The sequence below is a fragment of the Gopherus evgoodei genome, chromosome 7, assembly GCF_007399415.2.
Source record: "Gopherus evgoodei ecotype Sinaloan lineage chromosome 7, rGopEvg1_v1.p, whole genome shotgun sequence".
In the NCBI taxonomy this organism is placed as follows: domain Eukaryota; kingdom Metazoa; phylum Chordata; order Testudines; family Testudinidae; genus Gopherus; species Gopherus evgoodei.
In genome coordinates this window covers 102,010,653-102,082,741 of record NC_044328.1, presented here as the reverse complement: position 1 = coordinate 102,082,741, position 72,089 = coordinate 102,010,653, and the positions used below count along the sequence as shown (strand labels likewise).

The 72,089-nt window shown below is 42.2% G+C and overlaps 1 protein-coding gene across 4 annotated transcripts; it reads left to right on the top strand.

The window, feature by feature from the left end:
* Positions 1-15,876: 15,876 nt before the first annotated feature.
* On the top strand, positions 15,877-68,980 carry SUSD3 (sushi domain containing 3). Of its 4 annotated transcripts, none has more exons than XM_030570924.1 (6): positions 16,034-16,115; positions 42,453-42,583; positions 43,435-43,623; positions 45,148-45,295; positions 48,671-48,835; positions 68,339-68,980. In XM_030570924.1, the coding sequence occupies exons 2-6, from the start codon at positions 42,505-42,507 to the stop codon at positions 68,550-68,552; spliced, it is 795 nt and encodes a 264-aa protein (XP_030426784.1). In that variant the 5' UTR covers positions 16,034-16,115; positions 42,453-42,504; the 3' UTR covers positions 68,553-68,980. The 4 variants fall into 4 exon arrangements, with proteins under 4 accessions (XP_030426783.1, XP_030426784.1, XP_030426785.1 ...); XM_030570925.1 differs by lacking the exon at positions 16,034-16,115 and adding an exon at positions 16,952-16,968; XM_030570923.1 differs by lacking the exon at positions 42,453-42,583 and having other exon boundaries at positions 15,877-16,115.
* Positions 68,981-72,089: the final 3,109 nt, after the last annotated feature.

Genomic DNA, 72,089 nt, shown 5'->3' with positions numbered 1-72,089 from the left:
AGTAAATTCTGTGTTTTTTACCTAAATGGTGGAAATACAAACATCCTGTGGAACCCGCTTTGGTGCACCACAGTGATCTCTTCGGTTTTGTTGCCTCTGAAAAGATAAACTATGATCTGTTGAGCAAGACTCATTGCTTTGTTTGCTTCTCTGCTGAATCTCTTTCTCCTTGCATGCTCCAGATGTGCCGTAGTGGAATGCCCAGTGTGACAGATACTGGGCACATGGAAGCCCCACCCCAGAGGTTCTAAAGAGAGAAATCTGGTTGTCCGATGACTCTGTGCAGACTTTTGAAGGATGTATGATGGCTTGCTAGCAGAATGTTTATTATCTGAATAGTTGATGTGAAATTATGAAAGGTAATTGCAGAAATGCCATCCAGGAAATAAACCTGTGGGTTCCCTAGGATGCTTGTCAAGCACCCTATTGCATCGACTTCTTTAGTGTGGAGATGTGGGAGATATGACAGATGTGGCTATGTCCTGCAATATCTTAGGGAGATCTTACTCTATTAAGCTTCAGTATCATTGTAGGCTAGGGATTGTATGTAATTCCCTGGGGGAGAATGACCACAGCCTCCAGGAACTATGAACGGAGGGGCGTACTCCAGATTGTAACACCTCCAGAGAAGTACTACCCCTTGGAGATGCTCACATATACTGGTGCAGACTGGATTCTCCCGAGACAAACAGACAAAGAAAGGACTTCTGGATAAATATCCTGAGTGTAAACTGACCCAGGGCCTGCTTTCTGATCCAACAAGTGGACAAGACCTTCTGTCCAAGGGGAACCCGATCCTTCCTGGGAAGGGCTGGAAGGATTTTGGCCTACTGAGGGCCTGTAAGATTGATGGGTGACCTCTAGTAAGCTTATTGGCATGTGTGTAGATTCTTTTATTGTTTTAATATATTTCCCCTGGGAGCCTAAAGTGGATGCCCTTGGTGGACCTCGGACGGGGGAATGCAGGCGCATTCGCTTTGAACTTTGACACCTGGAACCAGACTGAAACTGTGGTGAATATGAAAGACTCCTGCAGAACTTATTTTAGTGCTTTTCTCTTTTGCCTGTTTTATTGTATCATATTAGCCAAAAGCAAGCATGCTCTTTTGGGGGGAACATTCACTTTCTATTGTATCTGGTTTTAAAATGAAAAATTAATTCCATCTCTCTTTTTTTGTCTGCAGCTTATTGTTTATTATAGATGTAGCACAGCATCTTACAGAACGGTACATTTGCTATATGTTTTAAAAACCTATTGAGCACAAACTGCTGTAATATCCACATTTGACATTTAATAATCTAGACAAAATATGATTCCATTTTCTCAGTTCCCATATCCCATACTTTAGTGGGGAGTGTTGAGGCTATTGCGATAAGTAATACATTACAAAAAAGAAACTCTGTCTGCTTGGGTTTAGGATCTAAATTCATCCTTCAGTCCTAGTGAGATCACTTGCAGGGCATCCAGGGTCATCCTCCGCAAATGAGAAGTTTGATTCCTGGCACTCGGTGACAGGAGTTTAGTGAACAAGGAGGAATCATATTCTATGCTTCTACGCTCTTTACAGGGAGAGCCATCAGGTTTGCCTTTGGAATACCTTTTGCTGCATTTAAATTGCAGGCTAGATGCAGCAGAAATGTCACTGTTTCCCCCTTTGGTTACCTCCACAATGTTACAGTCAGAGGCAGCAGATAGATAAGCTGCTGGCTGGGTACATTTCAAACATCTTCTTTTCCGCCTTTAGGCAGTCTGAAAATGTTTCAAGTCAATTTCCCACTTGCACTCGGCACTCAAGTGTTTACATAATAGTGGGAGGCTGTGTTATCTTGAAGGTTAAAACTCTCGACAGCAAATAAAACACACTCATTACCAGAATACATTTACACCCACTAATTTGTCTTTATAATCCGGTCCCCGGTGGGGGTGGCAATGCATGATAAATGCATATGTGCAAGTATATGTAAATTGATGTGTGCATGTGTTTTCTCGAGAATATTGCTGGTCTCTTTATAGCTAATTACAGCTGATGATAAATAAGGCACATAAGGGGAAGACTTTTTTGACTTCCTTTTAGTGTTTCAGGGCCCAGACTCCGGCTTGAGCCAGAATGTCTACACTAGTTCTAGCCCCACCAGGGTCTGGGACTTGCGGCTGTGGATCTTTTATTGGGCATAAACATACTGCTTGTATTACACAGCACACTCTGACACTTCAATTCCACAGGAATTAAGAACTTCAATACTGATTCAGGCAATAACACAGCTGTGAGTTGGGTAAATTGAGATGGCTGAATCTTACCTGGGCAGGAATGGAAAGATCTCTTTTAGATGTCTCATTTTACGGGAAAGCAACAGGAAAGGAAATATTCCCTCAGGGGGATAAACACACAAAAGTTTCTTTGATCACATTTACAACACTGGAGGGAGAGATGCATTTGAACTTATCTCTGGACTTTCCCATTTGGTGCAATGCTGCTTTCCCTGAATTTTCTATCTAGTCAAATGTATCCTTGGTTTTTTAGATTGTTTTACTTTCTGCAGATTCCTGGCTTTTCTTTTGCTAAATCTGAAATCTAATGTAAGAGAATGAAGCACCATTACATACCATTGAGTCTAGAGTTCTGGTACGGTGCTGTCGGATAGGGAGGAAATTATTGTGTTGGGTTCTTTGTTTTCTTTAGCTTGAATGGCAGCAGCCAGTACTATGTATTTCTGGCTACTTCCTTTTCAGACTTGGCTTATTATTTTTTAACAATTATTTTAGATTTATGTTAATTTAGGGAACTCTGATCTTAATTCATCTCCAGCTGAGAGCATTGCACTAGTAGTGCAGTCAGCAATCCCTTTAATGACTGTTACATCTGGGTAACTCAGGACCTAAGGAGGAACCATGTGCTAGCATTAAATAGCACAGACCAGGGGTTGGCAACCCTTCAGAAGTGCTGTGCAGAGTCTTCATTTATTCACTCTGATTTAAGGTTTCACGTGCCAGTGATACATTTTAATGTTTTTAGAAGGTCTCTTTCTGTAAGTCTATAATATATAACTAAACTATTGTTGTATGTAAAGTAAATAAGGTTTTTAAAATGTTTAAGAAGCTTCATTTAAAATTAAATTAAAATGCAGAGCCCCCCTGAACCCAGGCAGCCTGAGTGCCACTGAAAATCAGCTCGCGTGCCACCTTCGGCATCCATGCCATAGGTTGCCTACCCCTGGCACAGACCATGTTGCTAGACAGTACTACGGGGTCTTGATTGTTGTAATGGGTGCTGGACCCAGACCTCTTCACGATAATGAGGCATGCAACCATTTTGACAAGGAGGGCTGTTTAGCACACAGCATTAGTACTGAAAAGTGCAGGGTATAAATGAAAGCAGAATTTGACCCTACATAGATAGTAAAATCATAAATGGACCAAATAGTCTTAGGAAGAAGGTAAAAAAGAAGAAATGTTAAAAATGCTTTGGGCTTCTAAGGTTTTGTGACCGTGATACCATGGGTCCTATACAGTTGCATGTGCTGGTTTGAGTTCCCAGTGCCTGCTAATTTGAAATCAATCAAGTTTGTCTTGGCAAGATTTATTATTGCTTCCTAATTTGCTACTCTAGGAGCCAGATTATCATAGTTATGCATGCACCTGATTTATGAGTGTGAATCCATGTGGGCACACAACTGGTCTGTGTGCAGGCATGCCTGGCCAGCTAAGGTGCGCCCTTGTACTCTTTGGACATAATGGCTCAGGCTGTAAATAAACATGCACACGGAGATGTGGGATTAAAAAAAGCCCTGTCCACATTGAATACAATGGGAGTTTTGTCACTGACATCACTGAGACCTGTGAGCTTCTTTCTCAGCTTTGTCATTCACCCATCTACAGAGGAAACATGATGAATGTGCTGCTTCAACTGCACGTGTGTTAAAGTGGAACGTATATTATTTTGACTGGATGTCCTGTAAAGTGTCCAATGCATAGTATTTTTCAGGATGTTTTCACTGCTTACTCAGCTGTGAACATACAATATCCAAAAAGATCTGACTAGAGACCCAGCGGTTCTATTGCTTTTTCTCTTAGTACTGGATAAATATTAAAACAGAATAGTCAACAAAATAAATAGACGTCTTTTATGTGCCTGCGCAGCCCAGTAGGGACCTGGAAGTGTGGCCGCATTTAGAAACACTACTTTGGAAACTTTTGTGTTTCATATTTAGTGAGACCATTTCACAATCCATTTTACATGTATGCCTATCATTTGCCCCACAGACCAAAGGTAGTATATGGAGCCATCCCTCCCTCATCCTTTACTCCCACATTCAATAGTACGTACTACCGGTGGTCAAACTATTAGTTAATAATGTCTGTTACAAATATAGTCTCTCTTTCAGTCAGTGAAATATTCATGACCTGATCTGGATTGTCTGACATTGTATTTGTTCATGATATCTGAACTGGTTGGAAAAATAATTTTCAACCTACCTTTTTTGGCTTTTTGTTTCAACCTTCAGCTATTTGTCTTTTGTGGTTGCTCAGCCTAGTCACATGGTGTAGATTCTGTTCCATGGCTGGATGACTGAGGCACTTCAATCATGAGAATAACAAGCTGTGAATACTACAAATTCTGGGACATGGTTTTGAATGAATAAATCTTTGTACTACAATGTGTGAATTTTTGGGATTCACAAATAACCATCATGAATTCCAGTGGTTGTGTGAAATCTCATTATTTTCCTGACCACGATGAGCCTTGACAAATGCCCAGGCTCAGTTAGTGATCACTTCAGTTAAAATATAAATATTTCCTGTCTACTGCAAAAGAAAAACCAGCAGGTCTGCCAAAACCCTTTGTTTTGACTAACCTCCTCTTAAGTTGCACCTGATTTTATGAAATATTTTATCCCTCATCCACAGTCATCCACTGAATTTTTCAGTTTGGGAAGTATTTGATGCTGAAGGCTAGAACAGGTTTCTTGTGTGACTGAAGCTGGGGAGACCAAGCTCAGAGAGTTGAATCTTCAAAATGTTGCATCCCTTCAAAAATCTAAAATTAGAAAATCCTGCCTGGGAGAACATCTGTCTTTCATAAAGCTTCCTGCCATACATAGCCTTTTATCTTTCATTCATGCCCTGAAAGCTTTTTTAAAAGTTGCACCTATGACACGCAGACCCATTCCTTATATTGCTCTGGCAGTACCATTTACCAGCTTCATTTCTTGGATACTAGAGTGCAGTTTGGTCAGCTGTAAGGCCAAGAGGAAATCAATTTCATTGATTAACTCAAGGAGTCTCTGAACTGCTAACATAGGATTGAGGCTTCTTCTGATAGACAGCTCGTATCTCATAGAGAATTGCTTCTGCTGGATTTTCTAGTCTGGCACTAGGACACAAAGTTCTCCTCAACTCATTGAAGGAAAACAACTGTTAGTCAAAGAAGAAGTTAGTCCCATGTTAGGATTTGCAGAGACTCGCTGAGTATACTCACCAGAGTGCCCTAACAATCCAGACAAAGCTCCATGTTTCATGCTGAGGGCTGGGGCTGCAGAATGCTTAATGTGGATTCTGTGCCTGCTGCACAGGGGCACTTGTTTTATTTTTGGCCTTGAAATTGCACCTAATGTCTGACATTTGTGCCTGCCTCAGAAGCTATTTATTTGAGAATAGAGCAGTTGGCGAGTTGAGTCAGAGTACTACAATTCCTTTGACTAAGCCCAAAGTAAGCTATTAAGATGATTCAGCTTGTAGAATTAAATGTGGTTTATACAGTATACAGCTGGCAGATTTGCACCAGGAAGATTGCTCTTCCTCTCGATTTTTATTTAAGGAGGTACAACATTTCACAATTAAATCAAATGGACATGAGACGATCTTTCTTAACAGCCCTTGTTAATAGGATTTAAAACACAAATAATTCTAACAACGTTGCACACTGGTAATAAAGCAGGTTTTCACTTCAGGCCAAATATTTAAGTTTTATAGTTTTTCTGTTCACATTAACATGTTGAAAGCCTGACAAATGGCTATTGCAGAAAGCTGCTTGCATGAAGTGCAACTGTATTTTATACAGAGTAATAAACAGAGAGCAACTAGCTTCAACTGAGTTATTTCAGCCACTAGCAAACGTATAGTTTGCACTTTCAGAAGTTGCTGATGTACCCCCTCACAGCTTGGGTCAGGAATATATTTCTTTCTTTGCCTACACTCATTAAGAATAAGCTCCTGAGTCTTCAGAGTATCAAGGTGCATAAACTGCGTGGATACAAAGAAATCAAAAGAGACATCCCATAACTAGTATCTTGGCGGGTTTTGGAGTGCTGCCAAATCACACAATGTGTTTTGAATGTCTCCAATTCCGGTGTTTAGCTTGCAGTGGGGAAATTAGCATAAATATCCTAATAATTACTTTTCTGGTGTATTAGATCACATTGACATGTCCCATAGGGGAAAATAACTCACTTAAAGAGACTTTGGGAAAGTGATCATCATTGTGTTTGTTCTTGCTGTTATGAATTTGAACTTTCAAGGGCATGGTGCATCCTTTTCAGTTATTTATTATATAGTGAGGAAAATCCAGAAGAACATCACAGTCATTTAATAAAAAGCAAAGTTGGTAAATTCAGGTATATATTTTGTTGTCCTTTCATTAGAATCCATCTCAATGAAAAATATTCTGAAGGATTAAGATATAGAGGGCCAAATGAACCCTGCCATCTGGAGCAACAACTCGCACTGACAATGGAAGTTTCACCAACATACATGACGGCCAAATTTGGTTCATCCTTTAGAATATTTTTTAAAAGTGAGTAATTTATTAATATGCATCTCAGAAACCTCTTTTTCTGTGGCCTTTGTTTTGTTTAAAAATTGTGGGTTTTAAAAAGAAGCCAGTATAGATTGTCATGCAGAAAATAAGGGGTTTTGTGCTTTGTATATGGTATAGGACTGGGAAACCCATTCAGACAGACCGTGTTTCTTTGAAATTCTTCCATCCTAATCTCTCTACATATGCTCACACTTTTTTAAATTGGTGGGTGCACAGTCTAAGCCCTCCATTACAAGTTCTCTAATGTGGCAAGATTTAAAACAGAGAACCTCAGCTCGCACTGGCTACTGATTAAGCTGTGTGCCCTTGCTCAAGGTCATTCTGATTTCCTCTTGTCTATTTTTTCCCACTCCCCGGGGTGGGGGTGGGGGGGTCATTCTCTGTAAGAAGCAAATCCTCTTGCCTTCTTTCATGGTGAAATCTGCTAACTTGTTGATAACACTCTGATTATGAGGAACTTGTGTTTCCTATGAGAAAATCTATTCATGTTTAAAAGCAACAATTCTTAAATCTTTTCAAAAGATCTTGTTTCTAGGAGATATTGGGTCTTCAGTGATATTGCTCAGCACAGCACTATTCTTAGCTAAGAGGAATCTCTCTCTCCCTCCCATTTCTAGCACCATTCTCCTGTTTGTTCGTCTACACAATCACTCTACTCAGTGTTGGAGTCTTCTCCTCTGTTTGACTTGCTCTCTAGAACAGGCTTCAGGTGTTTTTGTGGCCACATTTCATTTCAGTTCTCAGCTGTAAAGTATCTTTTCCTCCTCCACTTCTTTCTCCTACGTCCTTCCTATTCCTCTTGTTAACTCTTTTCCGGCACAAGCACCCCACGCTCACTTCCAACCTAGGCCTGTTAAAACCACCATGTGCTGCTGCTTCTTACTGCCTCCTCATGCTCCTGGGGCAATTCTGCACCAAAAAATTAAAAATGATGCACACAATGTTTTAAATTTCTGCATATTTTGTGTGTCAAAATAACACTATATAATCACACCAGTTTCAATTATTTTGGTAATTTATTTCACAGTACCTGTCAGCAAGTATGTCTGTAACAATACAAACACACAGAAACTTGCCTCAGGAGTAGAAAGTTAAAGAAACCCCCACGACAACCCAGTTCCAAATTCTCTGTCCCCTCCCAGAGCCCAGGTGTGGGGCCCTCCCTGGCCCAGATACTCATTTCTCCTTCCCCCACAGAGCCCAGCCATGGGCTCCCCCCAGCCCAGGCACTCACCCCCCTCCTCTCCCAGAGCCCAGCTGTGGGACCCCTCCACCGCCAGCCCAGACTCTCACAGACCCTACCCTCCTAGAGCCCAGGGAGAAACAGCCAGATGCTGGGTCCAGGGCTTGGAAGGAGCTTCTTGTGTGCTGCCGCCACCTCCTTACTTCAGGGCATGCAGCAGCCCATAGTGGCAGCCACCATCTCTGCAGCCTATTTCTATGGGAGGGACTGGAAATTCTGTGTGCCCAACATTAATTTCTGCAAAATTCTGCATTGTGCAGTGGCACAGAATTCCCCCAGGCGTATCCTCAGAAGGCTCTCTCCCCTCCCCAGACATGGGGTGGTACAAATGCAACAATTCAGTCTGTGGGCTTCTGAGTCATGTAGTTAAGCAGTACTTCCAGCTGACTAGTGAGTGCCTATGTCCCACACAAAGGGCCCATAGATGAGAAGGGGGAGGCCCTTGTCTGACAAGCCCTCACCAAAATTCACTGCAGGAGGGGATAGCTATTTAGTATCCTCCCAAGCCTGATGGAGCAGTAGAGGGGAAGTCTCCAGGCCTTCCACCCCAAAGGTATCAGTAAGTGTTCAGGGTCCTGGGAGTAAAAGAGGGTGAGGAGAGTGCAGGCTGGATGGCTGGGGATCGTGCGGGTTTAGGGACTAGGTGAGAATGAGAGAGCACCATCTTTGGTGCTAGGTCTATGCAGCAAAGCAGGAAAGAGGGAAACATTGATTTGGGTGACAGTGAGGAAGGAATCTGCTGCTCTGGACTATTTTTGCTGTGTGCTTCTATTGTTAATATAGGCAACCTGAGGCGGGTTCACAATAGGTTCCCATGTGTTTATCAGGAATGGTGAGGTCTGTCAAATTTCATGCTGCTTTGCAGTATGCATGTTTGTAACACTGGGATTTGCATGTTTTTTAAAGTTTTCTCTCCCTCCTATTCCTAGAAATGGAGCAAACAAAAGGGAAAGAGAATTATTTGTTTGCTATTAAAATTTTCACAAGTGAACTGTGAAAACTTAACAAGTGACATAGTCCAGATTATCATGGGCACTGAATCCAAAACCAAACATAACTTGGTAAGGCTATCTCTGCTGAACGGTAACGGCGCTCTCTACAAGGCTATAGTTTGCAGGAAAGACACCTTACAAAATAAAGCTGTAGTGTGCTGGAGACAGAAATGATTGTTTCCAGAATGTTTGTTTTCTCAAGCAAAAATGCATGTATATTAAAAGCAATTGTCCTCTTACACTGTGGTGTTCATCGCTATTCCATGGGGATGAAGTTGATCCCTCCTTAAATGAACGTCCCCTTTTCAGATTCTGTTCTGATCAGAGATCCATGGGCACATATTGCTGTATTTCTAGTACAATAAGTCACCACAAGTACTTTTTATAGCTGCATTTACAATAATTCATTGATCTATGCACACACACTGTACCCAAGCCCTTAATAATATTGGATTTTGCCCTATAAAGAAAGTGTGGGTTTTTTAGATTATAGGAAAATCCCATTTTTGCTATACAGTTTAGGGGTGTTCCCTTGTTATTGCCTGGGCACAGCACAGAGTTCAAGGTGGTGCTTTATCTATTGTGTGTGGGTAGGAGAGGGGTAATGAGTGGGTAGTAAATCAGATTAAGCCCACCGCATACATTTCCCCACAGACAGAAATAAATCTCAAGCCCCTTGTGTACCCACAACCTTACCCTTGCAGGGGTGCTGGAACAATTTCTATAGTGGGGGTGCTGAGAGCCACTGAACCCAACAGTAAACCTTGTATATAATGGAAACCACTTCAAGCCTGCGTGTGTGGCAGTACCTCCAGCACCCCTAGTTCCAGCACCTACATACCCTTGAAAGCAGAGTGGGATGCAAGTATAAAAATGACTGTGCCTGAGGAGATGGGAGGTAAGCATGATTGTGACCTTTGCTTTTATTCCCACAATTGACAGAAGTAGATGGGTGGCCATGATCGGCGCTCTCAAGAATGCAGGATCGCAGTCCTCAGAGCAGCCTGTTCATTCCTTTTCCCCATGTGTTTTTACATGCAGCACTGCCCACAAGCACTGGGTAGGATCAGGCCTAAGGTAAGGACTGCAGTACAGTGTCGTCATTTCTCTAAATATACATATTCCTATTTTAGCAGCAAAATGTGTCAACTCTTACTGATGAAGACTTTCAGTAAAGATGTACATGCAATATATTCTCTTTTATTAAAAGAGGCCTGTAGTTTGAAAGAAACTATCATTTAAAAATATATTCAAAGAATATTAAAGAGTGATTTATTTATTTTCACAGTATAGTTTGGTGAAACATAAGATGAACCAAAGGCTTTAGTGGAAGTAATAAAATTGACTGAGTAACTTCTGACCTGTTCACATTATTGCATTTTGGCACCAGACTGTGGTGGGACTTACGAGGCATGTGGTGTTTAGGTTCCTGATTGTGGTGAAGCCTTTGTTTTTCTGTTCTATTAGTGATTCATCTAATTTCGGCTTCCATTTGTCATGTGTTTTCTCTTTCATTCTGATGTAAAATTGTGCAATAGCCAGGAAGGTGGCTATCCAGCTGTGCAAACAGAATTTTCAGTTCGTCTATTCTGAAAAAAAAAATTGTATTAAGTCCAACCAAAAATGATTTTTTTCAGAATGTTCAGCAAAACAAAAAGTGGGGGAAATAATTTTAGTTTGAACTAAATGTTTTGTTTGAAATGAAATGTTTCATTTTGATTTTGAGCCTTTTAAAAACGTTTTTAATTGTTTTTAATAAAACTGAAGGGAATTTCAAAATGAAAAGTGATGAGCTGAAAAATCAAAATATTTTGTTTTGAAAATGTCAAAAGGAAATATTTCAATTTTTTTCCAGTGTTTTTCCCTTTCATCTGAAACAATCGGTGAAACCAACACAAATTTTGCAAAAATCTCGATGTCGTCTTCCCACCCAAAATAGTTTTGGCTGAAAAATTTCACCCAGGTCTAATCCACTAGCCTGTTGTTAATCCTCTTTGACCTGAGTGGCTCATCAAAGTTTGGAGCCCTGGGGATGCTCTATATGGGAGTAGAAATAGATGAAAAATCTGGTGATTTCTTTGATGCAATCTTCTTTCTTTACAAGGAATGTACAAAGTCCTGCTTCTCTGAATGCAGGAGGAACCCAAGGCAAAAGGAGTAGGCCATGTCTATGCTGCAAGGACTATGGTGCCCTAGCTGTGCTGGCATAACCCTGTAGCATGGACACAGCCTACAATGACAGAAGGCGTTTTTCCATTGCTGTAGGAATACCACCTCCCCAAGCGATGGTAATTGGGTCGACAGAAGCATTCTTCTGTCAATAGAGCTGCATCTGCACCAGGGGTTAGGTTGGCATAATTACATTGGTCGAGGTGTAGATTTTTCATGCCCTGAGCACCCTAGCTATATTGATCTAAAATTTAAGCATAGAGCAGCCCTCAGCTTACAAGACCAAGCTTCTTTTCAGCCAGCATCCAGAACTTCTCTCTAGGTTTCTTTCAGGGTCAAACGACGCTTGCAAGCATTTGCTTGGATTTCTTCAGTCTGTCTCTCTCTCTCTCTGGTTTTGTGTTTTTTACATACACACACATACACAGCTCTAGCCACTTTACCACCCCAAGCACGGCAGCACGCCGTGGAGGGCGCTCTGCCGGTTGCTCGTCCCGCGGCTCCGGTGGACCTCCCGCAGGCGTGCCTGGAGCTGCCCCTGCACACACATACATGCACACACTCTGCCTCTCTCTCAAAACAATAATCAGCATAAATCCCCTCTGCCCACATAGTCCAAAACTCTTGAGTGTCTCACATAATCCTTTTTGTTTTAGGTAGGGGACTGTGATTAATTTGCCCACACATTTATGTTAATTGAAGTGTGTGTTCACACCCATCAATCTCAATAAGGTTTTAACTCAATCCACCATAAGGTTTCACCCAGCTCCTAACATTATTTATTGGTAGCACTGTGTGCTACAGGTTTTACAAATACATATTAAGAAGCAATCACAGCCCTGAAGCTTGACTCAAATGTGTACAGTTTTATTAGAGAGACAAGGATGAGGTAATATCTTTTATCAGACCAACGTCTGCTGGTGAAAGGGACTTTCTCTCAAGCTCCATAGAGCTCTTCTTCAAAAGTTGGTCCAATAAAAGATATTACCTCACCCACCTTGTCTTTCTAATATGCTGGACTCAACACAGCTTCAACAATACTGCATACAATACTATTAGTCACTTTTGGAACATGTCACTCACAAGGACCCTCTTACACAATACTTGCACATTGCCTCCTCTTACAGATATCTGCTTGTGGATTTGAAATATATTTCTCTTAGTAGCTGCAACAGTCTTAATTTTGTATAATCTTAGCAAACAACTTCGTACCTCACTAAATCACTCAGACAACTGAACCCAAAGGCAATAACTATTCTTTTAGTTTTGGTGTCTGGAGAATAGTCTATTCCAGGTACAGTGGGCTTCTCTATAGGCCTGATTCCAAGAATTTCTGTGCATCTGGAGCTCCCAGAGAAGTCAATGATTTGCCCAATTTAAAAAAAAAAAATCTGTCTCCGAATCCTGGTTTACCCAGTGACCTTTTTAAAGCTGAGTAAATAATTTAACACCTCTGTGCCCAGTTTCCCCATCTGTAAATTTGGTTAATACTGACTATGCCTACCTCTTAGAGAGAGTGTGAGGTTTAATCAAATAATATTTGTGAAGCGCTTTGAGATCCTGGATGGAAGTCACTATGTAACGTAAGTGCTAATTATGATGATTACAAATGTTTTTATTCAGTGTAGAATCTTGATAGGTACCAGCCCTTCGTAGCATGTTTGTGCTCTGCGTCTGTTGTGTAGCCATAGGGAGTGGAAAGGAATTTCAGTGCAGTGCATCGCAAGCTGTAGTATTTCCCCAAAGTCTGATCTGTCATTCTAACCCACAGGAATCTTTTGTTTTAGACATATTTTAGTTATAGATGTGGAAATATCAGGCAGTATTCTTTGTGGAATCACAGTGAAGAATGTCCATATCCAGTAGCATATCATACCTGTGGCTGAGTAGCCATTTCACTTCACTCCATTATATGCTGCCAAAACAATCTTCTCAGTGGAATTTGTTACACTGTTTGTGTGTTTGGTGTTTTGTAGAATCTCATCTCTCCAGTCCATTGCTATGAACTGTGGTTCTGGAACAAAGCTCTGGCTCAAAAATAACGAGACGGTAAATCACCAGAGTGAGAGTTAATGGCCACAGCAATTAGTCTGGGCCCAGCTCCATATGCTCAGTGATATCGACTGATGCTCTCTTCTATTTCCGCTGTTCCTGCTATTGCGTCTTCGGCAAACAACACAACCTGCTGAAGTACATCGTTTCCAGATCAGCTGCTGGTGCCAACATCAGCAAGTCAGAGAGATCACCAATCCCCATGCTCGTCCACTGACAGTAATGTGAGTAAGTAAAGAACCATCTGTGATCTTTTATTTCAAAAAAAGAGCAAGCGAGATAAAGTTGTAGGTGTTATGTTAAAGCTGTGAATGTTATGGTTTGGTGCCCTATTAAATGTGGTGTGCACAGTGGCAAGTCCCAACCAGCTGCAAAGTAAAGTGATCGTGGCACTGTCTGTCCAATAAGTTTAACTTTGTAGCCTAGTAAAATAATAGAACGAACTTCTGTGACCATATGGTGACACATAAGGTATCAGAAATGGATCCTAGAATATAATGGCATGATGAGCAAGAAGCAGAATTGTTTACAATGAACAAACCATGCCAGATAAATTAGATGGCTCTGCACCACATGAGGATCCACTTGCAATGGGGAAATTTTCCAGTTGTTGGACCCGCTGAATTTATAACCATGTTGTGCTTGCAGATTGATACAAAGTAGTCTCAGCATGGCTGAGAATCTAGGCCAATATGTCTTAATGGGTGGTACTTTATACTAAGAATAACTTCAAGCATCTTATTCTTCCTTCACTGGAAGCTTCTGTAGGGTGCTAGCTTTAAACCTTACATTAAATATATAAAATGTAGCAAACAAAATCATTGTTCTCAGGCAGAAACTTGTATTGATTTCAGCTTGTATTTGAGAGTATCTTTAGGGAACGAAGGGTTTGATCTACACTAGGAAAACAGAGCTAGAGCTAATGGAAACAATGACACAGTCTGTAGCAGCAGCACAATAAGAGGTTATTGCTATCGTGATATGGAACAGATGGGAAATCTTGGTTCCTTCTGTAGAGGTCTTTGAAATAATGAGTCAAGCTGCATCCTTAAAAATGCTCCAATATTATCCGGCAATGGCCCCAAACCCTGTGGTAACACTGTTGTAAGTAGTATAGAGATGGCTGATGTCCCATTAAAGTTAGGAAAGATGATCTTGTGGTTAAGGCACTGGACAGGAACTCAGGAGACTAGGGTCTGCACAGGCTCCTTGAGAAATGTGGAACAAGTTACTTAATCTTTGCAACTCAGTTCCCCATGTGTAAAATGTCAATAGTGCTTCCTTCCTCCCACCCTTTGTCAGCCTTATCTGCTTAGATTGAAGTTCTCCAGCTCAGTGGCATAGGGGGACCTCTCGAAACTCTACTGCTCTCGGTCATGACCATTGCTGTCAAGTAGTGCAGTACTGGGTGCCTGGATGGTGCCACTCAAGGGAACACTTGCTGAAGTGAAAGACAGCCGCAGCCGGTAAAATTGCCTGCATAGATACACCTACAATCTTTGTGTTGCTGCTGTTTCTTGATCCTGCAGTCTCCTTTTTCTGTACCTTCCCTTTGCCTCCCATTTGTTTTTGAGGATGTGCGAGCACACTCCTGAGTCAAGAAATGCCAATCGCCATATTACAGCTGGGTGTAATCTGCCCCTCTGAGAGCACACAGGCCTGGTGCCCTCCCTTTCCTCATCACTAGGGTATCTCATGGAAGCAGGGGGCACTTGCCTGCAGCCTCAGCTCAGTTTAGCTTCCTCCAGCCAGTCAGCCAGACCAGGCCCCGGCAGCCGCAGAGGGGATTATGTTATCAGTGCCAAGGCCAGGGATTAAGAGTGACATCCAGGAAGTGGGAGGGGGTCCCACCCTTGCCTGTGGATTGCCAGGAGCCCCCTCCTGCCGTCCCAGCACCGGCTGGAAGTTCCGACAGCCACCAACGGGCAGGGATGCCCCGGAGGGGGTGGGGGCGCAAGTGGGGCAATTTGCCCCAGGCTCTGCAGGAGCCCCCATGAGAATATAGTATTCTACAGTATTATTCAGGCCCGGAAATTGCCTTGCCTCAGGCCCCCTGAATCCTCTGGGTGGCCCTGTCAATGGGCAAAAAGCCAAGTCATGGAGCAAGCTGGCGTCCAAGCCCCTGCAGAGGTGGGTGCCCACTGCTCCCTAGCAGATCCGGCTGCGCTGGGGAGCTGCTCTTCAGGCTCTCCCCGGCCTTTACCCTCTCTCCCCTCTTAAGTGTCAGGCCGGGGCTCGCAGCCTGTGTAGTGCCCGCTGCTGAGGAGCCGCTGTCGCGCCTGGCCCGGCTCGATGAGCAGCAGGGGAGCTGGCTGGCTGCAAATCTCTGCCTGCCAAGCTGTTAGGGGTCCCGGGGCGCAAAGGGGCCGGCTGGAAGGAGCCGGTTCTCCTGCAGCCTGGGCAAGCGGGTAGCTCTGCAGCTCGGGGGCGGAGGGGAGGGGTCTCCCCCAGGTGCCGGCCCGCTGCTGCTGTTCGCAGGCGGCGAGGGGAAGTGAGAGCAGCGAATCTGGGGAAGGAGAAGTGAGCTTGTCTGCTGGGGGCGGGAGGGGCGAACCCGGCCCGGCTGCGCTCCCGCCGCGCCCGGGGCAGTCGGGACGGACCAGCGCGGCTAAGCCGGCAGCCGCCGCGTGTCCTGCTGGGCGACGAATCGCTCCGCCTCCGAGGGGCTGCGGGGAGCTCGAGGCGGCGAGCCCTGCACCTGCGGGAAGAGCTCGCCTGGCTCAGCCCCAGCCCCAGCCCCAGCCCGGGCGCCAGCCATGCAAGCGGCCACCGCCTCCGGGCTGGACGTCTCGAGGGCGGGCGGGCCCCGAGAGGACGGGCGCAATGCCCCGAATAACGACACAGGTAAGGGAGCCGGAGTTGCAGCAGCTCAGCCGAGCCGAGCCGAGCGGAGCGGGTGACTCCAGCTCTGAAGAGCCCCCCGCGCGGGCTGAGTGGTTGTGCCCCGCGCAGGGACCCTGGCGGCCGGGGCCGGGCAATCAGCCGGGCGTGGGGGGATGCTGCTGCTGGAGCGTGGAGGCTGATTTCCCTCTGGTTGTTGCGCTCCCGGCGAAGCGGGGAGGGTCAGAGCCGTGCACGGGGGTATTCACGTTGCTGGGGATTCACCCCACTTGCAGGAAACAGGGAGCAGCCTCTGAGTTCAGCTTTTTGGGGTCACCTTTTTCCCAGCCGGGTCAGACTTCAGCTCCAGTGCGGTTTTGAGACACATCTCAAACTTGCACTCCAAGCTGCGTGGTGGCTCCAAGTCAGAGGAGGAGAGCAGCTTTTTGAATGTCAAACATTGTCGATGTGTCCGGATGCCTTGAAATGGTCTTAACTGGCACTGGCTTCCTGACTCTCTGCTGTAGCCATGGCTCAATTTGCTGGATTTGGGACTCTTAGCTCCAAGGATGCACCCGCATAACACAGTGTTATAAGCACAGGACAATAATGGACCAAGTCGTAAGGCACTGGGTATCCAGGGAATAACGAATTCCTTTATTCTCAGGCGAGGACCATACCATGATGCAGGCTCCTTGGTCTTTTAAGAAAGGAGTTTGCAGTAATCACCTTTGCTTCCTGTACTTTTTCAGTCAAAGCCAAAGATGAGTTACTGTTTGGGCCAATCTGAGAGGAGAGGCCTGAGTACTCAATCTGAGGGTGCATCTCTGTTTCTGTTGGCATCGTCTCCTACACAGAATTCCTTCTTTCTATGCAGGTAATTATGCTGAGCTTGCACCATTGAACTCAGTGGGCATTTTGTCACTGACTTCAATGGGGGAAGGATTCATTCCTGTAAGAATTGACCCATCCCTTCTAACCAGCCACCACCCTCTCAAAGTTTTTCAGATAAGTGAAAGAGTTTTAAATTAAAGACAAAGAGTCCTGTGGCACCTTATAGACTAACAGAATGTGCATGCGTCTGACGAAGTGGGTATTCACCCACGAAAGCTTATGCTTCAATACATCTGTTAGTCTTTAAGGTGCCTCAGGACTCTTTGTCACTTTTTACAGATCCAGACTAACACGGCTACCCCTCTGATACTTAAATTAAAGAGAGTCTCTGCAAATGACTTGGACGTAATGCAGCTGCAATTCCATGGTAATCATTTCATAATAGCCTTCTAGTGGTAGTGATGGCTGGAAAGGTTCATGTATGTTGGTGTAATTGTATTGAAAAGCTGTCAAGACTCTATTCGGATTAAAAGCTTTGAAAAAGATAAGGTGGAATATCGACATAAAATAGTTAGAAAGAAAAACGTGAGCTGCTTGCTTGGGACTTGTAAAGCATGTTCACTAGCAAGATGTTTTACAGAGCTGTGATTCCATTTACAATAATCATAGTAATAAACAATGTTGCCTTTAGATGAAAAATTCTGTTATAAATCTCTCTGCCTGCTATGATAGTTTGCATTAAATATTTGGTATCAACAGCCATTGCCTTGGTTTGCATTAAGTTTAACAGCTTGCATATGCTAGATCCTATTTTCTGTTATTGGGACCCAAAGCATATCTGAATGTGTTTAACAAAATGCTGAAGTACTAATTAAGGACCTGATCTTGCAGTCCTTACTAAGGCAAAAGGCCTGGTGAGTTCACTTTACTCACTTTGTTATACACTTTTGGTTATTCAATACTGGTATGTTTGATCTGTGCAAGTATTTCTAAAAAACAAACATGATAGGAATGCACCATATTTTTAAGCCAATGCATGGAGGACAAGCTGGCTGCAATGACTAACCTTATTAAGTAGGCTGCTCTAGAAAGAATTTTACTGAACTTTAAATATAATGGAATGGAATTAAATTATGGTAAAAAGTTTGAAGTCAACTTATTTGTCTGTGTATGTAAATAAATATTAGACAATGTGGTGGAGGGTGTCTAAGAAATGCTTAGATTAATAGACATGTGAAATGAGAGCCTCACTTTAAAGGGGAAAGGAATACATCTTCATTGTAATATCAGATTCAAAGCTCTATTAAAATGAAATAATCTCCTGACAGCTACAGATTGACCTGGCAGAAAATGACAACATCTCATTTTGACTTGCACAATGATTTAGTGGAATAGAATACCTACATGTTGAAAAAAGATTTAAGGCACAAATTAAAGCTCCAATTCTGCAATGTAATCTGGCAGCATGGATCCCAGCACCTGTGCAGAGTCCCTTTCGCTTCAGTGGATCCTGATGCAGGATCTGGCCTTAAAATATTTAGAGCATTTTACTTTTAATGAGAGCAGAGTTAGTCAAGTGCTAAGTGCTCTTGAAAATCCCATCCTTTCTGTTCAGAATTCAGATTTGTCCTCAAGAATGCTATGCTGCACTGATTTAATTTGCTGGGTGGTTCTAACAGGCTATATTGGTGATCTGATTTTAGCATACAGGTAGAAATGATCAGACACATTTGATCCAGCATTTTTTGGTAATGCTTTACATTATGTCCACTACATATGTTTAACCATTCATTTGATTTATTAGAACCATTCATTTTAAAAATAACCAAGTTCTAGGAAACATGTATTGAGAATTAAGAGCTATGTGTAAACACAGATTGTAATGCTCTGCTTTTATGCTAATAGTATTAATCACTGACTTTTGTAAAATTGTGTGGTTCTGCTCCCTTCCTGTCATAACATTTTTTCCCAGATCTGGACCTTAGCGTCCAAAATATGGGTGTTAGCATGAAAACCTTCAAGCTTAGTTACCAGCTTGGACCTGGTATCGCTGCCACCAGCTAGGGATTATACAGTGCCTAGCTCACTGTGGTCTCCCCAAAACCTTCCCTGGGGGACCCCCAGACTCAGATGCCTTGAGTCTTACAACAAAGGGAAATAATCTCCTCCCCTTTTTTCCTTGTTACTTCCTCCCAGGCTCCCCTCCCTGGACGACCCTAGGAGATTCCCTGCTTCCAGTCCTGGAAACACAAGTACCGAGAGATCTAATCTCTCCCCCTCACCCAGAGGGTATGCAAAGTCAGGCTTAGTAGATCTAACACAAAGAGATTTTCCCCTTGACTTTTTCCTTCCACCAATTCCCTGGTGAGCTGCAGACTCAATTCCCTGGAGTCCCCACTAAAGAAAAACTCCAACAGGTCTTAAAAAGAAAGCTTTATATAAAAAAAAGAAAGAAAAAGACATTAAAAATAGTCTCTGTAATAAGGTGACAATATACAGGGTCAATTGCTTAAGAAAAAAAGTGAATAAACAGCCTTATTCCAAAAGAATACAATTTAACACATTCCAGCAACTACACACATGTAAATACAAAAAAAAACAATATAAACCTATTGTCTTACTATCCTTGTACTTACAACTTAGAAACAGAAGATTAGAAAGCCAGGAGATAGAAAGATCATTCTCAGAGCCGAGAGGGCACAGACACAAGACAAAGGACAAAGAACTCACACCCAAAACTTCCCTCCACCCAGATTTGAAAAAGTCTTGTTTCCTGATTGGTCCTCTGGTCAGGTGTTTGGTTCCCTGTATTAACCCTTTGCTATCTGATTATGACACTTCCCCAGGAGTGTCAGGTCAGTTTGGGGGTTTTGCTTTGGGCCCACAAGTGAAACAGGGCTTGTAGGTGGCTTGTCCCATCATGATCCTGCTCAGACCTTCTGCCAGTGCGGCCAATGGATGAAATCCTGAACCCCCTGAAATCAGTGGTAAAACTCCCATTGACTTCACTGAGCCAGGATTTCACCCCAGAAGTCTGGTTCCACCAGGGTGAATCTGGCTTTGAATTAATTAATTGCTTCGTAGCGTATAACACTTACCTGTAGGTTATCAAACCGGCCCATCTTATTGCACTTATGGCAGGCCTCAGTAAATGTTTTAAACAACAATTCATAGTTATTAATATAGAATAACTGTGTTGACAGTAATGCATTTTGTTGCTGTAATTAATGTCTGTTTCAGGCTGGCAAACCCTGTGTGTGTGTGTGTGTGTGTGAACATGCACTCGTATGTGTGTAAAAGTTGGTGAGGTGAAATCTATCCCTGGGCCAGGTTCTGGGGCTACTGAACAGTTCTGTTCCCTTCTCCACGTGAATTTCATCTTAGTTAAATACCAGTTCATTGTCATAAAAATGTTCATTGAATTAGCTGACTCTGACACAGTCTTTAAATCTGCACTAGTGGTTTGGATAGTGAACCAAAAGTTAATTATCATGGACTAGTTGTCATATAATTTAGAATTATATCTTTATTTGAGACACTTAAATAATAGGGTCTCATTTTAAATTATGCAGGGATATTTGTAGGAGAAATTATATATACAGACTGCTGGTGATAAACTGAGTTCCCCCAGGCCAACTATTGTACTGTGCACGATCTTTTTTCCTGTTTCATACTACTGGTGATAATTTTTCATACTGCGCAAGTGGATTGTCTTCACTGTAAACTTCCAGACCACAAATGAGAAGCTGGTGATAGTGATCTATGTAGACAAACTCCCTCAGGCATCCCTTTTGCAGTCCATGAGATAAGTGATGCGACATGTCTGTTTGCATTAATATGTTAATGAGAAAAGACTAAAGAAAAGTTAAAAGATGTCCATCTGCACAGTCTAACTTCTTTAAAAAGATTTTTAACTCAAAGGGAGTTACAGCTCCTCAAAATTCCCAGTTGTGAAGTTCAAACATGCTCCACTTTTTATGATACTACCTCCCCAGATTTCTGAGTGTAGGTTTTTCTGGCACATTATCTCACCTTGACCTAAAATAGACTCCAACAGAGGGTGTTATGTTCTCCTTTGTGATAAAATGTTGGGCAGTGGGCTAAGGTCCTCAAAAAGGTGCTTTAAACCTGATTTATGTACATTAGTCTGTATTGTACTATTCCGTCACAAGAAAAAATATGTATTACCAGCAGCGGGCATTGCGAGAGCCACACACCAAAGAGATCAAAGTATTGCAGAAACTGTGCTGGGGAAGATGCGGAGTACTGCACTACTAGACATATTGGGATGGAAGGGTCGTCAGTAAAGGGCATAGTGCGTGGATAGATGAGGCAGACTGTTCCAGGTACCTTTGCCAAAGCTGAGGTGACATCTTTCCCCGACGCCAGCGCTTGTGTGATTGAACATCCACAAACAAGTTTACCTCTTCCATATCAGCGTGGACCTTTGACAGGAACACGTTAATGCTAGTCAGAGCAGCATAAATTTATATTTAGTATTTATACTGGTGGGCAGATATTCACTGTCCACCCCTCCAATGCCCCAGTTCCTTTGCACTGCTCTGAAAAAGTATCTGGAATGCTGATGTAATTAGCTACCTGGGGAGCCTCCTAGTGGAAGGAGCCAATGTAACTGCCCTGCCCCCAGTTTGTGGTCCCTAATGTGTGTGGCATGTCAGGGTTGGGAAAGGGATCATGGTCAAAGTGCTCCTCTGTTCTGTTGCCCCCTCAGCTGCTTGAATAGCCCGTTCAGGTCTTTTGGAGCCAAACACAGCTCAGAGCAGCCCTGAGGCTGTTGTAAGTTACACCTTGGGCTGATTGCATAAGTACAGGGAGGAGGGAGATGTAATGGTGGTTTCTTACCACCCCTGCTGTGCAATGCACAGCACTGATGCAGCTGAGGATCTGGCCCTTTGTTTTTCCAGTGTGGGGTATGCACAGCTGTACTTTGGCTTTGCCCTTACTCCTTGTGTGTTTTACCAGATCATTCCCTGATTTGGAGTTTGTAGCTCTTTTGTGGATCTTCTGCATGGAACCTTTTCATGTTGGAGGTTAGTGTAGCAGCACCCCAAGGAAGAGACTTCAGAGCTTTTTGATAGAATTGCAGGCAGGTGTTGAAGTATGTTGGTACCCTTATCAGTGAAGAAGCCAAGAGAACATGTGCACAAAGGTTTTATGGTTACTCTTCCTTTGTCCAGGAGGACCAGAGGTAAGCTTGTTCTTCTTCAAAGCCATGAACAACTCTGCTCTGTACAAAGACTGACAAGCGGCTCTTCACTATTTTCCTGTGATCCCAGGATGCATTTGATTTTGTAGACTTTGGGAGAAAAAGACTCCAGGTTTCTTCTTAACTTCTATTTCCACAGGGCAAAATATGAGACAACTTGGAATATATGGCTGGCAGTGTCTTCCATTTTTTCCCATTGAGATCAAAGTAATATCTTTGATTATATAAGATAAAGAAGTAAAGATAACAGTATTTCAGCTGACAAGTATGTGGGTTTATCTTCTATGTGACAGAAAGGTAAAATTATTACAATTTTTGTATATGTCATAAAATCCTAAAACAGCATAAAACAGAGGTGGACAAGATTTATTAGGTCATCCAGTCCCATGGCCGCCAATGCAAGATTGTTCCCTGCAGTATATTAGCCAGTGCTTTAGTCTGATTTAGTTTTAAATTAATTACTCAGATTATACAGATGAACTACATCTCAACTTCTGAGTTTCAGATAAGGATGGAGCCAATTGGTTTGGATTGAAACTTTGAGGTTTTAAAAATCTGAAGTCACATAGCTCTACACTTCCTGGTTTTGGTGTCACCAGGAAGATAAAATACAAAAGAACTATTGGTTTGGCTGTTCTCATCATGTCAGAACTGGGAAAGCCCTGAAATCCCGAGAGAGAGCCTGACATCACAAGACTTCTAGCCTAAGCTAAATCAAAGAGAACTGGATGCTTTTGGTCAAGTATCTAGTGTTAATTTCTGCTCTCCTTCCTCAGGCAAGACTCCCATTATTTTCCATATAGACTAAGGAGTACAGGATTCACCTCTTAATATTAAAGATGCATTATTTCAGTAGACCCATTCACTCCCATGCTAATTTCAGCATGGAGACTCGAACGTGTTTTTTCTCAATTGCAGTAGCTGACAAGCAACAGTTATTTCACAGCTCAGTATTGACTTTATCAACAGATAAGAATAATGCTGAAATGATTTACAGCCTTGCTGGAATACTGTCATACCTTCCATGCTTCCTTTCTTTTGTTTGCTTGTTTTTATTAGATGACATAGATATTTTTAAATGCATAAGCTACAAAATGCCGAACCATTCACAAAAAGAAAGCAAGGCGCATTCACGATTGGGGCAAATAAGCAAAACTCCCATTGTGCTGTCAAATCTCCAATACAAGTCAGTGGGAGTTTTGCCAAAGGCCCAGATTTTTAAAGGTATTTTGGTGTTGCTGAGTTCAGCATTGCAATGCCTAACTGATTTAGGAGCTTAAACGTCATTAGTAAAAGGGATTTAGGCACTTACCTCAAATCCCATTGGCTATTATGGGATTTAGGCTCCTACATCAGGAGTTGCAGTGTTGCAATGCTGAGTGCAGCAATGCCTGAATACCTTTAAAAATCTGGGCCTAAGTGAGTAAGGACTGCAGTGTTTGGCTTGTTATGGTCATTTCCTGGATATGGATTAATACTTGACTGCCATTTTAAAAACGAATGGTGGACTATCCTATTGTATTCTTCTGTTTAAATGCACAGACTCACAGGCCCTTGTATGCCACTCTTAAAGTCAACAATAAATGAATTAAATCATAAGGAGAAGAGCAGTTGGGAAGGATGCAGGTCTTCAGTGTCTCAAATACACATTCTGCAAGAAAGGGCAAGGGACAGCTCTGCTTTGGTACAGTAGCTCAGGACAGTAGCAGCTTTGTTACAACTAATCTACAATGGTTCACTTTGCTTTTCCTTTTCGTTACAGTAGTAAACAGCAGTAAGCCGCTGTCAGTTCCTGTCATCTTTCACTAATCCTCGTGATCAGGGAAGCCAAAACGTGCATTTATTGGATTGTACTGTGCAGCATTTGTGGCTTTTCTTCTCAGATTTGGAGAGATATCTCTTGGGATCCATTAATTTCTATTACAGGATCCAGTCCTGCAAGATGCTTAGCACCTACAACTCCTGCTAAAATCAAAGCTACTTGGCGCCTTGCAGAATCAAGTCCATAAGCAGATCTTGTAAAGATAAAACATTAATCTTGTATGGCTTTTAGCTCAAGCTGCTGTTCGCTTTTAAACCCTTGTACATCGTTAATTCTGTGCCAGTTAACAGTATTATTTTCCTACGGAAACACACACACACACATTCTCACCATGTCTGTATCTGTCTATTTATCTATACACCCCATACCCACATCCACACGCACACCATGAAAAAGATATGGAATCCTGAAGTCTGACCTCAGCAGTGAAAAAATTTACATAGTCATAAGACTGCAGTGAAGATTGTTAAGTCAGTCTGTTTCGTTAGGCTCTCAATACATGAGTGATTTCTATCACCATAATAAATTACATGTTATTGCTAACTAACACTGGTTTCTACAGAAAATCAATTATTCACTGACATTTTTGCTGACAAGTGCGAATGCTAGGTCACAGTTCTTCAGTGCACACCTAGCAGTCTAAAACAGAAAACCAGTTAAAGATCAGCCTTCATTGTTCAAAAGCAAAAGGAACCATGCACAGGCCAGTATCCAGCATGGGAGAGAAGATACAGGTAAAATTCTCACCCCTTGAGCCTGCCTCTTTGCACTACTCAGGTGGCTTAAAGCGGACTCGCTTGACTCTAACTGGACAGCTGAGAATTACCCCAGATTAGGGGAGCTATCAGATGGTATGAAGTTAGAGTGACCAGATAGCAAGTGTGAAAAATCGGCACAGGGTGGGGGGTAATAGGAGCCCATATAAAAAAAGCCCCAAATATCGGAACTGTCCCTATAAAATCGGGACATCTGGTCACCCTATATGAAGTGGTCTAACCAGCTCATGCATCTGCTGCTCCTCCTTCCAGTATAGTGGATGGGAGGGAGCACATTGGGGGCAGGGTATAGCCTGCCAGCACTGACTCTGTTAATTCTCAGCTGAGGCCCGGAGCCTGTTAGAGTGTGTTGGCACAGCCCCCAGGCTGTTTTAACTTATACTGGGGCCAGGGCAGTTTCAGAATTAGGGAGCTGTAGCCAGTTCCCTGAGGTCTCTTCCCACTCCGCTCCACTAGGCAGTTTTTGACCCAGGAGAGAATATGGGCTGCAGAATTTTCCTTATAGGGCCCACTGGGCAGGGAACTCTGCTTTGTGAGCAAAAAACTGGCAATCCTGAGGTAAAAGGGAAAGGCCACTGTTGGAGGCAGACTAGACATCTGGTTTGATGTGGTGTGTTAATTCCTGTATATATGTATTTTACACACCGACACTCTATTTAACATACCACACCAGATAGGCTAGATCTGCCCTTCTGTATAGGGCTAACTCCCTAGCTGTTGTATACTGGTGTCTCTTCACTGAAATCCAGTCCTGCTACACTGGTTTATACCAGCTGAGGGTCTGAGTCATAATACGTCAAATGCAGATTAAAGCTCTGAAGCAAGGTTCTTTACTGTGCTCAGTTCAGTTGTAAGGAAGGGGTCATCAACTGGGGACTCCCCTTCCCTTCCCCCAACATGCTCCTGCAATTGAGCCTGCTGGGAGTGAGGTCTCGAAGGCAGCTACGCTGGCTCTGTGCTAGCTGGGATCTCCATTTCCTTTATAAAGGTAACAGAGCAGGCAAGTGAATCTTTCCCCTGATATATATTTACTACAAAGAATCCCAGTGAATAATAGTCTGTTCTGGGTTTAGGATCAGGCCCTCTTTTCTTCCTCATCAGAGAGCTTTTGCAGGCAGCCTTTGAATCCCACCACTTATATTAAATGAACCATTGAAACCAAGGAAAAATGGCAAACATCCTGATATTGTTATAGTAATATATTTTTTATTCATTTCTCCATCCTATGTGCTCAGATAACTGTTTTCTGTTCATCCACCTCTCCCCCAGGGCTACTGCATACCTTAAATCCTCAGTCCCTCATACCTGATCAGCTCATCGCTCCCACTGCTTTATCCCTAAAGGCTTGGCTGGGCACATCAATTATATATATGTGTGTGTCTGTGTAATATACACAATAGTATCATGGATAATATTTTGCTTGGTTTATAATTAAACCCTTTTTTTCTTTCAACCAGACACTTTCTACAGGCCAGGTCAAGATTATGGGGTTGAGTTATTGTGTTTTGGACTAGCAGAGCATGATGTAGTGCACTGTAAAGAAGACTGATGAATATAACAGCTTTTTTTAAAAAGTATTTTCTTGATCAGATATCTGCTGGACCAACCCACCTGTGCATATTTAGCAGTTTATCTCAGTAAGATATGCTGGGTTTGCAACCCTGGGCAATTTATGAAGGCAATCTCTACCTGAAGCAAAAATAGAAAACTACATCTTTTCCGACCTTCTTTGGACATGCTGTAATGTTTAACCACTGATAGAAACAAATGATTATTTGTTTTCAGAGACAGTAAAACTAGTCAAAGATTAATTTACTGAGGCATTTGGAGGGATAGCTAAACATGGATAAAAATATAGTTTTGTCTTTGCAAAATGTTCATAATGATACTAGAAAGGTTTGCCAATTTTACAGAATTTCATAGAGTTTATAAAACTGCTGTAATGTAGGTGACAATTCACGTAAGTAAAACAAAATAAAAACCTATGTTATAGGTTCTAATAGATATTAATACATGAACTATTTACAGCACATTCCTGCTACCATCTCCATTGTCAACCTGCTCTGTAAATTGCCCTGGTGATCAAGTAAGTGTTAATAAATCTTCACTATCAGAGCTATGTGAAAAATTCTTACCACTGGGTCTAAGGATGGGAAACAGGGAAGGAGATCTCATTTTTACCTGTTTTGCAAAAAAGCCCAAACCTCCTCGCCTTTTCCAACACTTCCCCCACCCCGACCACAACCATTTTGTGGTGCCCCTTTGAGGGTTTAAGTGGCTTTGTAGTGAAAAGCAAAGCCTGATAATTTTCACAGCAAACTGGTCTTGGCCCATTGCTGATACTGTATTGTTATTGGAGCTGGCTGGAGAACAATTCCACTTCACAACAGTTTTCGAGGTTTTGGAATCTGAGTTCATTCCACATTGGAACAAAACCAAAGCCTTTCAAACATTTCCATAAAACAGAATTGTCTTGAAACATCCTGTTTTCAGATTTGAACAGTCAGAATTTCAGACTGGGGGGGTCTCTCCTCTCTTAGGAACTAGAGTCCACCTGGGACCGCAGAAACCTTCCTGTTACAAAGTCATCAAAATTGAAATACCACCACAAAATGTTTTGGCTTCAGCAAAGCAGCATTTTTTAATGAAAAACTGTTTTGCAAAAATGTGTTGAGTAGCTCTAACAATTGTGTTCTGCCACGTGGACTGGCTCCTCCTGAAAGCTTTTTGCCAAACAGTGATGCATATGCAGTTTTCTGTTTGACGTCTTCCAACAACAGCTCCCATCTGCATTTTGAGCACTTGCCTTTTTGTTTCATTTGATCATCATTTTGGGGTCAGGGACGGCCTTCATTTTTGTGGCTGGTAAAGCACCAAGAAAAGAGTTGACACTTAACAAATAATAAAAGGAATATTCAGGCCTATGCTATTATTGGCCTTCTCTCTTTATAGATCAAGCACTCACTCTCACTCATGCCCGTCACCCCAATCGGGGTATGGGCCGCCAACCACATATCTCCAGAGTCCTCTATCCTGGGCCATTTGCTCTAGCTGGTTCCAGGTATAGCCCATTTTTTTTGCTATCAGCCTGAAGGTTTTGACCTCATAAAAGACTCTTAGTTCTATTATACCCGAGGCTCTTATATAGGCCTTATGAGAAAGTCACCAAAGACATAATCACTATAAAGAGCTTTTTTCCCCCCTCTGTGGAGATTTGATCTGTACGTCAGCAAGATGTTAAACTGGAGACTAAAATCTGAATTGTCCTGAAACAATCACAAATGTACTGCTTCTGGTGACAATCTTCATTCAGCTCTTGTATAATGACCCAAGATGTTTTGAGCATTATTCCAAGATAATGCATGAACTTTCTTATGGAAAAGGGAAAAATTTAAAATTTCTGGTCATTGTTTCAATTTGAAAATATGGCTTCTGGTTAACACAGCATTTTGGACTATCTGCAAAAATCCTATGGTTGGCTGCACATGTTTAATGAATTACATGTTATTCATGAGCACTGGGAAAAAATAATGATGGAAGCTGAAAATATTTTAGGTATATAACTAGAGACGTCACCAGCTTTCTGCCTAGTAAGTGAAATTGCTGCCGGAGAGGCTATTTCCCAGCCTCACAAAATCTGGTTGAGAGGAGACAGGGTGATCCTGAAGCAATGTTAAAGGGACACAGTGCCTTTAGTGTCAGAGTGGATGATGCGAGTGTCAAGATCAGCTGCAGAGAGAGGATGCTGTGTAGAATATCAAGAGAGCAGTGAATAATTTGATTACATTTGGTTACCATTTTATGGCCTGTTCACTAAGATCTCTGCCTTTATTCAATGGAAAAGATGAAATGATGAACTGGGGGGCCATAGAAAAAGGAACAAAGGGAAGTTGGCCCAGCAGAAGGAATTACCCTTTTTTCTCTTGTCCATTTTCATTATTCCTTGGTGAGAAAGGAAGTTGTATTGAGTGATGTACCTGAGCTGCAAATTTCCGATGCAAACTAGATTTGGTGGTGCCCAGTTATAGACCCATAGTTTAATTGTTTGCATGAGTGGTTTTGTTTCAGCCTTTTATAAAGATAGATGCCAGCTAGTGAAGTCAGATCCAGAACCTCTCCAAAGTTCGCAGGTGTTCAGAACCAGGGAGCAGGTTCAGGCCTCTCTTTGGCAGCATGTGGTATTTTAGAAACAGTTATATGTGTTTTTCCTCTTTGTAAACATTGATAATGCTCGTCAGTGATACAAAAATCAATCCTGATTGGGCTTTCAAAGTAGCATCTAACACTTGATCCTGCATTACCTAGAAAGGACAGCAGGACTGACCTTACCTGTCCAGAATGGTTTGTTTATTGTGTGCTGGTTTTGTTCTGTTAGGTGGCATGCCTGCCTGCCTGATCATCGAGTGTGCTTTACAGTATTTGATAGACTGAATTTGTTAAAATTCTGACAAGAGAGCCAGTAATACTCCCATTTTAAAACTCTTTATTTTATCCTGTTTAGGCTCTCCATTTTGGAGACTAAGACCCAGATTGTATATTTAGTAGAGCATGTACGTTATTTCTTACCTTATCTCCTTTATAATGGAATGGAGTGATCAGAAATCAATAACAGGATTAAATGATATCCAGCGGCAAAAGGAGAAGACAGAGTCACTACAGAGGTAAGTAAATGAATGCTTCTAGGTTGATGAAGCATTTCTGTGCTGGCTAATTAAATCATACATTTACGTCTTGGAGATATTGTACCTTATGGTTTTAATATGTTGGTAAATGTACTAATAAAGTGCAGAAAAAACTTTGTATTTACTTTACCAGAGACCTCTTTAAATATCTTGTTTTTCATTTGATTTATTTTGTATCAATTAGTTCTTTATTAGAAAAAAACACTCAGTATAGCTCTCTTCATTAGATCTGAAAGTGAGATCTATGGACTTGAATAACTTGGCTTTGATGTAAACTGGGGGGAAAAATCAATCATGGAGTGCTGCACGGTGACAGAACAAATCCACTTTTAAAGAAGTAATATAGAAAACATGAGGAAGAATCAACTTGCACAGATTTTACATATTCCTCATATTCGAAGTAGGGGGGAATCACATATATAGTATTGTCGGTCAAACTCATCCGGCATTTTTTGTGATGTATAGTTTGGACTGCTTGTGGATTAATATACCCTTCAGGCTGTGCAAAAAAGGAGAACTGCAGCATATAGAATCTGTGACATTGCACTCCATATGCTTTATGAAAATATGCTTATGAATGTGAATATGATGTAAGTGGAATATGCTTTATGAAAAAGGTTTCTTGTGAGGTATCATTACAAAGCTTATAATCTACTGAATGTGTTCATCCTATTTGTTTGCATGCATTATTTCTATGTCTGGAGTTAGAAGAAGAAGATATAAATTTGTATTACAGATGTAAACATATTAACTGGAAGCCATTAAGGGTGCTTCAGAATCAATGAACTGTAAATGGCTCTGTTTACTTACAAGCCTTCCCATGCACGTGTGGACCAGCCCAGGAAGAATGGAGGCTGGGTTCTCACAGGAATCCATACTGGAATCCATCTTAAATCTGGTACTTTTCCATTTAGAAGGAGGGGTGGGGACCCAGAGAGACCAAAGATTCCTGCCTTGTGCCAAAGCTATAGAAAGGGGTGGAACAGGACAAAGGGGGCTGGCAGTCATGAGAAAACTCCTAATCACCACCTAAAATGGCTGCTGGAACTAACAAGGACTGTACCAGGGCAAAGGATTGGGTCCAGATTAGGAAGGAGTCTAGTCTGTGAAATAATCTTATTGGAACATCTCTGAGGGGGAGATATTACCTGTAATCAGTTTCTTAATGTATTAGGCTTCGGCTTGCGTGTTTTTGCTTTATTTTGCTTGGTAACTTATTTTGTTCTGTCTCTTATTACTTGGAACCACTTGATTCTACTTTTTATACTTAATAAAATAACTTTTGTTTATTACTGAACCCAGAGTAAGTGATTAGTACCTGGGGGAGCAAACAGCTGTGCATATCTCTCTGTCAGTGTTATAGAGAGTGGACAATTTATGAGTTTACCCTGTACAAGCTTTATACAGAGTAAAATGGATTTATTTGGGGTTTGGATCCCATTGGGAGCTGGGTGTCTGGATGCTGGAGTCTGGCTAAACAAGGCAGGGTTCTGGGTGTCCCAAACTGACAGGGAGAAAGGGCTCAGAGGTAATTTCAGCACATCAGGTAATAGTCCCAAGGGATCTCTGTGACCGAACTCATCACAGAATCATATAAATGTAGAATGGGAAGGGACATTGAGAGGTCATCTAGTCCAGCTTCCTGTGTTGAGACAGGACCAAGTATACCTAGACCATTCATGACAGGTGTTTGTCTAGCCTGCTCTTAAAAACATCGATGATGAGGATTCCAAAACCTCCCTTGGAAGCCTATTCCGGAGCTTAATTATCCCTCTAGTTAAAAGTTTTTCTTAATAACTAACCTAAGTCTCCCTTGTTGCAAATTAAGCCCCTTACAGTTTTTGTACTACCTTCAGTGGATGCAGAGAACAATTGATCACAGTCCTCTTTGTAACAGACATTAATACATTTGAAAACGCTTATCTGGTCCCCCATAGTCTTCTTTTCTCAAGACTAAACATGCCAAGTTTTTTTAACCTTTCCTCACAGGTCTGATTTTCTAACCTTTTTATCAATTTGTTGCTCTCCACTGGACTCTCTCCAAGTTATCCACATCTTTTCTAAAGTGTGGCACCCAGAACCAGACACACACCTCCAACTGAGGCATCATCAATGCCAAGTAAAAAGGGACACTTACCTCTTGGGTCTTACATATGGCATTCCTGTTAATACACCTTAGAATATTAGCTTTTTCACAACTGCACCACATTATTAACTCATAGTTTGTGACTCACTATAACCCCAGATCTTTTTCAGCGGTACTACCATGTAGCCAGTTATTCCCCATTTTGTAGCTGTGCATTTGATTTTTTTTTTCTGGAGTGCAGTATTTTGTACTTTTCTTGAATTTCATCTTGTTGATTTCAGGCCAATTCTCCAATTTGTCAAGGTTATTTTGAATTCTAATCCTGTCCTCCAAAGTGCTTGCAACCCCTCCCCACTTGGTGTCATCCATAAATATTATAAGCATGTTCAGTTATCCAAGTCATTATTTAAAATATTCAATAGAACTGGACAAAGGACAGATCCCATTAGATACATACCCCAGTTTGACAGCAAACCATTGATAACTACTCTTTCAACATGGTTTCTCAGCCAGTTTTGCCACCCACCTTATAGTAATTTTCTCTAGACCTATGTTTCCTGATTTGTTTCTGAGAATGTCATGTGAGATGGTATCAAAAGCCTTACTAAAATCAAGCTATATCAGGACTACAGCTTCCCACCTATTCACTGTGCCAGTTAACCTTGTCAGTAAGGCATTTGACACGGTTCCACATGGGGAATTATTAGTTAAATTGGAAAAGATGGGGATCAATATGAAAATTGAAAGATGGATAAGGAACTGGTTAAAGGGGATACTACAACGGGTAGTACTGAAAGGTGAATTGTCAGGCTGGAAGGAGGTTACTAGTGGAATTCCTCAGGGATCAGTTTTGGGACCAATCTTATTTAACCTTTTTATTACTGACCTTGGCACAAAAAGCGGGAATGTGCTAATAAAGTTTGTGGATGACACAAAGCTGGGAGGTATTGCTAACACAGAGAAGGACCGGAATATTATACAGGAAGATCTGGATGACCTTGTAAACTGGAGTAATAGTAATAGGATGAAATTTAATAGTGAAAAGTGCAAGATCATGCATTTAGGGATTAATAATAAGAATTTTAGTTATAAATCGGGAACACATCAGTTGGAAGTAACAGAGGAGGAGAAGGACCTCGGAGTATTGGTTGATCACACGATGACTATGAGCCGCCAATGTGATATGGCTGCTAAAAAAGCTAATGCAGTTTTAAAATGCATCAGGCGAGGTATTTCCAGCAAAGATAAGGAGGTGTTAGTACCATTATGTAAGGCACTGGTGAGACCTCATCTGGAATACTGTGTGCAGTTCTGGTCTCCCATGTTTAAGAAGGATGAATTCAAAGTGGAACAGGTTCAAAGACGGGCTACTAGGATGATCTGAGGAATGGAAAACCTGTCTTGTGAAAGGAGACTCAAAGAGCTTGGCTTGTTTAGCCTAACCAAAAGAAGGATGAGGGGGGATATGGTTGCTCTTTATAAATATATCAGAGGGATTAATATTAGGGAGGGAGAGGAATTATTTAAGCTTAGTACCAATGTGGACATAAGAACAAATGGATATAAACTGGACACTAGGAAGTTTAAATTTGAAATTAGACGAAGGTTTCTAACCATTAGAGGAGTGAAGTTCTGGAACAGCCTTCCAAGGGGAGTAGTGGGGGCAAAAGACATATCTGGCTTTAAGACTAAGCTGGATAAGTTTATGGAGGGGATGGTATGATGGGATAGCCTCATTTTGGCAATTAATTTGGCAATTGATCTTTGATTATCAGCAGGTAAGTATGCCCAGTGGTCTGTGATGGGATGTTAGATGGGTTGGGATCTGAGTTACTACAGAGAATTCTTTCCTGGGTGCTGGCTGGTGAGTCTTGCCCACATGCTCGGGGTTTAACTGATCGCCATATTTGGAGTTGAGAAGGAATTTTCCTCCAGGGCAGATTGGCAGAGGCCCTGGAGGTTTTTCGCCTTCCTCTGCAGCGTGGGGCACTGGTCACTTGCTAGAGGATTCTCTGAAGCTTGAGGTCTTCAAACCACAATATGAGGACTTCAATAACTCAGACATAGGTTAGGGGTTTGTTACAGGAGTGGGTGGGTGAGATTCTGTGGCCTGCATTGTGCAGGAGGTCAGACTAGATGATCATAATGGTCCCTTCTGACCTTAAAGTCTATGAGTCTAAGAATGAACTGAGATTTGTTTGGCATGATTTGTTTTTGACAAATCCGTGCTCGTTATTCCTTATAATTTTATTATCCTCTAGGTGTTTACAAATTGATTGTTAGATAATTTATTCCAGTATCTTTCCAGGAATCAAAATTAGGCTGACTGGTCTATAGTTCCCCAGGGCCTCTTTGTTCCCCCTTTTAAAGATAGGTACTATGTTTGCATTTCTCCAGTCTTCTGGGATCTCACCCATCCTCCATAAGTTCTCAAAGTTCATCACTAATGGTTCCAAGATTGCTTCATCTAATTCCTTAAGTACCTTAGGGTAAATTTAATCAGGTCTTACCAACTTACTCATCTAAATATTCTTTAACCTGTCCTTTCCCTATTTTGGCTTGTGTTCCTCCCCTCCCCTCCCCCCACCTTGTTGTTACTATTGCGTTAAGATTCTGGTCAAACTTTACCTTTTAATGAAGACTGAAGCAAAAACAGCCCCTAAACACCTCAACCTTCTTGAAGTCGTCTGCTATTAGCTCTCCTTCCCCACTAAATAGAGGACTTACACTTTCCTTCATCTTTCTCCTGCTCCTAATTTATTTAAAGAACCCCTTCTTATTGCCTTTGCGTTCCTTGCGAGGTGTAACTCATTTTGTGCCTCAGCCTTTCTGATTTTGTTCTTGTATACTTGTGATATTCTTTTGTACTCCTCCCTAGTGAATTATCCACTTTTTGTAGGATTCCTTTTTAGATTTTCAGGTCATTAAAGAGCTACTGATGGAGTCATTCTAGCCAGTTACTGTTCTTCCTATCTTTCCTTCTCATTTGGATGGTTTGCTGTTGCACCTTTAGTGTTGTCTCTGAAAAATGTCCTTAGTGTTTAGTCCTAATTTTTACTAGGAATCACTGGGCTGGACAATTCAAAAACTAATTGGATGAGGGTTATTGGAATCTAGGGTTTTCGTTTGGCCTATTATAGAGATATGGCTCAGATGTAACAGAAGTTCCTTGGCCCTGCTATGGCCCTCTATGCTGCTGCTATAGCAGCACAAAAAGGCCTTTGAAGTCAGCTTATCTCACTAGCTAAAGACTCCTTCCTAGCATGGGGGAGTCCCCAGGTATCAGAATCAGTATAGCTGTCTCCACTACTAGACCCTTGCAGCTATTGGTGTATGGAGTGTGGCTATATAAAATGGGTTCTAGGCAGCCGAGTGCAGTGAAGGCACCTCCAAGGCTGCTGTAAGTTGCACAGAGGACAGAATCAGTTCCTGGTCAGGCACAGGATCAGGTTACTGGAAAGGTGGTGTAACAGCACCTTTGCCACCCCACCTTACGCGGGTCTTGCATCAAGTGGAGCTCAGTCAAACACAATGATTAGACACATGAAGTTCAGCTCCTAATTTTCCCTGGCTCAGAAGTCTTTGAGTCTGTGGTTTTGGTTTGGCTCACTGAGCTAAGGGCCAGCTGTCAAGTATAATTCCCAAATCTGGACCTTAGCGTCCAGGATATGGGTACTAGCATAAAGTCCTCTAAGCTTAATTACCAGCTTAGATTCTGTAGCACTGCCACCAATCAGGAATTTTTAGGGCCTGATACCCTCTGGTCCCCCCAAAACCTTCCCAGGGGACCTCAAGACCCAGATTCCTTGAGTCTCACAACAAAGGGAAATAAACCATTCCCTTCCCCCTTCCTTCTTCCTCCCAGCTCCTTCCCGCCCTGGGAACACTAGGAGATCGCCTGATTCAACTTCTTGAATCACCACACCGAGAGGAGTGTTACCTTCCCCCTCACTCAGAGGCAATACAAGCTGCGTGAATATAACACAAAGAGAAAATTTATTCTTCCCTTCTCCCCACGAATTTCCTAGTGAGTACAGACACAATTCCCTTGAAGCTTAATTAGGAGAAAAAAAAATCAAACAGGTCTTAAAAAGCAAAACATTTAATAAAAAAAGAAAGAAAAAAGTAAAAGATTTGTCTCTGCACTTTAGATGGTAAACAGTTACAGGGTCTTTCAACTTATAAACAATAGAAAGAAACTTTCTCCAGCAGAAACACAATTTAAGCTACTTCCAGCAAGTACACATATGTAAATAAGAAAACAAATTAAAAGACTATAACTGCCTTTTTTCTTACTCACAATTCTGAATAGATAAGAGACTGTAGCAGGGAGATTGGCAGAAACCTGGTTGCACCTCTAGTCCCGTCCAGGACCCAGAGAGAACAAAGCCAAACCCCAAAACCACAAACAAAGGCTTCCCTCCACGAGATTTGAAAGTATCTTGTCTCCTTATTGGTCCTCTGGTCAGGTGTTTGCAGGTCACTGTTTGTTAACCCTTTATAGGTGAAAGAGACATTAACTCTTAGCTATCTGTTTATGACACCAGCTCAACAAGGTAATATCTGGATCCAGATCCAGTCTTTCTTATGATTGGGTGGTGCATGGGTGTGGGGCTTTGGTTGAAGCCTATCTCTACTTGCAAGCACTTTAGCCTCCACTTAAATTTGGTGGGACTCTCAATTTGCTAAAGCCCAGGAAACCTTTTATATAGCTGTAAAACTTATTCGAAATGGGGAGTGTTGCCAGCTAAAGCACAGTATGAAAGTATGTATTTCAACATAAATGCAGCATTCTAAAACCAAATATTCATGTTATGTTAATTGCTCAGATTGTATCCAAACGTAGATGTGGAGTGACTTAAATATCTTTTCTAAGGATAAGGTGATTTGTCAAGATTTAAAAAAAGCCTTGTTTTTAATGCAGACAATGGATACAATTGTTTGTACACAACCTCCCATTTTGACCGTGTGCTTTATTTGCTTTCCCGAGGTGCATTTATGAGCAGAATTTCTCTCCTGTTAATGTGCAGCCTTCACTGCTCTTTTCTCTCAAGGTTTCTTTGCAGCTTGCTTTTGTCTGATTGTGACTTCTGCACACGCTTGATCCTGGCTGAATTCAAACCAGGGAAACATCTGACACAAAAGGGCATGAAGCAGCTGAGCAGTGTAGAGATGTGTCTGTTTTATTGGGTGTAGCTAGTTTAAAACAACCTCTGGAAACCCCAGAACTATTGTACATATCTACAGATAACAGGAAGCATCATTCTTGAAGACTGAGAGATGATTCCCAGTTGTGTTGAAAGCACCTCCATGGACACTTGGGTGTCCGTCACAGAGGAGTATTGCAGAAGCACTGTATTATTGCTAATTATTTGGCAAGCAATTTATTGATACAAAATTAATGCATTTTTACCTACAAATCAGTCTGTAGAAAAGTGCTAAAGACTTTCAAGACAGATTAACTCTAAACTTTCCTGTGTGGTCCCAAAGCTCAAAGCCCAGTCCTGCTATGCTATAGATTGGAGCTGGAAGAACATTCAGAGGATTGATATACCAATGAAGCGAGTAATCTTTTTTTAATTTTATTTTTAAAGGCACTTTCCTCAAATGCCTTTTCTTTTTACATTTAAAAACTATTTTCAGTGATAGGACACATTTTAAAGGTGGGATTTTCAAGAGTGCTCAAAGTTGGCCTAACAATTAGAGCTTGTTGGAAAAGACTTTTTTTTTCCTGCAAACAGTTGCACCTTTTTGTAGAGAAAAATTGAAAACTAAAATATTTAGTCCAGAAACTGAAATATTTGGTTTGGAAATGTTGCCATGGTGCCTAGTGGGAGTTGTAATTCAGGTGCGTCTTGCTCCTATTCTCCTCTATAGGCTGGGCTCCGTGGTTTGACATCACTCATAATGTACCACAGTCTTTCCGCCTAGTGAGGAGAGGCCAGGCCATGGTGCACCATGGGAGATGTAGTCTGACTGGAGAGCCTGGCCTATAGCATCTGCAGCTTACATGCTGGAGGATCAGGGCTAATATAGACAAGACAAAGGGTGGTAGAAATGGGAGTCACTGAGAGATGAAGTGACTTGCCTAAGGTCACGCAGCTGGTCAATGTGAAGGCCAGGCATGGAACCCAGGTGTCCTGACTGTCCTTTCAGTGCCCCATTCCCTGGACTGCTCTGCTTCTTTGTCATGTAAACCTGTGCACATTCCAGCATTTTCTTAAAATCAGAATGTGTTAGTGTCATTGAATGCAGAGCTCAAACTGACTTATAAGCTAAGGAAACAATTTCACAAATACTTGTGTAGTATTGTTGGCTCTGAGCCATTATTAACCCTTGCCCACTCTATTGAATGTACCACAACTTTTTTATTTTATTGCTTTTCAGGTACTTAGTTTTAAACATGACATGTACAAAACCGTATAATAGACAAGAAATGCCAGGCCATTCAGCTGTTGAGATTGCTGACGTGTTTTTATTAGAAACTGTTGGAGCAAGTCATTATTATATAATTAAGCAATAACAAGACTTGACAGGCAACATGCTTCTAGATGGCGATAGCACAGCTCAGAAGCTCTTAAAATGCTCTCCACTGGTGCAAGTCCTGAATGGCTGAACTTGCCTGTTAATTTGATAGCTTTGTAGGTGTCACGTTTAACACTGATTTCCTGAAAGGCTGTATAAGTGCCTGAATTAGAACAAGCTCTTGAGAGCAGGAACTGAGTTCCCATGTATGGATGCAGTGCCCAATGCAGTGCGGACCCTAACCCTCATGGGGGATCTTTGGCAGCTATCATGATGTAAAGTGAAAATATTGTCATGAGTGCTGCCTACATGTGGGATATCCCAGCTCTCTTCTTATGTGAGGTCTTCATGGAGGGTCAGTAGGTGTTTGTGACTTAGGGACATAAATTTTCAGAATGCATTTTGGTGGAACGTTTGCCTGCAGGAATAGGGTCAGCCTATTTACTGGCGTAATGGTTTAGCAAGTCAGGAGTTCTAGTTCTTACTGGCATCTGGCTATTGCACTATATTTTAGTGTCATGAAAAGCCAAGCAATAAGAAATGGCACAGCTAGGTTTACGTGAGTAATGGGGATAATGAGAGAAAGCCAAGGATCTTCCTACTTCTGAATCACTGGCGAGCAGTAATCAACTTGCGCCTTTCCAACAGCTTTTTGTCTGCTATTTCTTCCGTTTTTCTGTATAATACAAGAAGAAGGTGCCCAAGAAATGTTTTCTAGGCAAATATTCTCAGAGTGCCATTTTATGTTTGTTCTCTTATCAGCAAAATATAAATCCAAAGTGTGCTTGGTAACTGTTTCTGACAAATTGATACTGCTATGCAGATAATCTTACCAGGCCATGGGAGGAAATGTTTGTATGATTTTATCTTAGATTTTTTCCTTTTAACCATTTCATATTATTTATTTTTTCAGCGTCTGGAAATTATATGCTTGTCGACTTCTGAAAACCCCCTGGTTTGAGTAAATTAAAGTTTACAGATTACACCACATTTAAATAGCTTTCATTCTGGGATGTTGATCTGCTGATCATGTGAAGTGATCTGTTTGTTTATTGTGGATAATGCCATTCTTTTGTACTGTTGAACAAGTTTAATGGCCCCATACCTAAACCAAAATGCAAGATCTGAACACCCTGAGATTCCTCTAAACGTCAATTCAAACTGAGAAATTAATGTTTGTAAGCGACCTCTCGCTCTGCAAAGAGCTGACAACAAAATTCCAAATGTTGTGAACGTTAGGGATTCAAAATTCAAACCTGGATCTAAATTTTGTGGCTTGAGACTGCTTCTAAAATTGAGTGATTATTGCTACTATTTTTGAAAGATGAGAGCTGATACCATATGCTAGAACCATACACAGTGTAGGCAGGTGTTATGCAAGATTAGTCAAGCAGTTTGGTTAATCCTCCTTACTAAATCAAACAAAAAAAAATTGTATTTGAATTTTTAAAAAGAACTTGTGTCCACTCTGCTTGCTTCACCACAAATATTTGTAGTAAACTAATATTTGAAAATGTAAATAGTGAATTTTGAACTCATATTTGTAACGGTAACCAGATTCTAAAAGTTGCACTCATCAGCTAAGGGAGTAGCAATAATACCTTGTGACCAGTCAAAGCTAACCAAGACATCATGAATTCTGAGTACTCACAAAGACCTGCTTACAAATGATACAGACCTCAAGTTAATCTCAAATTCCTCACAGGATTGAGCCCTAGTTGACAAGGAGCTGCATGTCTGGAAGATGCAAAGACATGAAAGGAGCATGAACGTTTGTTTTGTTTTAGCTCATATTTTCTAGATATAAACACATACCAAAAGCCTAGATCTGGACACTCACCTACCCAGAAATTTTAGGTCCAGATGCAACTTTGCTATCACAAATGTTTATCCAGCAATTATGTTTTACTTCAGGAGGCACTTTAGCAGCTAATATTCTACACGTAAAACTAACTTCCTAATTATAATGGATCTAGTCAGATGAACATGCCTGAGGAGTATGCAAAGGATAAAGCCATAGAACATCTGCTTATCTAAATAGAAGGGCAGAAAACTTACAGCAATGATCATCTTTCTAGAAACAGAAGAGTAAGGTTAAAATGGCAGGAAAGTCACTGCAAGAAATGGCTGTAAAAAGATTACATGTTATTAATATCAGCAGGTATTAGATCCACATAAGAGAGAAAAAATATTGGAGAGGAGGAGAAAATAAGGATGAGTGGAATAGTTCAGATAAAATTGGAGATGAGTCTGAGTCACAGAGCTCTGCTTTGGACCTGGGCTTATCTCACTGTTCAAGGATGTTCTGATCCAGGGTTTTGCTTTTGGTCCATCTCTCAGTAAAAGAAGAACTGACCTGATGTTATCCCCAAATTCAAATTGAAACAAACCCAGACCCATCTGTGCATTTGGATAATGCTCTGGCAAAAAAAACCCCAAAAGAAACAACAAAACAAAAACCTAGCCCTGCTCTGCTTTTCCTGAATTCAGCGTTCTGAAATCCCATGAGAGGGGGTGCCTGGGCAAAATAAAGATGTGTTTTTGCCAAGAGCTGATCTGACAAGATTTCTAGCCCAGTTTTCAGACCACAGAGATTTGAATAATTGAAATTTCAGATTAGCTCTGAACTTTAGGATGATTGTTTAAACTCAACCACTGAACCTTTTAAGCTTTGCCCTTTACTAGCTGCTGTCCAGAGAAGCCATTTTCACAAGTACACTCTGTCCAGGAATATTCCCTAAGGAGATGGCACAATGCTACTACGACCCAGGGGCACACCAAGAAAATACACATGGCTTAGTGGCACATCAGATGATGAGAAAGACTTAGACACTCTTAAAGGCTCAAGTGAAGGGAATGTTTCAAAATACACAGCTCAAGAAGGAATGCCAGCAAGGTAATTGGAGCTCAGAGGTTTTCATTACTCTACATCAGTGGTTCCCAAACTTGTTCCACTGCTTGTGCAGCAAAAGCCCCTGGCGGGCTGGGCCAGTTTGTGTACCTGCCGCGTGCGCAGGTTTGGCCAATCGCGGCTCCAAGTGGCCAAGGTTCACTGCTCCAGGCCAATGGGAGCTGCTGGAAGTGGTGGCCAGTATGTCCCTTGGCCTGTGAAGATGCTAGAGTTTTCAGGCCAATAGACAAGTGTACTAAGGGATTCTAATGAAGGCTAGCTTATGCTGCTTGAGAGAGATACACCTCTACCTCGATACAATGCTGTTCTTGGGAGCCAAAAAATCTTACCGTGTTATAGGTGAAACCGTGTTATATTGAACTTGCTTTGATCCACCGAAGTGTGCAGCCACCACCACCCCCCCGAGCTCTGCTTTACTGTGTTATAACACGAATTTGGATATATCGGGTGGCGTTATATCGAGGTAGCAATGTACTATGTGCCAAATTTTGCTCAAAGTTACACTGTGCACTTTCCACTGTTATCAGTGTCAACTCTGATCACTTTATTGGCTAGTACATATTCTATGTTCTGGCATTTTAAAAAATGAAAGCATGAAACTCAAAACTATCTGAAGCAGATATTTTTGCAGGTGTGACAACTGCTTTTCAGGAGAAGACTCTGAACCCATTTTCAAAAAATCACAGTAATCCCTTTAAATAAAAAGGGAGGGTGCACAGTTCACACATCAGGCATGGAGTAATGATCAGGTATTTGGGGCAGGGGAGGGTAGGATCAAGGGGAAATCTCGCTAGGAAACATTTGCTCTTATTGATACTAATTGTTGCAACAAGGTACAAGTTTGAAAGCGCTAACACAGCAAACAGAAAGAACCATGCACAGGTTTCAAGTGTCTTGTTTTTAAAATCAAGTCCTTAATACATATTTGCATAATAGATTGGAAAAGTAATTGTCACTGTGGCTTTTGTTAGTTTTGTTTTTTATGGGCATATATTGAGGGCAGGTAGTTATACCTAACTTTGAACAACCTTTTGTTTTTATATCAGAAGCTCAACATTAATTAAACACAGGGCCAAGTTCTTCATAGGATGCATGTGAATGCTATTCCCATAGAATTCAAACTTTGGCACCTGCTATTTAATTACATCGTAGTCCGTTGCTGACCTTAAGAAAAGCCTTCAAAGTAAGCCAAAAAAGAATCAGGTCCCAAGAAGGGCCCTGTCCTTGTTCCCTTGAAATCAATGGCGAAACTCTCATTGAGTTTAATAAGACCAGGATTTTGCTCTAACTGTGTGTGTGTGTGTGTGTGTGTGTGTGTGTGTGTGTGTCTATATTTAAAAAATAAAAATAAAACAGATGTGATATGAACATGTGAACCTGTTAAAAGTTCCTAAATAGTTATAAAAAGAAGAAAGTTCTTGGTAATTGTAAACCTCTGCTCTCTTATAAACAGTTCAAGAGCAACTCCCCACTTCCTTTATTATTTTTATTATAATAGTTAAAACCCCAGTGTTGCAACCGGTGGTGCAGCTGCTGCTGAGTGCGTATGGATGCCCACTCAAGTCTCTGGGAGAATCAATGGAAGGATCAGAGTCTCAGATGTTAAAATGCTGAAAAAGAGAAACACTGGTATTTATTAAACATGAATGAAAGGATGCATACACTGATATCAGGGTTATGTTAGTCCAAAACACATGAGACTAGAAAAATCACTCCATTTTGTTGTCTTTTAGCTGTATCAGAATGCTGTATATTTTCTTAATGACTGAGCGATTAAATTGTATTACAAAACGAGTAGGACAGTAAATGCTAAATGAAGCATTTCATGGCAGTAACAATCAGTATATAGAGATAACTGCCAAAACAGGTCACAAAGCACCTACCACTCGGCTATTCCAGAGAGAACAATATGAACTAAATATTTTAGTACAAGGAGAAAAGTGAGGGGGAAGGGAGAGGTTACTACAGAAAACAGAGTTAAAGAGAAATGTTTTTAAAAAGCAGAGATAATCAACTCTAGCATTAAACTCTGAGGTACTAAGATCTTTCGTGACACGCAAATAAAACAAAATTGACACTAGTAAGGCCTCAAAAGAAAATCTGAATGCAAGCAATTTGATAGCAAGGCATAATATAGTACAAAATAGATTTTTGAATGTAGCATCCTTAATAGAGAGGCTCACAAAAGATGTAGAATGAAATTCACCCTTGTGTGGGGAGGCAACACAGTTTATGCACCACCTATATCCATCCCACTTCAGCTATCAGTGCATTGTAGGGTTAAAGTGAGGCTCAGCCCACTGGTTGGTGCTCGGCTGAGAGGTGAATTTCACTGCATTTGTTTGCCTGTTGACCATTTTCTCATACTGGGTGAAAACATGATCCTCTTAAAGTAAAAATTAAAACTCCCCTTAACTTCAGTGGACCTGGGATTTGGCCCTAACATTTCATTGTTTTGTTCTGTTCTTTTAAATCTGTAGGGCAGTGTAGCCAAATCTTTCCCCCTCAGCTTGGCACGCTACAGATAATTCATGGTGATGGCACCGCTGTCGGAACGGTGATAACATTCCAGTGCTCTGCTCAGCACATGCTTGTGGGACAGGGACTCGTAACCTGCATATGGAAGGGAGACAGTACACAGTGGACTGCTGGAGTTCCCTCATGCAAACGTAAGGATTCTTCTTCCAGAATTACTCAAAACCTCTTCTGCGTTACCCTCTCATCGTTTGCCCTGGGTAACCTATGAAGCTTTGGCATGACATGGGGATTAATTCCAGAGTTCTGTGGAAAGAAGAGGGCATGTTGAATTTCATTCATCGCTGTTGCCACTGGCTATAATGGCACTCCGGGCACGTTCAGACATCATGCATTACTACACTGGAAAGACTCTTAGCCAGATTTGTGCCTGGTCTAATATCAGTGACCTCAGTAGAGTTAGACCAGGGATAAATTTGTCTCTATAGCTGCAAAATGTGCTGCTGTTTGTCAGGAAAATGTATAGGTATGATCAATGAGAATGTACCTGTATATTGCATTATTTAATTCCATTGTTTTCAGGAGGAATCATGTGGCAAAGAACATAGAGTTATTTGTAAAGTACAATTACCCTGTTGCCTGTGGGTAGTAGAATGGAGCAGCTATCATATTGAAAAATAGGGCTTGAATGGCAACAATATTAGCTGCCTTTCACTCTGCGCTGTTCCTTATTTATTACACGCACAACAGTAATTTAACTAGAAAAGGGCCCAAAGCAGAACTCGGGATCGCAATGCCTGTGAACTTCCATGTGTTTGAAATTCAGAATAGACCTCAAATTTGAAGCTTGGGATCTTGTCTCACATTAACATTATAGGTAGATGAATAACTTTGCGATGCACCTGGAATTCCTGCTTCAACTGAGCCATACTTACATCTGATTTAGGAGGCTTCCATTATAGTACGTACATTAGAACATTCAGTTTTAAAGACTGTAAAAGCATAACGCTATCTATGGAATTCAACAGAAACAATTCTAAACCGTGCAGTCAGGGTAGTAGTGTAAGAAGTAGGAGTAGCTTTAACAAGACAATATCAGTGCTCAGACTGGACTGGCATAGGTTGTTATACCCTACCTCTGCTTCTTCATTCCTTTGGATAATTTCTCTCTCACCCCTACAACATCCCCAACATCCAGCCCTGCATGTTTACTGCCGCTTCCATAATCTGTCCCACTCTCAGTCCTAAGATATCATTGTACAGAGCTATTGTTCCCCTAAGCAGGGCTCATTTAAATCTTTCCTTTCCTTTCCAGTGTTTGTTTTTGCAGCTCTAGTCCTTGTTAAAATTTGATTTCAGAAAACCTCCGGTACATCATTTGCATTTGAGATACTGACAAAGTTGTGCTTTTTTTATTATTGCAATGCTGGCAGCATCGTGTTTGATTAATTGCACTGGCAAAGTTACTTGTGAACAATTAATTAGTAACTTATAAATAAGAGACTTTTTAATAGTCCACCTTTGAGACATCCTTAGCTTGAAATGAAGCCAAATGTCTTTGAGTGTCTTAGGGCATACTAATGTGAAAGTTTTCATTGCATTATTATTAGCAAGAGTGTGAAGCAGGTAGACTTCAGCACAGTTTAATGGAAATGAGAGAGCTAAATTTAATAAGGTGTTCATTTTGGAAACCTGTTTCTATATTTGCTTTGCTGCAGCCTTATCGAAATATGAAGCTTTTGGATTTAAAGTAGCAGTGATTGCCTCCATTGTGAGCTGTGCCATCATCCTGCTGATGTCTATGGCTTTTTTGACCTGTTGTCTCATTAAGTGTGTTAAGAAGAATGAAAGGAGGAGAACTGAAAGGTACGTCTCATTCCACAACGAAAGCCTTGTGAAACTGACAAAGATACCCATCAGAGAAGGAAGAGCCACATATCTTACTCACACGGCCCCCATACTCATAATATTTGAGAACTGCTTCCTCTTTTTAAACATATTCATCCTACACCACCCCTGGAAAGTAGTAGTAGTAGTATCCTTATTTTATAGATGGGGATCTGAGCCACAGAGACTTGCCCAGGGTCATGCAGGAGGTTGTGGTGGAGGAACAAGTGGAACCCAAGTCCTAGCCACTGGGCCATACTCCCTCTCCTTGGATTCTGATGGGATGGATTGTATTATTCCCTCTCCTTTTCTCTGTCTATCGGTGTCCCTTTGCTCTAACTTTACTTCTTCATACAGTCTGCTGGGAGAATTAACCTCAGAGTGGGTCAGCCACCAAAATGCCCGTCATCTGTAAAGTTGACCTAAAACGGGGACCCAGGTGTGATGCACAGGAGTGCTGGTGAGAGAGAGGACTCTGCTTCCTGACTCAAGCTGGGCAAACAATTGACTTTTCCAGCTTGGCCAAGAAACCGAAAAAATACTTGGCTTGGTTCTGAAACTCTTTGGAATTTGTGCACAAATCAGAAAAGTCTGTTTCAGGCTGGCAAACTGTGTCTGTATCTGTGTCTTTATAGCCTTCAGCCAAGTGGTTGGGGGTCTCGCCTGGGAGGGGAGATCCAGTTTTGAATCCTCACTCTGGAGCAAGGATTTGAACTCTTTTTTCCCTAGCTGAACATCTTAACCCCTAGGCTATAGGCTGTTCTAGTCTCAGTCTTCTCTACTAAAGCTATTCCACTTTGGTCTGAAAAATATTTAAGTATACTATTTACACAAACAGAGTGACTGACTCTATAGGCTGATGATTAAAGCACTCACCTGAGCTTAAGGGACTCACCACTCAAATCCCTCCTCTGAATCAGGCAAAGATTTGAATCCACTTCTCCTATCTCCCAAGGTGTGAAAAGTGCTTGAATGATCAAGTAGAGCCTAATGCGCTATCTGATTTCCTGTTGTTCTTGGGAGGATACAGCTCTAGCTCATTACATATCTCACCTTCTGCCAAAAGCAAAGATTTACATGCACTAATGCTCCCCAGGATAGTGAGCATGTTGGCATCTGTGCCGCTGCTGACATGATGCTGTCCCATTTTCCTCTCTCTCGTACATTCCACTCTCACACCTGCATTCATCTTCAGTGGGACTCAGGCCTGATGCCTCCCGACTCCTTCACACCTGCCCAGAGCCCAGCTTCCTATCCACCAAGTCCCATTGTGATACCTGCTCTGCACTGTCTCGGCCGCTGTTCCTGCTGCTCACATTGCTGGATTCAAACCCAGAAGGAGCAATATGGGGCAGATGAGGCCAGCGAAGGGCAAGGTGATGGGGCCAGCTCTAGCTCCAGGCTCCTCCATGTACAGTTGCATCTAGAGCTGTGCTGGAAGCGGAATTTCCATTCTGCGGGAAGTTCGACAGTGTTGCAATTTGGTTTTGTTTGAAATCAGAACAAAAGCAAAGAATTTTTTGAAATTTCCCACTAAACAAAATTTTGGAGAGGAAATAATTGGGGTCAGTCAAGTTATTTTGTTTTGATTTTGATTTTTTTTTTACATTTTTTATTATATCATCATTTTATACTGTAATGTTGAAATAAAATAAACTTCTAAGCCAAAAGTCCTTTAAATGAAACATCAAAACTTTTTATTGTGAGACGTTTGATATTATCAAAACATTTGTTTTCAATTTTTTTCCAAACACATTTTCATAATCGACATGTTCCCATGGAATGTTTCATTTTCAACAAATAGGCATTTTCTGATGGAAAAATGTTTCACTGGAAAATTTTCGATCAACTCTAGCTACATCATCACAATATAAGAAGATTCCCTTTTCTTGGATCCTCTGTTTGTTGCCACCACCTCTCCATCCATTGCATACCTACCCCCTCTGTAGCCACCCCTTTCCCCCAGCCATATGTCTAGCTACTCTCCTGCATTTGACTGTTTTTAACCTATATAACCAAAAATGTGTGTAAACTGAATTCAGGCTGGTCCAATGACCAATGATAGAAACCTCCCTCTCTCTGAGCTTGGAGTGGCAATGACAAATCCTGGAGAGAGTGGCCTCTAGGATGCTCAGAGGGAATACAAGTTAGCACAGTGAGGTTGGGGGTTGTTGGGGGAAAGGAAATAAAGGCCAAAGATCCCAGAAAATCCTAGCATCCTTAGTGATAATTTAGCTCCCTTACATTCTTGTTCCCACTGAAGTCAACGGGCAGCACTCCCATTTTCTTCAGTCAGTTCCAGCAGGATTACATCCTGAAAAATACAAGGGTCGAGCAAAACAAAATCAGAATTGCCAACTCTCAAAATTCTATCACAAGTCTTGTGATATGTGGTGTTTTCCTTAAAGCCCCAGCGTCTGTAGTCACATGATGTTGTAAGAATCTCATGTTTCCTTTAAAACCAAGACAAGTCCATTTCTAACCCTCATAGTTGTGGAGAAAAGCTTGAAAATGTGACGTGAGTGATATTCTAAGGGGTCAGACACCAGAGGGTAAATAAAACAAGCCCCAAATGTGTTTGTTTTAATCTCATGAAATCAGTTTAAATATCATGCTTTTTGAGGTTTAATTTATTGTTTGAATGCATGAAATTGACAGTACTGCAGATTTTTTTCAGAGTAAAGCAGTTTTCATTTTTCCATAAGTTGCCAGCAATTTTTTAACAGTGACACTTTTAAAAGGCCAGATCCTGCTGTTCATAGACAGGATGAATTCCCTTTGATGTCAATGAGCGTTTGTCTGTGAAGGGACACAGGATTCTAACCTATGTGGCTTTTACTAGAAGTTAAACTTTAGGGAAATATCTAATGGACCCAGGAGGGAAAGCATGGGTTGCTGTCACACCCAAACTGAACAGGCCTAGGAAGCACTACATTCCTCATGGGAACATCCTCTGGAATTTAATAAGGATTAAATCAATAGGACTCTGAAAATTATTCTAAAAATCTATAGATTTGAATAAAAATAACCCTTCTACAGGTTTCTTTGAACCATTCTAAGTGCCCCATAAGGGATTGCCCAGAATTTTATGTTTTTTTACAGTAAGTACAAAACTTTGGGTTAAATTTTCAAGCATAAGATTTATCCTATCTTGAGCCACAGTTGAAGAAAGCATCCCTCTTCAGGAAGGCATATACTTGCATCTGGTTATAGGTGCATGCTTAAAGTTAAGCATGTGCTTTAGCGCTTTCCTCAGGAGAGATGATTTTAAGCTCATGTGTTCCTAAATCATAGGCACTAAACTTCTGTACAAATGTCTGCCCTGATTAAATTTTAACCAAGCTGTGTTTACAGGGATATGCAACTGTGGTACCAGCTCAGAAGTGAAGAACTGGAAAACATGCAAGCGGCTTATTTTGGTTTTAAAGGCAGAAATAACAACAATAATAAACACTTCAGAAATAAACCAGTATTTGACGATGGGACTAACCTGGCATATGACAATGAAGGCTTCTGCAGGTGAGATGATTAAAATGCAATACGCTGTGTTTCTGAATGTGTTTACCTGAGTAGATCTAAGAAGAAAGAGGATTAGTGAAAAGTTGTCTCAGAAGAAAAAAAAAGTTGTAAGTGTATTGTCTGGTTACAGGTAACACCAATCTCCAGCCAAACACGACAAGCTGGTCTGAGTTCATGGTGTTTGCATTTCGTGCTACATCCTGCAAGACGCTGGGCACGCCTCGGAGGTGCTGTGAATGCTGGGAGGGTGCTGCATGCCCTCTGCTTGAATTATAATCAGGGGGAGCTGAGGGTGCTTGACACCTTGCAGGGTCAAGACCTAAAGGTTTCATATTATTGGTTGTTTTCTGTGGGAATTAATAATGTCACAAGGACAAGATTTTGAGACAGTATGAAAACCAGCATGACCTTGAGCCCTTATAGCCATTCTCTGTCCCATCCTCAATGCCTTTGAGTTAGGCCTGGTCTACACACAACGTTGCACCGGATTAATTAAAAGTGTGTATTTAAGCCCATTTAGTGAAACTGGTGCTGAGGCCTGTGTGGATGCACTTATTGGTTTAAACCTGGCTTGAGCCTGCATCAGTACCTTTCCAGGCACGAGCTCAGTCGATATGACCAGTTGGAAACTGGTATAAGCCTGTTCATACAGGGCATGGCACTAGTTCAACGACATTGGTTTAAAAACATATCTTTAGTTAAACCAGGGCAAACTGTGTACCTTATGGCTTCCTGGGCTTTGGGCCAGAGGAGACGCAGTCAACCGCTGTACGTGGCATGCTCCCCTCCCAGACTCAGTATTCCCGGCTGATGTGTGCGGAAGATAGTGCGTCTCTGGGCAACATTAAATGGTTTCTGGCAGGGCAGCGGAGGAGTCAAAGCTACTTGTTTAGTGGGTGTCAATCTGAGGGCCAGACTGCATTAGTACCACAAGTCAATAGAGTCAATAGAATCTATAGTCAATAGAGTCTATAGTCAATAGAATACCACTCAGTGTGCATCAGCAACGTCACAACCTGTCCCTAAATAATGGTGTAAACTCTTTGGGGCGAGGAATATCTTTTTGTTGTACATGTGCTTAGCACAGTTGGGCCCTGATCCTCTGGGTGGTACTGCAGTACAAACACCATCAATAATTGTGAGTGAAATCCTGGCTACATTGAAGCCAAAGGAAGTTTTGCCATTAACTTCAGTGAGGCAAGGATTTTACCCAATGTATTCAGACTGTCTCAAGGTGGACCACACAGGCTGAGGGGGCTGAGAGGTGGTGCAAATTACACCACCTTAAACTCCCCTCTGAATTTGTCCAGATATGTTACACCGATTTTACCGGTATAAACTAAAGAGCAGAGCCACGTGAAGGAAAATGATACCATATGTCAGATTCTAATCTCAGTTTCGCTAGTGCCACCCACATCATTCTCTGTCTCATTTCACTGAACTATCCTTTTACTATCGCTTAGCACTAATATGCAATATACAGTATATTACAGTTCCTGTTTACTGTTAATTCACTGCTCATTTTACAGACTTTGCTTACAGCAGTATCTATGATTTGTAATGGTTACCTGTTGAAAGCAATTTTATACAGCTTATAAAACACCTTCCATTCCACAGCTAGATGTTATTTTTAAGTGGTGCATTTAAACAAAAGTCTGAGGCTGTTTAATCAATTTTTAGATTTGGTGGGATTTAGAAAGACTCCTAAAGCTAATTATAATGGTGACTGTACTCTTAAACCAGCTCTTCAAAAGGATTAAGAACTAATTTGTAATTTTGAACAGCTACATGTGATGGAGTGTAAACACAGGGTAGAAACACAATCTGCTTTTAGAATGTTTTAAAATAAAATGTATAATCCAGCAGTTCCTAAATATAAAGGTTATTGCTCCAATAGCACTACCAGCACCTTAGAAATTCTTATCTAAGCCATTCTATGGAGAAAAATTTTTCATTCTATTTACAAAATCCTGCACCTCCTTCCTTAACTGAATGTAACAGGGAATATACAAGTCAACTAGACATGCAAAGGTTCAAATAAACAGCTTTTATAGGGTCTGAAAATAAGCATGTTAGTTCATTAAGAAAGTGGAGAGTTTATTAACTTTGCAGAAGAAAACAAAGGGCTGGGTGGGCTTATGAACTCTGCAACCTTTCCACATAGTAAACTTAATGTGCTGAAAGCAAATACTGGCAGATGTATCCTACCTTTGGATGACAGAGTGCTGGTTAATCAGGATTCAGATAATCAAATTTCCACTGTATTTCACTGATGCAGAGACAATGTGCATCCAGCATGTGAGGACTAGTTATTCAGATATAACAAAAAATCAACTAGATTTCAATTGTTTCCAGATCTCCAGGTTTGAACTAAAAGCCTGGCTGTTGCAAATGACCACTCATGTTCAGAAAGGCTGTTTCTTCTAAATGGAACTGGAAAGCTTTTGACTGAGTTTGGGCAGTTACGAATATTGCCTAAGACTCTGTCCTGGGGCTACTGCAGGGATGAACATGACCTTTTAACAATGCAAACCAAACAAACTTTTCCATAAGTATTTACAGTGGTACATTTATATTCTCCATTCCATGAAATGTTATTAAAGCTATAGATTTTTACAGTTTAATGCTTGTAAATGGATCTGTGTGCATTGGATGAGATGTGGGAATTGTGTAATGCATTATGTAGCAAATGAACCTTGAATATGACAAATGATATGCCAGCTTTATGTGTCACTTTGAAGGTTTATTTGTTGTATAATGGATTAGACAGAGTCACATCTTATTCATCATCCTAACCACAGCTTACTGTTAACAGCCAGGCAGTATCAAAGGATGGCTAGATAAGTGCAAACGGAAGCTGGCTGATGTATTATAGGATGGGTGAACTTTAAAGACCCCAAATGAGGTACTGGCTTTCCTCATTGTTTCCTTTCTGTATATAATGCAAATACACACGTGGGCAACTTTCATTTTGAGGTATTTCCTACCAGTGCATCGGTCGCCGTGGGTATTCAACCCTAAGTGCAGGAAATTGCTAAGCTCGGAGATAAAGTGAAAGCAAATCCAACCAAAGTCACTATTACCTTTTTGGGATCATTGGAGTAATTGACTTTATTCCCTGAGAAAACATCCTCTTCTTGGCAAGATCTGATCTTTGATTGTAAATCAGAATTTCCCATTGTTTCTAGTGAGGAATTATGCTTTGAAAACATGGCTCATTGTTTAGGTTTTCCCTGCTCTTGTTAATGCCCAAGCCACACAACACATAGACCCTCAATGGATCACAAGTTGCATGAATTTTTCCCCCTCCTGCAGAATGTTTGTGTGTGGTTTCTTATGTGAGATAACAAAGGGAAGTGGTTCCCTCTTGTAACTTAACCAGAGAAGCTGAGAGATGAGGCATGTGCTTATTTGAGGGAAGAGTATTGGAGCCTTGGAGATTTTGTATAAATCTATTTATACAAGTTTTATGATAGGAATTTTTTTCCCCAAAGAGAGTCAATTCTATCACATGCTCCTTTGCATGATACTTAAAGCATAATAGGGTATATCTACATAGCAGTTAAACACCACCGGCTGGCCCAGGTCAGCTGACACGGGGCTCAGGCTGCAAAATTGCTGTGTAAATGTTTGGACTCAGGCAAGTGTCCCAGAGCCTGGGCTTGAGATTGAGCCCAAACATCTACGCAACTAGTTTCAGCCCTGCAGCCTGAGTCAGCTGAATTGGCCCAGCCACAGCTGTGCCATGGGTCCTTTCTTCCAGTGTAGACATAGCCTTTGAGAGACAAGGCTGAGGTAGCATGTTTTATTGGACCAACAGACGTTGGTGTCTCTCTCACGTTGGCCTAATAAAACATGTTACCTCAGCCTCGTCTCTCTAAACAGTGGGACCAACATGGCTCCAAGACCACTGCAAACAACTAAAGTATCTGGGAGATAGAAAGCACCTGCTTTAAGACACCTTCCCCACCTTTTGAGTATATCTTTAGCCTATTTCTGACTTGTAAAAGCATTCTTACTGGACAATGGTGCAGTACACAGGTTTTTCTGTCTTTGCTGAAATTTCTTTGAATGATTGTTTGTTCTATATTTAGATTTGGGAACAAAAATAGTTTAAGAAAAAAAAGAAAAAACCCTCACATTGCTGTTTGACAGAACAGACCTTTTTTATGGTTCATGAAATAATTTTGAGCAAGGCAGCATCAAGCTTTTTCTCAGAGCAATCCCACAATTTTCACCTATGCTTAGAATAGGAAATCAGTGTGACAACTGGGTAGTGTGGGTTGGCTGCTGTTGCCTTTAATGGAAGAAGCCACATTCTGACCTTGGATACACGTGAACAAGTCACACGGAAGTGATGGGAGAGATGCATAGAACTACGTGAGATCAGCATGTGAGTCAATGTGAGGTGCATTTTAGCAATTGCCATCTGTGCCATCCAGCTGCTATTTGGAAGAAAGCAACAGTGCGGTGGTTACTAATACTTATTTTAATAAAGCCACGTGCCTCTAAGCTCCATATGTTGGCAACATGACCAGTCTCTTGTACTATTCCGATGACTGACTAGTGCCTGAATAATTTACTGCCGCTTGCAGGGAGGATGTGCCACATAAGAAGGGACTGAACACTTTATTTTCTCGGGATTTGATGGTAGGGGATAGAGGAAGGAGAGAGTGTGTGTTAATGGTGTATAGATTTCATAGAATGTTAGGGTTGGAAGGGACCTCAGCAGGTCATCTAGTCCAATCCCCTGCTCAAAGCAGGACCAATCCCCAGAAAGATTTTTACCCCAGTTCCCCTCAAGGATTGAACTCACAACCTTGGGTTTAGCAGGCCAATGCTCAAACCACTGAGTTGGGATATTTTACCTTGGATGAAGACATGGGAGAAGGAGTGTGGCCCTGGGCCATGCACACAGCTCAAAGCAATGTGAGTGAACCTCAGCTGCACCTACAGATAGGAGTACAAGTTATCAGTCCAGGAGGAGCCCAGTCCAAGGAGAGGAGTGATGCCCATATAAACAGCAAAAGTGTGTGTGCACCTGTGGTGCAAGGGCAGTAGCAGAGGTAGTTAGGGGTTGTCTGCACAGGGAAATTGACGAAAATAGCTATTCCAGAGTAGTCTCCACTCGTGGTGTTATTCTGGAATAGATATTCCACTTTAAATTCACACTCTACCTTTCTCCAGAACAGCAGCCCTGGGGAGATAACACCCTTACATCAACATTCCCCCTTCATCCACAGCCAGGATCCCTGCTGGCTGTTTAACAGAGGCTAGAAAAGTATGACTCTGCAGGTGAGCCAAGCAAGCTACACACCACACGTGGACAGGCACAAACCTGAATATTAGCAAAGGGAAGTTTAATAAAAAGCTGGCAGTCTCCACTGCAGGGTGCCAAAGGTATCTGAGAGATTAAAGTGAGCGTCAGTGAGAGATCATATTAAAGTAATGGGAACCAAAAGGAAAAATGAAACCACTTCCCTCCACCCAAGCATAGCTGTATGGCCACCTATAAAGGAGCAGTCGATAACAGATGTTGTGCAGCTGAATACAGACTAGCGATGGGACAAGGCAAATTATTTTGGCCTTGAATTCACAGCTTGTAGGAACAGGGAGAAGTTTCCTTGGCTCATTTGTGATTGCTAAACTGAAACAACACTCTCCTTCACCTCTTTTCAATGATTCCAGCCATTCTAGGGTTTTTAAGAAGAATCAACTAATAAACATGCATAACCTGGCACTACGATAGGAAACTCGCTACAGTAGCTAGGGTACACAATAAACCATCCTCCCTGTGCATATGAAAATATCCAGTAAACTCAGAGTCCTGCCACCACCAAACCAGGAGTGTGCCATCCACTGGAAAAACAGATACAGTTAGCAGTAGGAGAACCTGCACTAGGTGAGAATTCAGTTTGTATTAACATCCATATTATGATATGAAATTACCAAACTACAGGAAGCCTCCATTTTCCTCAGTCTCAGCACATGTGCCCTCATTTTATCCCCTGGGATAGCTCCTTCCTTGACAAGGAAAAAGCTGTGGCTTTGACTGGTGGCCTGCTTTCTCCCCTCTTCAGGGAGTCTTTGAAAATCACAGCAGACCAGCTGCCTTCTATCACCTTTAAGAAACATATCTGCTGTCTCTCTTCTTCACAGGGGTGACTCCAGGCCCCAGCATGCCAAGCACATGCTTGGGGCGGCAAGTCATGGGGGGTGCTCTGTCCGTCGCCGCAGGGGCGGCAGGCAGGCTGTGTTCGGTGGCTTGCCTGCGGGAGGTCCGCTGGTCCCGCAGCTTTGGTGGACCTCCCACAGGCATGCTGCCGAACGCAGCGTGCCTGCCGTGCTTGGGGCGGCAAAATGCCTAGAGCCACCCCTGCTTCTTCAGGCTTGAGCAGACAAGCCCAGATAGCTTCTGCTCAGCCTTTGGGGTTACGCTCAGCTAATCAGCCCACCTGAAGGAGTGTCATGTGACAAAATCCAGTCCACGCAGTTCAGCAATGCATCCCAAGGAGTGCAAATAAATATTTTTTTTTTCTAACATGAACATTTTTGGAGGAAATGCTGCATTTGTGTAGAAACATTGACAACAACCCAAAAACTCAAACCAGGAAATTTGGAGTGTTTGGAGTTTGAGGTGGATTCTTTTTTACAGGTCTCTTGCTGGTTTTCAGAAGTACTGTTGTTGCCAGTTATCTGAAATGACTGCAGGAGTGTGTCAAGTGAAATGGAAAAGCTCATGTCTGTGACTACACTTGAAAGTCCTCCTATTAGACACCCACTGCAGCTGGTACATATTACCATGCCAAAATCTCTGCAGCTGGACAACAGATTGATGTACACCCACAGAAGTTATTTTTAGTGCTTGTCTCTGAAAGATCTTGAAATTCGGTCCTGGGTTCTTTCCAACGACAGGGTGTCAGTCAGTCCACATTAGCAGTGTAGTAAGCAAAAAGCAGATAAGGAATATCCAATAAAAAGATGTCCAAGAGAAATGACAAATGTGCAGAAAAACAAGATGTGCTTAGGAATTTGAAGCAAATGTGTATAAGTGATGAAGCAAAATCAGTGAAATGAGCACCCAACATTTGTCCACGCAGAAAGCCCAGCTATGCTCTCTCTTCCACTTAAATCTGGAGTCTGTAAAGGGCCAGGTTTTCTCCTGCCCTGTGTTTTGTGTAAAGGGTTGGAGGAAAGGCACATATTTAGGCCAAGAAATTAGAAAGCGAGAGGACAGAATGCTAAGGTAAAGGGCAGCATGGCTGAGAGATCTTTACAGAAGCAGGAAGCATGGTGCTGCAGATTTACCCCAGTGAGAGAAGAGAAGGTGTTTCTTCCTGTGTGAGGAGCTAAGTTCATATAAAGTTTTGATAGTAGGGGAAAAAATAAGCAGAGCATAACAAAAGACACAAAACGAGGCTAAAAACTCAATAGCAGAAAGCTATCAAGATGGAAGGTCTATTGATGGAAAAATCAAATGGGGCAAAATGTTGTACAGTTAGTAGCAATTTACCACCAGACTGCAAGAGATCCCTGAAGGCCAATCTGCCCTGAGGAGATTCCAGCTATGGCAGGAAGTGCTGTTGGAGTTAACACTGTGTCTGTGTTTTCATTACTACATGTGCTTGCTTACAGGATAAGTGTAGTGTTGCCACAGGTGTGGCTGAAAGGGTCTGATCCAGTTTCCACTGAATTAGAGCCAGATCCTTGCCCCGAGCTAAATCCCCCGTATGCTGCTCTAAAGGGGCAGTGGAGGATTCCTCTAATATAAAGGAAGCCTCTGGTGGTATAAAATCAGCCTACCTGGCTTAGTGTCACCCAGGGCCGGTGCAAGCATTTAGGCAAACTAGGCAGCTGCCTAGGGCGCCTAGTGGTTGGGGGTGCCTAAAAGTCCCCTCAGGCGAGGAGGTGAGCTGGGTGAGGGGGCACGCGGGGAGGGGTGCCCGCAGTAACGGGGGAGGGGCACAGGGGAACAGCTCCCTGCCCCAGCTCACCTGCACTCTGCCTCCTCTGCTGAGCACACAGCCCCGCTCTAAGTCTCCTCCAATCAGCGCCACAAGCCTGGGCAGGGAGGAGAATTAGAGCAGCGCCGGTGTGCTCAGTGGAGGAGGCGGAGCCAAGGTGAGCTGGGGCGGGCTACCCAGGCAGGGTTAGCTTCCATGGGGGGAGGTCTCCCCAGGCAGGGTTAGCTGCCGTGGTGGGGGCGGGGGCATCTCCCCAGGCAGGGTTAGCTGCCGTGACGGGGGGGAGGAGAGGGGGGAAGTCTCCCCAAGCAGGGTTAGCTGCCGTGGCGGGGGGGAGGAGAAGGGGGAAGTCTCCCCAAGCAGGGTTAGCTGCCGTGGCGGGAGCGTCTCCCCAGGCGGGGTTAGCTGCCATGGCGGGGGGGAGGAGTCTCCCCAAGCGGGGTTAGTTGCTGGGGATGGGGGAGAGAGGGGTTAGCTGTCATGGTGGGGGAGTATCTGCTGCAGGGGGCTCCCCGGGTGGGGGGCAGAGTTAGCTGCCGTGGGGGGAGGCGGGTTAGCTGGGTGGGGGGTGCAAAGTGGAAGTTTCGCCTAGGGCGTGAAACTTCCTTGCACCAGCCCTGGTGTCACCCCCCTGTCCTGCCCCCTCCACATAGGTGGTATATTGGGTATTGGGGAGTGGCCTGAACACTGCTGCTCTAAGTTCTGCCAGGGGCTGGACTGGCCTCCAGTTGCCCCCAAGATTGGGTAAGCAGAAAGGGGTCGTACTGCCACCTCTGCCCTCCCTACCTCAGCTCACCTGAGAATGCAGCCCTTTGCGTGGGTGCAGAATCGGGCCCCTCTTCTCAGGCTCTGCTTTTAGATCATTTGGTCTGAAATATCTCTCCATGGTGAGTTCAAGGGTGGCTTATTTGGGCGAGTCTGAAGGAGTCCAGCTCTTTTCCCCCGTTATCTGAAAATGCAAAAAAAAAAATCTCCAGTGTTTTTCCACATGAACAGGCTTGTCCGGGTGCTGTTTTGCATTCAGATAATACACTGGCGATTTTACACCCACGAAAGCTGAAAGTAATTATGAGCCAAATCAGCTGGGGGAAGAATTTAATCAGAAAAATGTGAATGATAATTGGGAATCATTTAAGAATATTTTACTAGATGTCCAGAAAGCCACAATCCCACAATTGAGGAAGAAGACTATACGTGTTAAAAAAACAAACTGGTTTGTAGGGGAAGTAAAAGCAACTATAAAAAAATTAAAACATAAAAATACAACAAATAGAAGAAAGGGTAATTTGGTACTAATGAATGTAAATCAGTAGAAAGGAACTGTAGAAATGTGATAAGGGAAGCCAAGGGACACCAGAAGAAATCTATGGCCAACAGAGTTAAGGACAATAAAGAGGAGTTTTAAAAATATATATTAGGAATGAAAAGAATGCTGACAATTATATTGATCCACTATTAGGTGGAAAGGGCAGAATTATCAATAATAATGCTGAAAAGACAGTATTCAATAAATATTTCTGTTCTGTATCTGGGGAAAAAGCGGATGATATGTCATCATATTGTGATAACATTCTTTTTCTATTCCATTAGTATCTCTGGAGGACATTAAACAGAAGCTACTTAAATAAGACATTTTTTAAATCGACAGGTTCAGATCACCTGCATCAAGAGTCTTAAAAGAACTGGCTGATGAGCTTGCTAGACTGCTAATGCTGATTTTCAATAAGTCTTGGAACACTGGGGAAGTTCTGAAAAAAAGCTAATGGGCCAATTTTTTAAAAGAATAGATGGGATGACCTGGGTAATTATAGATCCATCAGGCTGGGCAAGATAATGAAGCAGCTGATATGGGACTTAAAGAAGGATAATGTAATTAATGCAAATCAAGGCTTGAAGAAGGATAATGTAATTAATGCAAATCAAGATAGGTATATGGAAAACAGATCCAGCCAAACTAACTTGATTATTTTTCTGAGATTGCAAGTTTGCTTGGAAAAGATAATCGTGTTGGTGTAATATAATTAGATTTCTCTAAGGTGTTTGACTTGGTACTGCACAGCATTTTGATTTAAAAAAAAAAACTAGAACCATATAAATTTAACTTGGCACATATTAAATGGATTACAAACTGTCTCATAATGTAACTGTAAACAGGGCATCACCATCAAACAGTGTATTTCCAGTGGATTCCCGCAGGGATCAGTTCTTGGGCCTTTGCTATTTAACAATTTTATCAATGGCCTGGAAGAAAAGATAAAATCATCATGGATAAAGTGTGCAAATGACACAAAAATTGGGGGAGTGATAAATAATAAACAGGACAGGTCACTGAGTCAGAGAGGTGTGGATTGCATGGTAAATTGGCTATAAGCAAAGTGGATGTAATATATGGCTAAATGTAAACATATACCTCTGGGAACAAAGAATCTAGACCATACCTATAAGATGGGAGACTGTATCCTGGGAAGCAGTGAGTCTGAAAAGGATTTTGGGGTCATGGTGGATAATCAGCTGAACATGAGTTCCTAGTGTGACGCTGTGACCAAAAGAGCTGATGCGATCCTGGGATATTTAAACAGGAGACTTTTGAGTAGGAGTGGATCTATGAATCTATGCCTTTATTTGGCACTAGTGTGACCGCTGCTGGAATCCTGTGTCCAGTTCTGGTCCCCACAATACAAGAAGGATGTTAATAAATTGGTGGAGAGGGTCCATAGAAGAATCATGAGATTGAATAAAGGACTAGAGAACATGCCTTGTGAGGATAAACTGAAGGAGCTCAATCCATTTAGCTTAACAAAGAAAGGGGTGACTTGATTACAAAGAAAGGGGTGACTTGATTACAGTCTGTAAGTAGCTACATGGAGAACAAATATTTAATAATGGGCTCTTCAATCTAGCAGAGAAAAGTACATGATCTAATGGCTGGAAGTTGGAGCTAGACAAATTCAGATTGGAAATAAGGTGTAAATTTTTAACAGTGAGAGTAGTTAACCATTGGAACACTTTACCAAGTGTCATGGTAGATTCTCCTTTACGGACAATTTTAAAATCAAGATTGGATGTCTTTCTAAAAGATCTCTAGGAATTATTTTGAGGAAGCTCTATGGCCTGTGTTCTACAAGAGGTCAGACTAGATTATCACAATGGTCCCTCCTGGCCTTGGAATCTATGAAAGTCAGGACATTCCAAGTTATGCTTCCAACAGCACTCAGAACTTGGCCAAATTTCACTTCTATTAAGGCATAAATGTCAATTCAAAGGGTTTGATCCTGCAGATCTGTAGTCACTTTGAGAGGATGATGCAGCCACTAGATGCCATTTGCACAATGCTGGGACCACTTGATCATGTAAATGCAAATTACATGTCTGCCCACAGCTATCTTCTCTTGCCTAGTTGCAAGGCAGTACTTAAGTGACAGGGAGGCCATTACACATGGCTGTGTGAAGAGATGCACAATTGGATGCAATGCTAATAAAACAAAACAAAAGTGATGGTGTCACCTTATGTGCTTAATATTGTATTACAGCGAGTGTGCAGTGAAATGGCTACACGTAGCACATGACTAGTTTGATACCACTGCCTGTAACTCAGGGCAAGTCTACACGCTGCAGAGGTGCAGCTGCACTGCTGTGGTGCTTTAGTGAATATAAATATGCCAATGAAAGAGCTTATCCCATCGGCGTAATTAATCCACCTCTGCGAGAGGCAGAAGCTATGTCAACAGGAGAAGCCCTCCTGTCGACATAGTGGTGTCTGCACTGGATGGATTTTTCATAACCCTGAGCTACATAATTATATCGATGTAAGTTTATAGTGTAGGCCTGGCCTAGGAGAGTTATGTAAATATGTGAAGTGACAGGGGAACTTCCTGCAATATCTATGGGAGACCATATTGTATTAAATATAAGAATAGTTTATGTATCATTGTAGGCCAGGGATTGTATGCACTTCCCAGGGAGAGAGCTACCACAGCTCCTCTGGGAAGTAAAAACAGTAGGAGATGGTTAAGGCAAATCACTCGGGTTGTAACTTCTTGAGTGAGGTACTGCCTGTGATACTGCACCACATATTCTTCACAGTGGTATTATTATGATATGATTGACATAATTATGATGTATTTTATGCAAGATAAGTCACGTGAGATGTCATTGGAAAAGTTAGGATTTGCTGAATATGATTACCCTATTTGTATGCATGTATCATTTTTGTATCTGAAGTTATGCATATTGACCTATGTATCTGTATTTCAAATATAGTTACACCTAGGTAGCACCCACTAGACAAGATGCATTCAGTTTAGATAGTGGTTGGGAAAGGGCCTAGTCAGGGTAATGGGCCATTAGGAAAAACAATAGGCCTTAGGAGAAGCTTATTTCCCACCTAGGGAGCCTTCCTATGAATGCTCCAGACAGCCTCCAAGTAATGGCTGCTATGATTCTACAAGGACATTTGATGAGACCACATGTCTCTAGACTCCATCCTGGAATGTCAGTATTTTTCCACAGACTGGTCTGGGAGCCAAGCTGTGTGAACAAAGAGTTCCCTCCATATGCAAAGGCTATATAAGCCAGGGAGTGACATCACCTGGGGTTCTTCACTCCCCTCACAAGAAGGTTCCTGGAAACACCTGAGGAAGACTGAACTGGGGGAAGTGCTGGACCCAGGCTAAAGGGATTCCTAGCCTGTAAATGAAACACCTGGGGAGTCCAAGCTGTAAAGCAAGTGCAGTTTGCCCCTTAAGAATCTGCAGCCTGCTTGTATCATCTCTTAGGATGGGTCTGCTATTCATATCCAATCTATTTAGTATATTAAGCTTAGTTTGTGTTTTTTGTTTATTTGCTAGGTAATCTGCTTTGACCTGTTTGCTATCACTTATAATCACTCACAGTCTATCTTTTGTAGTTAATTGTTTTTGCTTTATCTAAACCAGTGAGTTGGAGTGAAGTGTGTGAAAATCATAACTCAGGGCAAAGGCTGTTGCATATTCCTCTCCACATTGAGGGAGGGAGCAAATTTTATGAGCTTACACTGTATAGGTCCCTGGGCAGCGCAAGATGGTATAATTTTGGGTTTATACTCTGGGGTGTGGGGGTGCCTGAGGAGCTGGGAGTTGCCTTAGCTGTAGCCTTCCTATGCAGCGGCTGGTCAGAGAGCCTGCATGTAACTGCAGTTGGGTGTGTCCTTACCTGTGTGTATGCTGGTGAAAGTGCAGGCCTGAGGGCTCTGCAGCTTGTCACAGCAGTACAGTGTGAGAGGGAGCCCAGACTGGTGGGTCAGGGGGCTCAGTGGTACCCCAGGGGTGACAACCCATCACACCACTTCCTGGGAAGGCTCACATATTCTGGTTCAAACTGGACTCTTCAAAAACCAACAGACAAAGAAAGGTTTTTTAAGCCCTTGCTTAAACTGACTCAGGGCCTTCAATCTGGTTCCTGATTTTAAAGACTGATATGAGCGTGTAAGAATGGGGAAAACCCACTTGTGGGGTTTGAAGGACTGACCCCTACCAGAACCCCATGTTGGAGTTGGGGATGACCTCTGGTAAGTTTTCTAATATGTGTGTAGGTTCTTTTATTGCCTTTATATACCAGGGGTAGGCAACCTATGGCACGCATGCCAAAGGCGGCACGCGAGCTGATTTTCAGTTGCACTCACATTGCCTGGGTCCTGGCATCAGTCCAGGATGCTCTGCATTTTAATTTAATTTTAAATGAAGCTTCTTAAGCATTTTAAAAACGTTATTTACTTTACATACAACAATAGTTTAGCTATATATTATAGACTTACAGAAAGAGGCCTTCTAAAAACGTTAACATGTATTACTGGCATGTGAAACCTTAAATTAGAGTGAATAAATGAAGACTCAGCACACCACTTCTGAAAGGTTGCCGACCTCTGTTATATACTTTCTCTGTAATGCTTCTCCTTAGCAATAAATGTGTTTGCTTAGGAGAAGCTGTGTGGTAACTTGTAACTGCTGGCAATACACTGCCATAGCCCTTGGAGAGAAAGCAAAGCACAGGTGCTTACTTGCTGGAGGTATCACAGTGCAGATCAGGGAGCTGTGCAGCCTTAAAAACTCTGGTTGGAAAGAAATGAGATGCAGGTCTTCTCTCAGGAGAGATGACATCTGAGAGCTGGAAACCTTTAAGTGGGTGACCATGAAGGGGGAACACTGGTGCAGTTACTCTGAAACTGTGACACTAGCACTTTTGACATGGCAAGTGTTTTACCATTGTTACAAGGTAACACTGTGAAACACTGTGTACTGATCACATGCAGCAGCTGCAGAAGGAAGGCCATAGATTTTTAAAGTGCAGGCCAATTAAGTTACACTCCAGGCTCTAAGAGGTCATTTTAGTTGTGCAAGTATCCTTGGGGAGAAGTATCCATGATACTGGGCCGAACATTTCTTTTAAAAAGTCAAGGATACTTGCACAACTAAAATGACCTCTTAGAGCTTGGAGTGTAACTTAACTGGCCTGCACTTTAAAAATCTATGGCCTTCCTTCTGCAACTGCTGCATGTGATCAGTACACCCCTTGAAGCCAGTACACCCCCACACTGAATCAGCCATAGCAGGATTCAGCCATCAGAGTTTTAGCGTTGAGGCAAAGAACAGATTGTCTTTGGCCCTTGCACAGGTGGGCAGGGCGAGGAAGCGAAGTGGGTGCAAGATCTACAGACAATAGCAATCTGGGGAGTGCAGGGATGGCTTTCTTTCCCCAAATGATCACAAAAAGGAGGAGGCAGACCTATGTCCTCTCTTTTCTCCATTACCATCCTATAGACTTGGCCAGAAACATTGGGGGATGAAGGCTGCAGCATCCCAGCCAATGCTCCCCCATTGGGGTTATATAGTTCTGCACCACTCCACACCCAATGTGGGTCAGTGGCCAAATCCCACAGTATGGCCCCAAATGGGGCACTTCAAATCAATCGTATCCAATCCAATCACGGTCTTGGGACAACTGGGCAAAGGGGTGTGTGATTTTTAGCTCAAATCCGGGAATGCCTCAAAATATATACTATTCTTGTCCCCTCTCCCTTTCCGTTCCCCAATATGGCTATGCCTTCAGAGAGAGGCATGGGCTAGTCAGGGTTTGAACATGGACCTAGGAATCAGGGTTTTCAGAGTTCTAGTTATGGCTTTGACAATGACGTCCTCTGTGATCATGGGCAACTCACTCACCCTTCCTGCCTCAGTTTCCCAGCTGTGAAAGGGAGAAGATCACATTCCCTACCTTGTAACAATGGTAAAGCACTTGCCACGTGAAAAGTGCTAGATATATATTTGCTAAATTATATTAATTTTCTTCCTTGCCTTAATATACTGTTGCAACTAATGCTGCGTGTGTGTATTTGTATTTCAGAAAAGGTTCCATTATTGTTTTCATAATGGCTCCATTATTATCAATGCAAAATCACCTGACATAGAACAAGAGAAAAGTTCCACTCACCCCCATTAGAAATCACTCCATTGCCAACAACAGATAGGAAATACAAAATGTACTTATGATGTCCCAGTGTGCTGGAGTTCTCTCATTGCAAGGAGGTCCTATTAGCTTTCTCATCCCCTGCAGCTAGGAACAATTCTCAACTCTCACAAAGGAGAATTCATTCAATTCATCTAACAGCCGTTGAGGCACGGTTCTGTATATTATTCTTTTCTACTGGTATAGGCTGTGTCTATATCTCCATACCCCTCCTCCCCTCCGCCCATTACACCAGCCCCATGGACTATATAATCTTGTTTTTTTCTAATGTTGTTCAGGAGCTGTAGCATGTGCTGCCTGTTTATTTTATATGATACTAGAAATAGATTTGAGAAGAGAATGCAAACAACAGCAACAACAACGTAAAACCTAGGCAAATGAACCCTCTGCATCTGTCCTTTCCAAATTTAAAGTCAAACATGGCTATGTGAGAACATCAGTATCCAGTGTTACTGTGTTTGGTGTTATTTTCAAGTAAACGCTAAGATGAGCAGGTGTTATGAGCCCAAGTCACTCACTAAGAGTATATCTATGTTCCAATTAAAAAACCTGTGGCTGGACCATGCCAGCTGGCATGCGCTTGTGGGGTTCATGCAGAGGGGCTGTTTAATTGTGGTGTAGACATTCATGCTTGAGCTCTAGGACCCTGCGAGGTGGGAGGGTCCCAGAGCTCAGGCCAAGCCAGAACATCTACACCGCAATTGAACAACCCCCTAGTGTGAGCCCCACAAGCCAGAATCAGTTGGCACAGGCCACACTGGTGTCTAATTGCAGTGTAGATACACCCTAAAAGGCTTTGGAAGATTCCAGCTGGAGACTGGAATGAAGGACTGTTAAAGTACAAAAGGGGGTCACCCATGTTATGCTGCTTTTACACAATGGAGGGAGCATCAGTGAACAAAAGTACAAAATGACACTCGTGTTTCATAGATCAGTATAAATTTCCAGAATGCACCCGATGCACATGCCTGTAACTCTTGTTAACACTGGGCCCAGTCCTGCCACTTCTGCTCAGTCCTTACTCAGGCAAAATGCCCACTGACTTCACTGATCCCACTGACTTTTGCAAGGACTGCAGGATTTAGTCCAATGCACTACGAGTGTTTTCCTTCAGGACGTGCATTTGTACATTTTTAACATTAGTAGGACGCCCCTAGAGAGGCAGCGGCTAATGCTCCGGTATGTGGTTGCACTCTGCTTTTCCACCCAAAGCATCTCCTAGTGGACAATGACTACATAATCATTGAAGGCCAATTCCTAGTCTGGCTGAAGTCATTGGGAGTTTGCTAGTGAGTGAAATGGGCTCACGTGGTGTACCTATAGAATAACCAGGTGGTGCATAGTGATGATCCAACTACAGTCTTCAGGGAAATTTTTTAAAATCGCAGAGCTTTAGTGGTGCAGCTCCCAACGACCTCCATGGGAGGCAGGCTGCAGCTGCTAAATCCCCACACAAAGCTTTATAGAATGGCTTCACAATAGGATCAGCTGCAAAAGTAAGCTCTACATTAAATGCACAAAGGGCAAAAATAACTTGTTTTGAAAGCTCTTTGCTGCAGTGTTAACATGGTCCCTTGACAGGTCTTGCAAATGCAAGCATTCTGCACTCCATGCAACAACTTGCAGACCAAGGTACATTTTACAGAGTTCCTCTCCTCTTCTCCCATCTCAGACTCTTTTAGTTTCTTTCTTCTCCCTCTGGCCTTTCTCCTTCTCCTCCTCTATACTTGCTGTTTTGATGCAATTGTTTTCCCTTATAACTACTTCCTATCACCTCAAGGGCATTGAGTGGAGTTGCTGGCACTAAAAAAAGCATTTGTCCTTGGCAACATATGGTGCCCAGTTGTGATGCTGCCAGTAACTGCTTTTTTCGTGGGCATTTCTAGCACTTGATTAGAAAGTCTTTACAATGTTATGCTCTGCATCAGCATGCAGTATCAGCATTTGAATCTTGTATTTTTGTAGCACTTCGTTCTTGCACGGATAAGTAATCTCCACACCCCAGTCATACTTCCTGCCAGTGAAATGCTTATTTCCTCTCTTGATACACACACTTAACTCAGCGGAAGGGTGGCGGTGCTTTCAGAACAACAGCTTCAACTGTGATGTGCTTCAACTTTTAGATAATGTTTTCACCTCTTAGCTCAGAGAGCTGAGAAGTGCTTGCCCTGGTTTACATGAGGTAAAGGAAAGTCACTGATGCTTGAAAATCAAGATGGAATCTTTCATGTCAATAAGCAGAACCTTTTTGTCATTTCCATATGCATGGTTTGGAAAAATAAATAAGGTGAAAAATAACTCCTGCCTTTCAAATGTGTGGGGGAGATGGAATTTACAAGGGGTAGTTAGTCCTCTGGCACAAGGGAATCCATGCAGAGGTGGGGCAAGAGGGTTTGGTCTGCTCATGTGCTGAGAGAACACTATTGCTAGGGCCCTACCAAATTCACGGTCCATTTTGGTCAATTTCACAGTCATAGGATTTTAAAAATTTAGAAATTTCATGGTTTCAGATATTTAAATCCGAAATTTCACAGTATTGTAATCGTGGAGGGTCTTAATCCAAAACAGTGTCTTGGGAGCGGGGTGAGTCACAAGGCTATTGTGTGAGGGGATCATAGTATTACCACCCTTATTTCTCTGCTGCTGCCTTCAGAGCTGGGTTGCCGGAGGGCAGCTGCTTGTCAGGCGCCCTGCTCTGAAGGAAGTGCCACTGCCAGCAGCCGCACAGAAGTAAGGGTGGCAATGCCATACCATGCTGCCCTCACTTCTGTGCTGCTGCTGGCGGCAGCGCCGCCTTCAGAACTGGGTTCTTGGACTGCAGTCAACTCTCTCCAGCTGCCCAACTCTGTGAAATCTGGTCTCCCCTACAATAGACAGATTTCATGGGGGAGATCAGATTTCAGGATCCGCAATGTATTTTTGGGATCAGATTTGGTATGGCCCTACCTATGGCGGTTCAACTCCCACTGCTGCATAGAGAGGGGGAATGCTATCTCCTTGGCACCATTCCTAGCCACAAGCTTCATAAAAGCCCTTCTGCATTATCTGGATCTGGAAGGGGGTTGATGATGTATTAGAGACGAGGTGAGAGTTAGAGGTTAGTGGAGCAAGGAAAGCTGTTGTGCTCCAGGGCAGTCTCCTCCTGAGCCCATGAGCGGGTATCCAAGCAGGTGTCCTAGCTGGAGCTGATACGGACAGCATTAACTCATGCAGATTCCATTTTGTGGCTGCTACTGAACAGCCACTAGGAGACTCCGGTGCACATATTAGTGTGCAAGCAGAGAGAGGGCCTTACAGTTTGTCTGCATGTGAAAGTTGTACAACCCTGCCCCCTCCGTGTAGATACAGTTACACCTGTAGAACAGTGCTGATACCAGAATAGCTTATTCCCATATGGGAAGGAGACTAAACTATACCAGTGTACGGCACCTTTGCACCAGTATAACTGCACCCATGCTGGGGTTGGGACCAGTCTAACTAGATCAGTAAAAAAGCACCCCACCTCCCAACTGAAATAGGGAGACTGATACAACTTCCTCGTGTAAGCCAGCCCTTATGCTCATTTACCCTGAGGTCCCTTTGCGCTGCTGTGTGAGCGGAAAGGGCCAATGAGTGAGTGTAACTGTAGTTTATGCCCATTTTAAGGCTACTTCATGTTCCCAAAACAGTATAAAGGGACTTGGGGGTACCTGAGACTCAATCCCATAGTGTAGGCAACTAGCATGATTTGTCAGTAAGGCAGTTAACAAAACTGCAACAAAATTCAAAAAGAGATGCCCCCCCCCCACCGTGTTACACCAGCAGGTACCACTTGTCTTCAAGCTGTGCCTCCTTCACAATTATGCAGCTCTCCCAGCTTCAACTGAGACACAATTATTTGCCCCATCACTGCCCACTGTTTTAATGCTAGAGCAAGCAGTCCATGTAGCACAGCACAAATTGTTTGGTAAATGCTTGATGTGCAAATAAAATGGAATTGAAAGATCTGACTCTGCTAAAGCAAGTGAAACCCAGCTAACTTTCACCTTCTTATTTGCAGATTCCACCAAGAATGGACTAGGGACATTGCAGCTTCTGCATGTGGCAGAGGAAATGACTATCAGCCCAACTTCAACACAAGCGATAGTGCACCTATTAAACAATTACTGCCAGAACATAACGTTCCAATACATACAGTGAGTACGATACACGTTGAGGTCTATAGACATGACAAGGACATTTACAAGAAACCCATCTCTCGTATCCCTGGATAGTCAATGTCAGAAACAAATAATTTGCTGTATTGGACCAAAATGAAATCTGATTAGAAATATGTGCCTTAAAGACTGCGTAGAAAACTACTTAATTATTCTTATGAATCTGAAAATTTTATACATCAAGATTATTTTAAAATGCTTCCAGATTTAACTTAAATAAAATAATGAATGTTGATGCTTACAATAAGTAGCCATTCTCTACCAAGTGCTAGATATCATGGCAAGAATATAATATTCTCCTGTACATACTATAGAGAGAAATGGTAACCATTTGTATATTTGCTTCATGTAAAGTCTCTGACAACAACGACACATTCATGTGACTGCAAACTTCTTTTAACCTGCGTTCTTTTTGTAATCATGCCAGAAAAAAAAACGTATTTTTGCACACACCTCTGAGAATTACAATAAAATTTCTTTTTAATGAAAAAGCACTGTCATTTTATTTGAGAATGGCATTACTAGTTAACTCATCCATTCTAGGTATATACAGGACCTCCTTATTCATATTAGAATATATGTGTTCTTGTTTTTCCAGGTTGGATCATTAAGGAACTGCTCTGGCTCTTATTCCATAGTTACAATATAATTGTTCTCCATGTTCAAACAGAGTTCTTATTTGTTCTCTCATCAGAAAAATAAGAGGAATGGTGCCACTTTCCAGCCCTTATAAAATAGGATTGTAAGGCGAGCCCTGACAATAGACTTAATTGTGTGACCTCCTTATGAAGAATTCAGATGTTTCACTATATCCTTTTTTTCTCTCCACCAAATTTTGAAAGACTTTTTAGTTATTTTTATCAGCTCAGATTGTTGCAGTTTGCTAAAGAATCTAGAAAAACCCTACTTCATTTTGGCCCCGATTCAGAAGAGCACTTAAGCATGTGCTTAACTTTAAACACATGCTTAAGTCCCACTGAACGATGTTAAGCACATGCTTATGTGCATTGTTACATTGAGCCTTTTGGTGGCCGTGATGACTCTAGGAATTCTGCAGCTGAGTAGGCCTGGGGCATGCCTGTTTGTGGTCTGCTCAGTGCTCTCTGAGTACTGCACAGCACACTCCATTCCCATTGACTTTATTGGGAGAGACTAACACTCAGTCTCCTGCGGGAAGTTCTCAGTGCCTATTGGATATAGCCCTTGTCATTTCACCCATAATGCTCCTCCAGCTCTCAGTTGTTTCATCATATTGCTAGTGGGTAAGAGGCCCAAAAGCGCCAAAGTGGGAATTTTCATAATGTTTTGTATGAATATGATGTGTGCCTCAGTTTCCCCAATGCACAGTTAACTGGGTGGTGGGAAAAGGTGGTTTATTCTTTGTAGTGATCCAGGTGTGACTGATGACTGGCTGTCCGAGGTCCTATGACAAACCCAGAGGACAATGGCTCGGACATTTTGTGCTTAGTAACTAATGACCGAGGACAGCTGGTGCCCTCTCCAGGAAGCTAGCTAGTTTTGGCCAATGGGAGAAGAAAGAGCTGAGATGGACGGCCAGGTGACCTGTTCAGCCTGGGAATCAGAACCCAGGATGGGGGAGGTGCCCTTAGGCATGGGTAGTGTGGGCTGCTGGAAGCAGGACACATGTTTCTGCACTGAGTCTCAAGGGCGGGTGAGACAGAAAGCTCAGGGCTGACCCCGATGGACTTTGCTGTAACTTTCTATTCTCAAGGCTAACTAAGAACTTTCTGCGCTGTGTTCCAGAATCTAATAAACCCTTCCCCCGGGGGTCACTCCAGTCTGAAGAGGTCAGGGGTGCATTGCTCCCTTTGCACATGCGAGTCTTCCCCAGGGGTCCAGGTCGAGTGGACTCACTGAGGGGAGCTCATGGAGTCAGCAGAGGTGCTGAAGGCTCCAAGGTTCAGAACCAGGATGTGGTGAAGCCAAGGGGCTTACCTCAGCCACTGTGTGGGAGCACTGGACCTGTAGATCCATGCCAGTCCCATTTTCAAAAGTGACTGAAGCTCTTAGGGCCAGATATTTAAGGTATGTAGGTGCCTAACTCCCACTGAAATTCTCACATAAGTACCTTTGGGATCTGCGCCTTAGGTTCTTAAGTCACTTAAGTATTTTAGAAAATGTTACTGAGTGTGTAATTTCTAGGAATACAACAAAAGATTTATTGATGAGTTTTAAGTTTTTTATGAATGTACACAGCTTCCTTTTGTTGACCTTCCAAGTTAGAATAGTGCAAGGTTTTTCCACCTTCAGCCCTTCATGCTGGAGTCACGGGCTGTAAGCTGTAATGTTCTCCTTAACCTCTGAGGATAGGACAAGAAGCAATGGGCTTAAATTGAAGCAAGGGAGGTTTAGTTGGACATTAGGAAAAATTTCCTAATGGTCAGAGTGGAATAAATTGCCTAGGGAGGTTGTGGAATCTCCATCATTGGAGATTTTTAAGAGTAAGTTAGACAGACACCTGTCAGGGATGGTCTAGATAATACTTAGTCCTGCCATGAGCATAGGGGAACGGACTAGATGGCCTCTCAAGGACCCTTCCAGTCCTACACTTCTATGAAAGGGCTCAGCCATGAGCGATTGTTTCACTGGGTTGTAATGTTTATGGCAGACTCCTTCCATCCTCATTAAATCCGATTTCCTGTTCATTTTGAATGGGAATCTGCACTGTGTAGGGATTTCAGGATTTAGTTCGTTGTAGTTTTAACTTTACCATGTGACTTTTAGATGCTTTAATATGATTTAGAGCCAACCAGGGGAAAACCACATTCACTTGTTTGTAACACCAATGCACAGCACAAGAAGGGAGCTCAGTCACTAGGTTTGACAAACCAGGCCAGTCTGAGTAATGTTTGCTACAGAAAGTAAAAACCCTGGAGGTGAAAGCCATTGATAGCCATGAGAGACAACAGAACAGCCAGGTAGATTTACTATTTCAGTGCTGGAACATTTGATTACTATCATTTGTTTAAGCAATCTAGTTCAATAGGCAGCAAAGTTATAACAAGACAAAGGAACAATACCCATAGCCAGGGCCGTCCTTAGGATTTATGGGGCCCTAGGCAGTATTATTAAACTGGTGCCCCTATGCCGGATGGCAGCCCAAGCTCACAGCCTGGTGGGGGAGGGGGAGGAGGGACTTGACAGCACAGGATAATGAGATGCCCAGCCTGCCTCATGGTGGCGGAGAGTCACAGTTCCCCGCAGAGACTTCCCTGCCCTCTCCCTCATGCAGAATGGACATGAAGAAAGTACCTAATTAAAAGCCCTAAATTTGGGAATAAAAAATGTCAGTCACAGGTTTTTTGATATGCCCTGAAGTTTGTCGGAGATTTATTTGCAAAAACTTCATAGTAAGGGTGAGTCAGCTGTCCTGCTGAATACAACATTACATATAATGGAATACATGATGCAGCTCTTCTCTGTTTTACATTTTCTTCATCAGTATTTCTAAATTGAATTTATATTTTAAATGTACTCAAATCTTAAGCCAGCATTCCAGATTACTACATATTTAACTCACTGAAACAAAGACATTCTTTTAAATTAATCAGAGAGATTTAGTGTGTTCATAAC

Bases quoted from the DNA above. Each gene is read 5' to 3' on its own strand.
- SUSD3 (XM_030570923.1), top strand. From the start codon at position 16,028: ATGCAAGCGGCCACCGCCTCCGGGCTGGACGTCTCGAGGGCGGGCGGG. The intron at 43,624-45,147 runs GTAAGGATTCTT...GCTTTGCTGCAG, and splicing joins TGGAGTTCCCTCATGCAAAC to CCTTATCGAAATATGAAGCT. The intron at 48,836-68,338 runs GTGAGATGATTA...TCTTATTTGCAG, and splicing joins GACAATGAAGGCTTCTGCAG to ATTCCACCAAGAATGGACTA.